Here is a 59,822-nt window from a genome sequence, read left to right on the forward strand (position 1 = left end):
GTAATAAATTGCAAAAATAATTGTTATCAAGTTATTGTAACAATATCTTTATTTTAAATTATTGCAACAAATTTTCTTAATGTAATATTGATAATTATAAGTTATTGAAACTAATTATTGTAAATGTGATAATTTACCACTTTTAAGTTATTATTGCAACGATTTTTAACATATAAATGCAATATTGTGTCTAATACCATTATATTTATGTTGTTGTATTAACATTTGATGTAATAGACTTATTTTAATATAGTGATCGTTGTTCTATGACAGACCACGTCACACTTAGAAACTCCAATTAGTGGGAAATAAAAAGGTCTCCTTGCCCCCCTGGGAAATAGCATAACCTTACAAAATAGGTACCATTAACTTAAATAAATAAATAAATAAATAAAAAAAAAATTATAGGCTGATTGGCTTACTTGACATGTCAATGTACGTAGTGCTAACATGTGACAACTGGTAAACCAACGAAAATCACAACTCGCAACAATAATTATCACTTGGCAATTCTTATTCCCTTTTCATTTCTATCACCAAATAATAAATTAACAAAACATAAAGGAGTGGGGTTCAATTCAACTGTTAAAGACCTAAAGTGGTCCTTCCCCATTTTCGTTACTAATGCTCTAAGATAGCGCCAAAACGATTCCCTGGAAATCTCCTTTATTACTTTCTCTCATATTTGCATAATACACTTATGTAAAGTTTCAAATCTTGGACAAAAGAAGAGATAAACTATTTCTCTTTATTAAAAAAAAAAAAATGGGGATCAGATAGAGAACCAATAAAAAGAGTGGTTTTTAGTTTTGTGGTTTAGATGGTCGGACCGATAACATCATAACTAATTCAGTTAATGATTATTATTATTATTATTTTTTTTTTTGAGAAACAATGATTATTTAATTATAAAAATCGATTTATATTCCACTATGGAAGAGTAAAGTTTCCATATTTTTACTAATATCCCTTTATTAATTATAATGAAAAAGTTAAAGAACTTTTATCCTTTTGTTTTTGTTTTATGAGTTTTAATTAAAAAGGACAATGTAGAAACTTGTACATTTTTATTTTATACATAATGCACTTTCTTCTCAAAAATTGGATTTTCTAAATATAAAAAAAAAAAAAAAATTATAAACTTAAACAAACGGGTCCAAAAGAATATTGTAATGGAAATCCATATCATTAATGAGAAGGAAAGTTTTTCCCCTCATGATGTTTCTCGTGAAGACCATGCAACTTTGCATTAGGTATGCTAATCAATTGAGTCAAGTCAAATATTAAAATTTCAAAATTATTTATTTAATTTTATTTCGAATATGAACCAAGCTCAAATTTATCACCAAACTTATTCTTTTTCCCATATATATAGTAAAAATTATGACTATTGTTTTTTACCCATTCACAAAACTATGCTAATAATTAGCAACTAAATTATAGTTATGTATGTTATGTTTTTTTACTCATATATATGTTTTTTGAGAGAGTTTCAACTTATGGTGTCCGCTCTTGATGATAGTTATTATCATTAAACCAAGACACTAATTAGTTTTTTGGTATAGGTGAGGATTGAACTCCAGATCTCTTATTTAATCATTAGAGATTTTAACAGTTGAATTAACTTGAACCCACTACCCATATATATTTTATGCTTGGGTTTGACATGTTTAATACTCGAGCCTAAATTTAAGCTTAATTTATTTGCTTGGTTCATCTGCTAAATAATCGACCATAAAAATATTTATAAAAAAAAAAAAAATTTCACAGCAGATTTTGAGTTTCATAAATAATCAAGCATTGCTTATGCTCTTTATTAGAATCTGTGTACCAATAGGCCGAAACACTCATCAGTGATAATATGTAACTTGCATACTATAAAAAACAACATAAATCAAACCAGCAGTTGAACGGATGCCCAATTTTTGGGATGCTTGGTTATTAGGTTGAACCGACTAGTCTTGTTCTATTTTTAATAGTATTAATTTCTAGACTAAAGTAAGATAGCCCTTGAAGTTTAGGATTGTTTTTATTTTGGCTCCATCACCCATTTTTGTTAATAATCTGATGACACCTAGCATTATATAAGTGACGCGTTTCAATGGATAACACTTATCTGACACTTAACGATTAAATTACTAACATAAATTAATGGCATGAACAATATAAAAATGAAATTTTACCTATTAGTAATTTAATTGTTAAGTGTTAGATAAGTGTCATGCATTAAGACATATCACCCATAATATAATACCAGGTATCATAACATTACTAGCGGATATGGACAATAGTGCCAATATGAAAATGAAATCAAATATAATGACCAAAATGAAAATAACTTTAAACTTTAACCGTTAAAAGCAGTGTAGTCGATACCATACCGGTATCGGCCCTATTGGCCGGTATGTACCGTACTGGTACATATACTGATATACCGGTATCAAAATGCCAACGTTTTGTACCGGTTTAAATACCGGCCGTACCGGCCAATTTCGGGCAATACCGGCCAGTATAGAAAAAAGCTTTTATTTTTTATTTTTTTTAGTTTTGTAATTTTTGAATTTTTGTAAGGGCAGAATAATAACTTATTTGCATTAACTTATTAGTATTATTTGTTTTCTTAGTATGCAATAAATAATTAAGCTTTCTATTTTTTATATTGTGTTTTTTTTTCTTTTAATTGACGCTAAAGTCTAAAACCATAAATAATTTGTTCTAAATTAAGATAATGTTTTATGATAAACTTTTATATTTATATTTATTATAATACACACACATACATATATATATATATATAATATAATATAATATATTTATAAATATAAAAAAATAACGGTAAACCCGAAATGGTACATCAGTATTGACCAATACCGAAATATATCGTTCTACTGGTCAAACTGGTGTAGCCTCTGGTATGAGATTGACTCCCTTATAATATATATATATATATATATATATAAAATAATGGTAAACCCGAAATGGTACACCGGTATTGACCAGTACCGAAATATATTGTTTTACTGGTCAAATTGGTATAGCTTCCGATATGAGATTAACTCCCTTAGTTAAAAGTGTACTATATTTAATTCCTATTTTTTCTCCCACACTATTCTTTCCCTTTTTGCCCCCATAAATTGCTTATTGGTTGCATTGAGAGAGAGAGAGAGAGAGAGAGAGAGAGAGAGAGAGAGAGTCAGTCCAAGTATAACTTACATGTTTTGACACAAATAATTTGTAGCAGGGTAGAAATTAAAAAAAGATAAAAAATAAAAAATAAAAGTCTAAAACTATTCAGATACTGGTGATCATTTTGTTTGATCATTAAAAACTAGTAACGATGTCCACCAAATTATACAAGTTTGTAACACAGTTTGGTTGATTCTATACAAGTTAGTAGCAATAAGCACAGAAAATATTCGGTGCTGTGGGGATCACTGGTATTTTAGTATTGTTATTGAAAAGTACAGGGGCCAAACAAGAGACCTAGTGCCGTGAAACCTAGTTATAAATTGACTAGACAGCCCCAGTTGTGACTTGTAAGAGTGAGTGCGCGTGTGGATTTCAACCTTTTTTTTCTTTGGAGGTTTCTATAAAACCTCTTCGTTCCAGCTCAAGTACTCACACATTAACATCTCTGTTTCTCCTCTGTTCCATTCTCTCTATAACCTTTCATTCCCCCAACTCTTATCTATTATTATCCAAAACTCTCAAAACCTTGAGGTACAATCAAATTCTTAAATGGGTTTGTTTCAATTTTTTTTTCTTTGTCGTCTAGTATTTGTTGTTTATATATGTACTGAAAAGTTTATCTATCTAGGAGCAAGGTTGAAGAGAAAGAAAATGACTAAACAGAATGTGGTGGTGTCTGATTGCTCATCGCGCAGTGGCATGGTTACAGTGGCTGCATCAACATCGGCACTGTTCTCACCACCAGAAGCGTTGGCTGCACTTGGTGGTCATATTGCCATGTCTGAAAAGAAGCTCCTTAAGAGGCTTGAAGCTGGAGGAGGCAGAGTCAATGCTTGGGTTGATTCAATGAGAGATTCCTCACCTTCTCGAATAAAATCCACAACTGAAAAAGAGGAGCAAAGCTCTTGGATTGTACGTTTCAGCCTCTTGTCTAAAATGACTATTATTCTATATTTCTAGTAGTCATGGTGTTATAAGTTTGTACCATTGTTTTATTTGTTTCTTTATTGTTTGGACAATAGCTTCGCCATCCATCAGCGTTGAGAAAGTTCGGGCAGATAATATCTGCTTCCAAAGGGAAACAAATTGTGATGTTTCTGGATTATGATGGTACTCTCTCACCGATTGTTGAGGATCCAGATCGAGCATTTATGTCGAGAGAGGTTTGTTTTCATTTTGTAATAAACTTTTGAAGTTCATGCATTTTGTCTTTGGTGGTTGAGTTCTGGTAAACTCTTTAATGTTGTTCAATTTTCTTTCATGCTTGTTTGTTTAAAGCAGATGAGAGAAGTTGTGAGGGATGTTGCTAGATACTTCCCCACAGCCATTGTGAGTGGAAGGTGCAGGGCCAAGGTGCATTTTCTAGAACTATAAAGTTGTCTGGTACTTTTAATTTATTTATTTTATCTAGAATAGTTGATGAATAAATTGTTTTTTTTTCTAATTGTCAAATTTTCAGGTATATAAGTTTGTAAGATTAGCAGAACTTTACTATGCGGGTAGCCATGGAATGGACATCAAGGGACCATCCAAAAGGAGAAAATGCAACAAAGTGAGTTCTGGTGTACCATGTAAAAAAATTAATCTTTTTAATCTTTGATCTTTTGGCCGTTTCTAATATATATTTTTTTCCTGTTAATTTTTGGTTAATTTAGGGAAATCAAGCAGTGATCTTCCAAGCTGCTACTGAATTTCTACCCATGATTCATGAGGTTTGTTTTCTTTTACTTCTATCTAAGTAAAAGATGATCAAATATAGATAAGATATGTGTATAAAGAACTAACTGTGAATGTTCTTTCAGGTGCACAAAGCCTTGCTAGAGAAAACAAATTCCATCCCAGGTGCTAAGGTGGAAAATAATAAGTTTTGTCTATCCGTACACTTCCGCTGTGTTGATGAAAAGGTGACTGAAACCCCTTGTCCAATTAATTTTTATTTTCCTTTTATTTCTCATATGGATCACAAAGACTAATATTTGTTTGTATGTTTTTTTCTTTTGGTCAGAGATGGGCTGCATTAGCAGAGCAAGTTAGGTTGGTGCTAAGTGCGTATCCAAAACTTAAACTGACTCAAGGGAGGAAGGTACCCACGTTGTTCTATTTAATTTTCAATTTGTATTTTAAAAAAAAGAAATTTGTATGCAACAAATTTTATGTATTTTTGTAATGGTCAAAGTTGATATGTTGGTTCAAACGTACAGGTGCTAGAGATTCGTCCAATTATCAAATGGGACAAAGGCAAAGCCCTTGAATTCTTGCTAGAGTCACTTGGTAAGCATTAAAGCAATTTCACCACGCAACAGTCTAGAAACCCCATAGACATGACCATAAAAGGGGTCAAAAAAATCGTATATATTGTCCAATTCTTAACTTCTTCATTGACGTTCCTCTTCAGGATATGCCAGCTCAAGTGATGTTTTTCCTGTCTATATTGGAGATGATCAAACAGATGAGGATGCATTCAAGGTATCTCGTTTTCTTTATATATATATATATATATATATATGCGCGTGCATTTAATTAACTTTTTGTTGAAAAGCTACTTTATTTATTGAAAATTTGGGAAAAAAAATTACAATTATACATAAAAAATGTGAGACTTTAAGGAAAAAAAAAAAGCTAATCCAAACTAATAATTAAGTTATCATTTTCTTTTATGAGCATTTGCTAATCCATTTATTACATACTATGATAATTAGGTTTTGCGCAATAGAGGACAAGGGTTTGGGATCCTGGTTTCTAGAGTAGCAAAGGAAACAAGTGCCACTTATTCTTTGCAAGAACCATCTGAGGCAGGTTTATTTAATCCAAACATGCACTTGTGTTTGAACTCTTTGATAAGACAAAATGTTATAATTCGTATTTGTACTGCATGTTATTTTCTCAATATATATAGAGCAATGTTGGTGCCACAACTTATGGCACAAGTAATTTTCTCAATATATATAGAGCAATGCTGGTGCCACAACTTGTGGTTGGTAGAGGGGTGCCCCACATGAACCCACTATTACCCCTCCACATGAGCGAGTTGTGACACAAGTTGTGGCACTAGCTTAATTCATATATATATATATATATATATATTTGTACTGCATGTTAGGTTAATATTCCGTTTCTTTGCAGGTTAGGGAATTTTTGCGGCTATTGGTGGACTGGAAAAGATTACCACTGCATGCAAGGACAATAGGGGCCGTAAACATACAGCAATAATTGATCCCATGTTTTTTGGGGGTGAAATTAATATTTGCTGTATGTTTACGTAACTTAATGGTTTTTTTTTTTTTGGATAGAATTGCAAATGTATTTTCTTCTTTAGAGCCTGTAATTGATCAAAAGAGCGAAAACAATTCCTCATAATTTTATGAATTGTTCATATATTATTTCCCTTTCCATCTCTGATACGGTACTTATGTGTTGGTTAATATGTGGTGTCCATTATTTTTATAAATAATAATAATAATAATAAAGTGGTGGTGATGGAATTTGAACAAAAATAATCTCTAATAAAAAAAAAAGGTAATGCTAATGATTGAACCACAAAGTTTTTAGCCATAATTTGATGGCTTATGGTGCAAGCATGTACTTGCATACTCACCTGCCTGTGTTTGGGAATTATCATATAATAAATGAATATATATTGCAACTTAATAAGTTTTTTTTTTGTTTTTTTTTGAGATAGTTTCAATCTATGGCATCTACTCCTGATGATAGCTCTTTATCATCAGACCAAGACATCAATTAGTTTTTGGTATAAGTGAGGATTGAACCTTATATCTCTTATACAACCATCAAGGAGTTTACCAGTTGAGTTAACTAGAACCCACTACAACTTAATAAGTTGATCTTCGAAATAAGATTGAGAATCTTCTACAAAGCAACTTAAAAAAAAAGTAATAATTGGTTTCTCAATTCTCATGCTAGAAGCTTTCATGGTTTTGAGGGCGATATCAAATAAGTTAAATTGGCTTTTCTCTTTTAGAAGTAATAACTAATATTAAATAGCGATCAAGCCTGAATTAACAAATTAATAAACAACTAGAGCCAGTGCAGACTCATTTTTTTTCTGGATGATAGCCACCAACATGACAACTTAACAGTTACAACAACAACAAACAAAGCTTTTTGTGATCAACTACGGATATGAAACAAATTAGTTTGAGTCGGCGTTATGTATTTTTTTTTTTTTTTTACATTATATGTTATTCATAATTATACTCTTTATTACTTTTTTAATTATTATGTCTTTTTTTTTTTATTATTTCTATTAATATTAATTTTGGCCTTCTTTAACATTTTTTTCATTCTCTAAACCTTTATCAACTCGCTCTTTCTTATTAGTACTTCTCTCTCTCTCCCCTTTCCCCCAAGTGCCGGCAGTAGGACTTTGTTAATAACATGTTATCTTCTACATTTCTAACTGCGCACACACTCACTTGGAGGAGAGCCATCATGCCCCAAATTAACCATCGAGCTAGGCATTAAGAAAATTTACGATTTTTGGTGAGGTTTTATCAGTTAATAGAATTTGATCGTCTATTCTTTTGGTGGAAAATAGAGTCACAATCCTAAACGGGGCCTTTGCATATAAACAGTGCTGCAGTGGGGTTTCCAAAAACCTGCTGTCATTTGTTAATGTGCATTTCTTAAGGACCACCTTCTTTTTTTTTTGGCATTCCCTGGTGCATTCCCTAGTATTTAATTTTAAGGTTGCTGTATCGGAATATGGTACGGGAAGCAGTACTGTTCACAGGTCGTCTTTGATTTCTATAGGTCTATTATTTGTTAATTAGCTTTATTGCTGCTAAATAAGAGATCATAGACTGTTATGCAATCAAAGGACAGAATGCTAATTCTTGGATAGTGTGTTTCACTTTCACCAGCTTGCATTTTCCACACTCTAAACATCTCAATAATGCAAAGCATCTCTTAATAGCTGTAAAGAGACCTGGCATAAGACACAATGGCGCCAAATTAGAGAGGAATGCATGAATCAATGCTTTATTTAACTTGTTTCTAAATGAATAGGTTTTCCTTTCTTTGGCAAAAATTATCATTGGCGTGTCTAATCTGACTGTGAATACAAAACTCAAAATCTCTATTGCTATTCATGTATCCATCTTACCTAATTAATTTTGACAGTAATGAATATAGTACACATTTATTGAAAAAGTTTAGCTCTAAACCGGTTTTCAACTTCCTCTAACTCTCTACGTGGTGATTAGAGCGACTATCCACATATAAATCGTTATATTAAGTGAGTTATATAATTTATTTAAATAAAATATGTGAATAGTCTTATAAATCGTTATCTAATAAGTTGATGGAATATAAAGTGTAACACAAAAAGTAGCATAAATGATTTGTAGTCCTATTTTGGAGGAAAAGCTTGTAATTATCTGATTGTCAACTGGTGAAAGTTTGAAACACTAAAAGATCCTTAGCAATTTAAGTTAAATTCTACTTCATGTTTTCAGATAATCAAACCCATTTTGGTTTAAACTGTAAGAGACATAATTGCATAATGCATGGTATCCTTTATTGATGATCACAAACAATGTAAATGTTGTGATCATGATCATGTCCTACCAAATTTAGGTTGAAATTTGTATTATGTTGTAATGGCTTTCCATTTGATTACTAAATGGATATGGTTTGGACTTTTCTTTTTTTTAAGTATGAAGAAGATAAATCAATGAAACCCATAAACACACAAACCTTCCATTTTTCTGCATACTTCGTTGTCAGAGTAGAGGAATTTGACACCTAAGTAGAGCAGTCAAAATGATATCTCTCTTTTTCCACCATGAAGACCGAGAGAAAGACCTTGATTATTGGTGACAATCCTATTCAATCAAGGTCTATATTTTGAAAACTTCCTATTCTAGTGTAAGTTAGTATTTGTAATTTATTAGACTAAGAATTTGATTTATGCCCAGTGTTCTAGCTCGTACACTGACGGGACAAGGACACGGACAGAATACGAGTGCACTAAAGCACTAAACGAAGGCTTTCTTAGACTAAACATCTTATCCACATTTCTATCATAACCTCACTTTATAGCATAGGTTCCAACTCAAATAATTAGTTCATCAAATAAAAATAAAAAAAAATAAAAAAAAAACCTCAAATAATTACTGAAAGAACATCTTAAACTGATTGATGTGAATTGAGTAATCATATTCTCTTCTCATGACATGTACCTAACTTTTTAACTCTTAGCCCCATACAACGCTCTTCTTAATGCTAAGGGGATCCTATGTAATTGTTAAATACAATATTGTACTTCATTCTTAATGCTAAGGGAATCCATGTATGTGTTAATATATACCACACATCTTAAAGAGGTGTTGCGTGCAACGGTTGGATAAAAATAATTTCTACCATCCAACTATATATGCCTTAATAATTGTCATGCTTCTTCACCCTAGTCTCAGACAATAAAGGGGGCACAGGCCATGCAGGCTGCTAATGTGAGAGAGAGAGAGATTTGGTACCAACATAGGGCACAATCAACATGAATATATGCTACACTTTATTAATCTTTTACATGATATATTTGAGAAAGCTAAAGCAAAGAGAGCCTACGCTTTAGAATCACAAGTAGGTGAACTGATTGGATGCTGGTGATCGAAATATCCCTCAAACAAATACAAAGAAAGATCCACAAGTTTTAAGATATAGACCTTAACCGAGTGAAAACAAGGCCATTGTTCACAAACAGAGATACAAAGCTATACCATTGGGCACCTAGATTTGAGAGAGCCCACTTGAAAAGATTTGAAAAAATCAAGTAGCTTTTTTTAATGGAACCAATTTCGAGATTAATGGGTTATTTTCAGAGGGTTAGGTGGTGAAAGGGAAACCCACTAGTAGGTGAAAGAGGAATCCATGGTTGTGTAGGAGTTGGAATCCACTTAAGGTGCTTGATTTGAAGAAGACAAAGGATTTTTAATGGGAACACCCAACATGCTTCCAAGCCCTGGAAAAACTCTGCCCTGACGTGTAAAGAAATGTTCCACTAGATTCAACCCATCATTGGTGCCTTAAACAGAAATAAACTAAGCCCTAGAAGCTCCAATTATTGGTGGAAAATAGGGGCACTTACCTTAAGGCAGACAAATAAGTTTCATTCTCACCACACTTCACGGATTTTCACTTAAAATCATTTTTAACTGAGAACTATGAAAATAAACAAATTGATATCATATAAAGTGGGGCTTTTCTTTCTTGGGAAATTCTTAAATCTCTTTAGCACCCAATGAGAATGAAAGATGGGGAAAAAGAAGAAGAAGTAATGTTTAAGATCAACTAGGGTGTTCATTAAAGGTGGTCCTTATTAACCTATCAACAACAAACAAATAAATAAAAAATTTACAAAAAATTAATTTTTATGAGTAAAGAAATTAAAGAGATTAATAAATTCATTTGACGATCAGTTGTGGTGTAATTAATGGTTAAAGTCTTAGTAAAATGATTGTACTTTTTATTTCTAATGAAAGTAAAATGATTATTTATACAAGTTTGATCCAAGTTGTAGAATTTATAAAGCTTATATTTTTGTGTTAGTTTGTTTAAGAGAAATATGTAGATGGATATTATAATTATACGTGCTACTTGACACAAAACATGAAGTTGGCTTGTTGATAAAAGGGTTATCTGCCATTATTTAATTCTAATATAATTGGTCTTAAATCATTTATTTATATTTATAGTTTTTCGGTACTTGGAAATAATCTCCTGGCTTAATTAATAGAGTTATGTACCCAAGGAAGCTGTTGTAGTAATATTTTTATCAATGAGAAATTTAATAATGGGCCATGATACACGTGTAGCTATATGACAGTGGTCCCAACTTAGAAACCCAATAATACTACACTTGTTGCTCTCAGAACCAGTCTCCCAGTTGGAGGGTCCAAGCCGTGCAAATAATGTGCAATGCGAGAAGGAACCTTTTTATTTTTATTTTTTTAATCATGAGAGAAGGTAATTTGTCAGTTTGTCAATTTGGTATACGCATCTTTTTTTTTTTTTCTTAAAAAAAAAAAAATCATAGAGATGCCTCCTCATAGAGAGCACTATCATTAAGGGTTTTTTTTTTAAAAAAAAAAATTTAAATTGCTATTTTTACATATTAAAATATTACTTTATCTATTTTAACACACTACTTTATAATATATCTTACATTATATATTCTATTCTTTCACCATTTTATTTAAACTTTTTTTTAATTCTTTTTAATTAAGAAAAATATTTTGTATGGAAGAAAGAAGATATTTTGTATGGAAGAGAGAAAAAATTTGAATAAAAAAAATCAAATAGCACATATGCGGGTACAGTTCTATTGGTAGAACATTATCGTAGCAAATGCCAAACACGTCTCATGAATATAAGGTAGTTGGTAATATAACATTATGTTATGTTATCTTACATATTTGAGTCATTTTAAGAACAAAGTAAAAATTCATAATAATTTTATAACATTTTAAAAGTAGACCATCACTTTATACTAATTGATGTAAACTAAAAGTGATGATTAATTATAATATTTTATGTAAAAGTGGTTTTGTAATAAATATAATATGTAACTTCAAATATTGTGAAATATGTTGCGTATTTAGAATGGTTACTTTAAGAATCATGGTCTTGTTTCTCAAAAAATAAAAAAAAATAAAAAATAAAAAGAAAAGAAAAAGGAAAAGGTTGTGATTGTATCCGATACATCAATTGCATTAGACACCTTATGATACAGACAAATGTCTGCATCCTCACGTGTCCACACAAGTCGTGTCACCTCAGATAATAATGCTACTAAAACTTTTATAAGTGTTTGACAATTTTCCAAGTAACATTATTGTACCTTCTTATTTTTATAATAAGATTTTTCTTACTTTTGCTTTTGGCCTGATGAAATATGGCTTTACGACAGAGTTGCTCCTGAACGTTACCATCACCTATGGTCAAATCATATGAAAAACAAAATATCCATATGACCCTAAGCTAAAATCCAAAAACAAATCAAGACGTTCTCAGCAAAAAATAAAAAAAATCAAAACAAAATATCCCGTTAAGCATTTTTTTTTTATTGGTAGTTAGATATATTTGCTCAATAGTATAGATCCATGTCCAATATTATCTTGTGTACAAATCAAGTTTCTTACTTGTAATTCAAACCTATTAACCGTAGTTAGTGTATAGTTAGTCTAGAGTTTTACTTACAATATATACTTATGTTGAGTTCATTGTAATGCAAAGTTTGTACTATAATACACTCATATAATAAAGATGCAACTCTAAAGAGTTTCCTTAGTGAACGAATGTCGTTAAACTAATTAAACCACGTAGCCCTTGTATGCCTGTAGTACTTTATATTTTATACTTTCGCTTCCATATCTATTTTAGCATATTTAACACTCAAAGAATACTTTTAAAAAAACAAAAAACAAACCCAACCCAACCCAGTTAAGCATTCTTTCCTGATAAAATGCTTCAAAAAACATCAAGCTTAAGCTCACTAGATTCCTATTTCCCAGTGTGACAACCCTCTAACTTGCCCAAAAATATATATATTTATAAAAGATATATATATATATATATATACACATAATTATTTTAAAACTAACTTGTCTAGTCTAAAAGAAAATATTGAACATCCTAATTTAAAAATCCTAAGAATTTGGATTCAACAAAATTAATTTTGTCCCCTAAACATAATCCTTAACCCCCTAAAAAAATAAAAAATAAAAAGCCAAATAATAACAATAAAAATTATTAGACCAAATAACAGCAAAAATAGCTCAAACAACAACAAGTGAACAAAATATTCAATAAAAAGTCCATTCAAAAACAAAAAAATAAAAACCCCTAATTATTCAAATTCCTAACTCATATAACCCATTCCATAATCCATAATTTTATTTCTACTCGGTTTGCTGTCACAACAGGTATAATCTATTGCTCTCTCTCTCTCTCTCTCTCTCTCTCTCTCTCTCTCTCCTTCCTTTTTTATTTATTATTATCTCAAATTTTTTCTCACTTTATTACTTTTATCTTAGCATGCATTCTCAGTTTTCACTTGATCTCTCATCAATTTCTTTTTGCCTTTTCATTTTATTAGTAGAAAGAAATTGTAAAACTTAATATATTTACGTGTTTTTTTTTTTGGTGATGTCAATATACTCAAATTCTTTTCTATTATATTTTGTATAAATTAAGCTTTTTAATAACTACCTTGGAAAAAAAAAAATTTCTTAGTTGCCATGTGTGTATGAGTCCAAGTTGGAATTTTCGAAGACTCAAAGAATATTAATCTCTTCTATAAAATATCAAAGGTCAAACACTGCAAATTAATAGTTAAACTTGGACCCCTCATTCTCAAGTGTTTCATAAAATATCTAAACCATGCTTTCCAGCGTCAAAACTCGTCAACTTTGGGCTTGGCCGAACATTTGTTTTATTTGGGTTTCAACTTCAAAGTGTCATGTCTCATAAAAATAGCAAATTCGTTTGGTTTGATACTCGGTCAATTATGTATTGCACATGGACTAGGAAAGCAAAGGCATAAAATTGAATCATAATTTTAATTTAATGGATTTTTTTTTTCAAAGCATGAAAACAAAAGAAGAGTTTTAACCGTTATTTGATTTTGCACAAGTGATCCTCCTCTATGAATTATTTTTCTTGATGTTATGTTGATTTTTTGTTCCTCAAAAAAAAAAAGAAAAAAGTTATATTGCTACTTTAATTTTTAAGTACTCCAATTTCGACTAAATGCAATATTTAAGGGGTTTTATTTTGTTTTTACCGTTGATCTATTGAGTGCCTTTACATATGTGAATTATTAATATATTAGTCCACTGAGCATTTTATCTGGTGGGCATTATCACTCCATTTTTCTTTACGTTGCTTTGAGCTGTATTCACGATTCTCTCCTTAATTAGCACTTTTTTTTTTTTTTTTTTTTGGAAATGAACTGCATGAGAATAATCTACTTTCCCTATTTATTTAATTTCACAAGGGTCACAGTGGTTTGGTCTGGTAATGGGTCCTCAAGTTTAAAATTAGGGTTTTAGGATCAGATATTCGGTGGAAGGAAATATTGTCGTTATCGGATTCCAAACTAACCTAGGTTTCGACTATGGAAGATTGAGTAGAGTCATAAATCATCATAAGATTTATTTAATTATTGTTAGCCCCCTAATGTATAATTTATATTATTATTAGTCTAGATTCATGTGAATTTTCATATACTAAATCAAGCAATAAAGCATTGATGAGCCATTAAATTGAGTTTAAGTGTTTAATTATGTGCGGTGAAAGTGTTAGACCCGTAACATCAACAACATTGCCTTATTGCTATCATTTTACGTTTTTAACTACTCGAATGAGCAGAGCAAAAAATACATACTCTAATGAGGGTTTTAGCCACACCCAAAAAAACAAAAAATTACTCTAATGAGGGGGGACATGGCTACTTACCATAGTTTTAGAGCCTTGCTAATTTAGGTTTTATCCCTATTGTTGGTAGTTACAATTACACTATATCGTCTGTGACAAGCGGTTAGGTACATTATTCCTAACAGTGCATTAAATTTAGGTTGGTGAGAATAATAATTATTCTCTCTCATGTGTTCTCAATACTTCTGCTTTATGGATTATCAAAAAAAAAAACTTATGCTTTATGTTTTCATTAAAAAAAAATTAAAAAATTAAAATTTATGCTTTACGTTAGTGATTTAACTTGGACAATAAGCAAAGGTCATCAAGCATATATAAACTGTATGCATGGTTAGGTTTACTTTTCCGTTTTTATTTAGCTTGTTTGTTGTTGAATTGCATTTCTCTTTATAGCAAACATCAGAAAATGCAAAAACGTTTTCTTAAAACATTTTTTTGCCAAAAACAAACTGAAGTAAAATATATACCAAAATGATGACATGATAAAATTTAATTCACTTATTTGAAAACACATATAGAATAGGATTTTAAAAATTCTTTGGTGGAGTTACTATAAAAGATTTAAAGGATATTGAACTAAACTCAGTACAACATGATTTTTATGTTCTGCAAATATTTCAGGTCTTTGTTGGGATTTGCAGTGTGAAGTGCAGCAGTGCTCAGAGCAATGAATTAAACTAATTTCCCTATACTCCTCAGCAATGATAATATGTGCTGGCATTTGGCAGAAAAGAGAAGCCTTTATTTAAAAAAGTAGCAAAGCTTGAGTCCCTTGGAAGGAGTGTTAGGCTATTACTGTATAAACTAATGTGTTATTCTCATAGAGCATAGAGCAGAGGAGGGGGGGGCACTGAACTGCCAAATTTTTTACAAATAATGACAGTATATTGCATTGAAATGTCTTATTTGCCCCTCTACACAAAAGACAAAAAAACTTTTCTATTTATTGGGTACAACCTACTGCTACATGGTTCAGAACTCGGCAGCCTTAACTAATAGAACTCTGAAACTACCATAACTCTAATATAAAATTATGGGTCCCACCTTGTACTGATTTAGAAAAACACAACCTACTGCTAATGCTATACGCCTCTACGGAGTAGGAATGACAGCAGCCTAATACTAATAGAGCTAGAAAAAAACAGTGTATATATAGAAAAAGTCGGGTGTTACAGTAAAAGATACAGATATGTGACAACTCGTGCGAGTTATGGTTAATAAAAGAGTATCCTTATATGAACTTACCGTCACTTTTCCACCAATCACATGAGTCCCATCTTGTACTGATTTAACCCTTAATAAAACTCTGAAACTATTATAACTTTAATATAAAACTATAGGTTCCATCTTGTACTGATTTATAAAAAAAAAAACAACCTACTGCTAACTCTATATGCCTATACGGAATAGGTATGATAGCAGCCTAATACTAATAGAACTTTGAAAAAAACAGTGTTTATATATAGAAAAAGTTTGGTGCTATAACAAAATACACAACTTATACTACAGTTCATTCATGTGATAAGTTATAGTTGGTATATGAATGTTTCTATATAGATCCATCATCACTTCTCCACCAACCACATGGAGCCCATCTTGTACTGATTTAACTCTAATAAAAATCTGAAAGTACTATAACTCTAATATAAAACTATGGGTCCTATCTTGTACTGATTTTAAAAAATCAACCTACTGCTAATGCTATACGCCTATACGGAAGGAATGACAGCAGTCTAATACCAATAGAACTTTGAAAAAACAGTGTATATACAGAGAAAGTTTGGTGTTAGAATAAATGCACAACTTATACTACAACTCGTCTATATGATAAGTTGTGATTGGTGGAGGAATGTCCTTATATGGACCCACCATTACTCCTTCACCAATCACAACTCGTCATATAGACGAGTTGTGACATAAATTCTGTCTTTTGTTGTGGCACTAAAATTGCTTGTATATATAATTTAGTATGACACACACCTTCCAAAAAAAATTCTTTAAATGTTTTTAAAATTAAGTAAGGAGAGGAGAATAATTAACTTTTTTTTTTTTTTTTTATAGTTTATAATTTTGTTAATGTAATAAAGATAAATTTAGTCGTTTATTTGGTCAAATATTTATATACTCTATTCTCTCTCTAAATCTTTCTAATTTGGGAGAATTAAAAATGAAGAGTTAAAAATAGTTAGAACTCCTCCAAATCTCTCCCCCTCATCTCTTTAAAAAACATCCAAATAAGGTAATTTAACTTATTCTTCCTCCCTTTACTCTACCTTTTCTACTCCCCTTCTGTTCAAACAAGCTATGAGAGTTTCTGTTAAAATTTTAAAAGCATAATTTTTAAAAGTATTCAAGTCAATAAGTCACTTATAAATATTTACAAGTATATTGCTTACTCTTAATATTAATATTCACGTTTAAATTTTTTTAGATTAGTTTTTACTTTCAATCGTGTCTTTTAAAAAGTAGCAAAGCTTGAGTCCCTTGGATGGAGGTTTCTCATACATCCATATCCACTTATCAAGATTCAAGATAAGGTATATTAAGAGAAAAGCCGAAAAGGCCTGTTTCTTATCATGTGTTCTCTCATTCTTCTAGATAAAAAATGACTCGCTTTAAAAAGCTTACTTCCTTTTGATTCATTTTTTATTTGATACAGAAGGGAATCAAATCTAATCAATAATGTGGGGAAGAGTTGAAGTCCAGCCACTCTCTTACTAAATATTATTTTTGTGTCTGATTGGTCATTTAGTATAGGTAATAAGGATGAAAATAATAATAATAAAGGAAGTAAAGGACGATAATTTTCCACCAAACATAAGAGATATTGAAAATTTAATATACAAAAATGAATATCTCATTTCTTTTTCTTTTTTAGTAAAGTATAAATAAAGAGATTTGACTATCAAAATTAAACTTCACAAAAAATAGATGCCATTGAGGTATAAGGTTGACGAATATCTCATTTTTTATTTCTTTTCAAAACGTCTTTTTTCTTTTCTTTTCTTTTTTTTAAAGAAAAAAAACCTAAAATAAGAGGAGGGGGGAGTAAATTTATAAAAGCACATTATCTCTCGTTCTCTTTCTTAATTTAGTAAGTTACCCAATAAATGGAAGAATACAGTAGTTCACTCCCCTCAACCCTTTTATTGTTTGGTAAGAAAGATTGAAAAAAACAATTAAAATACCAAAAATGAACATGTCATTTTTTTTTAGTTAGGTATAAATAAAGAAATTCGATTCTCAACCGCACAAAAAGTATATGCCATTAATGGGTAAGGTTGATAAATATCTCATTCCTTATTCCTTATTTTATAGTAAAAGAGAAAGATGAGAAGAAGGGAGAAAATTTTGTGTTTTTTTTTCCCTAAAACACCCTTTTTGATATATATTAAAGGAGAACCTTAAATAAGAGGAGAGGTAGTAAATTTATAAGAGCATATTATCCTTCATCCTATTTCTCAATTTAACTATAGAAATATGAAAGAACTTCTATTATTCGCTATTCTTCTTTACTAAGTATGGAGTCTCTTATGTATCTAAAAATAGTTGCAATTAGACAAAATACAAAATACAAAAAAAAAAAGAAAAAAAAAAAAAGAAAAAAAAGAAAAGAAAAGAATGAGAAGTCTAGTAGAATCATACTTGCCCCTAAGTACAATGAATTATATGAAAAAATTTCTAATAGGACAATAAGAGCTTGTTTGGATGAGTAGGTTTTTTGATCATATCACTTAGTTTTCATAACTGAGTTCTCAAAACACGTGGGTCCCACAAATTTTTTTGTGTTTGGCTTGATTTTCAATATTTGTTTCCATCACTCAAAACTCAAAAATTTGAGTTAGAGTGATGGAAATAGGAAACAGCAAATGGGTGTTTTCAAAAATTGAGAATTGAGTTATGAGTTTTGAAACTGAGTTATCTCTAAACCAAACGGGTTCTCTGTAATGGATGATTAGTATAGAGGACGATTAACTATACTAAGATAAGAAAGAATCCATCCCCTCTCCCATACTATTACCCAAATGAAACATATGGGCCACGAGAACATCTCTAATCTCATGGGCAAAAACCCAACTAGGGAGAGCAGAAGATTGGGAATTTGGGATTGGCCTAAAGGATTTACAATCAAAAGCCCACTTGGGTAAATTATGCGCTTAAGAAATTTGCTGATTTAGGAACATGAACAAAAGACCAAGCAACAAACTTGGTTAGAGTTTCCTTCAAAGTTCAAACACAACAAATTAAAGGTTGGATTTAATTAGAGCTAGCGGCGACTAGTTCTTCCAATTTGGATTTAGAGCAAGTGTCTCAAATTAGATTTGAAATCCATTCCAATATTATTGTACTGTGTTTTCTTTCAATTTGAAACTACTTTTTAAGTTTTAACCCGTTTAAACCTCTTCTAACCCATTTGAAACTAATCCAAAGTATTTTAAAATTTCAAAACATTTCATTAATTATGAAAACTTCATACACAGAAAGAAAACGCTATGGATAAAACTGAGATTAATCAAAAACTTAATTACAGTGAGTGTTATATTACATTATATACTCTGAGAGAGAGAGAGATCAGTGCTTAAAATATCTGGGTTTGTATCCCAAACTATCTAATCAGTTATAACAGACTTATCCTAATCAATAATTAACACGTGTGCACGTATGACTAACTGACTTAATGAGACTTATGAAACGGCATCGTTCCAGTGCGTGCTTTTTGAGAACAATCCTATTTAGCTCAAAACGATATCATTCTATTTAATGCGTGCTTTGTGAGAACAATCCTATATAGTTCAAAACAATATCGTTCTTGTACCAAAAAAAAAAAAAAAAAACACGACATCGTTCTATTTAATGAGAAACAGTGTCATTATTCTTTAAGTTAGATACGCGTTGTACTATGGTCTGTTTGATTGAAAGAGTGAAAAAGTAGGAGGATAGAAAATAGGGAACGGATAGAAAAGTAAGAGGATAGAAGTGATTTAGTTTTCTTCCATTTGTGTTTGGTTGAGAGGATAGAAAAGTGAAGAGATAGAAAAGTTATTTATTTGGTTGAAAATGGAAAATGAAGTTAGTATAAATTTACAATTATGTCCTCGTGGTACTCTATCACCATGGTTAGTATGGTTAACCATACTAGTGGTACTCTATCACCATTGGTTCATGCCTTATAAGGTACAAAGAGGAAGGCTTTCCTTCCAATGTGGGACTCTCCAAGCCAAAAATGACTACAAGTGCAACACTTGGTCTAGGCAAAAATTGTCCCCACAATCTATAAGTTTATATTTTATACATAATATTAAACTACAAAAACTTGCAATTTAAATAATTTATTGATAACACAACCATTGATATTTAATTTTTTAAAAATTTTACAAGTATGGAGGATATAAGAAGAAGATGTAATCCAACGGTAAATTTATCGAAATTCATATCCAATGAAAAGATATTGAGTAAGACCTAAGGTTACAGTCAATTTTGTAACTAAATTTTGTTATAATTAAAAAAAAAAAAAGTATTACACTTACTAAGAAATAGATGTTTCTATAAATAAATAAAAAAATTAAGAAATAGCCATTAAAACTCTTTTAGAGATGAATAATTATTCCTCAATTTAAGAAATAAGTATTTATAAGGAATAATTATTCTCGATAAAGAAGATGCAATCATGCAAATAATTAGCCAAATAACTATTACAAATGAAAACCATTACATTACAAAATCTATTACCACATGCCAAACATGTCGTAAGTATATAAATAGGTTACACATACTATCTCTTCTTTTCTTACTAAAATGAAGCAATCCATAGCAACTTACATAGCTGAACAAATATTTGAGAACGAATTTAATTACTTCGAGTACCGAAATTGTTTGTCTTATTAATTATTTATGAAAAAATAAAACGAAATCTCTCATTCAAATTGATTATTCTAATTATTTAGTTATCGTATTTGCAAATACGTGCAACATGAATTTTAAAATAATAATTGAGTACAAACTTGAAAATCTACTTACAGTATTTCTTAAAAAAAAAAAAAACTTGACACTATTTTTGTTTCTCAAAAAAAAAAAAAAAAAAAAAAAACCTTGAAAATGCAGAAATTACATGGTGTGTGCGAATTTGAAAATGCACACGAATATGGAATTCTTAACAAAAATCTATGAATGGTTAAATATTATCCGCAATCCACAAATCCTTAACATACTAAATTTACTTATTTCTTAAGAGATCATCAAGTGTATAGGCCTTGGGATATCTGACCTGTACGTACAATTACATTGCTTAGTAGAATTTCCCACTTCGTTTGTTTATGTACCACCACTTCTTCACGGTTAGCCACAAAATTGATCTCTGGAAACTTGAAACTGAAGTGAAAAATGCACAACTGAAGAGCGAGCCAATCCACTAGAGAGAAGCAGCCACCAGGTGAAAAAATATTTCAAATGCACATGCACAAAAATGTTTACATTGGCAAGAGAATTATTAGAAAACTCTACAGCACCCGGATATTGTGAAATGAGGAATAGGGAAGCCAAAAAAAAACCAAAGAGAATGCCTCTCCACCCTTGTTTTTATCACACTGTTACATGATACAATTTCAGGATAGGGACAGAAAAATTATAATAACAAGGTCACAAATTATTTCTTTACATCACCAGCCTATAAATGATCAGGGAAATAATTAAAAAAAAAAATTTAAATCAATTCAAAAGCAAACAAAAATGTATAGATGACCAAAAAAATTAATTCTTGAAATGATCAGAAAGACTTCTATGATCGCCTACTCATTCCTACCTATGTCCCCTCTAGAGTTGGCGTTAGGTATGACATTTCTGTGACAGGATACGAGAATTCTTAGCCAATGTATCCACCGTGAAATCACAAGCAGCAACGAATTTCACGCTCCCATAATGTAATGCCCCAACTCTAATTCTTGCATGTACATCCATCTTTAGAGACAAAGAAACTTTGATTTTTGGCTTTTGGCTTTTCATGCTTTCCTCAATCTCCTTAGGCAATACAATGTTTGAGCCATGAAAATCTACATGAAATGATGTTGACTTTTTGCTGTCTTGCTTGAAAGATGGGTATTTTCCTTTAGCAATTCCTCGTTGCTTAAAAGAAAGGGAAGCAACACCACCTGCCTTGTAATCAATGCTCATTATTTCATTCGAATTTTTGGCTCTAATCGTAATGCCATAATCTGGACGTGTATTATTCTTGACAACAACACGTTCAACGCGAAAAGTAGGATCCTTAGGCGTGAGCAAGACATAGACAACTGCAGCAATTAGAGCAAGAACAAGGACAAGAAGAACTACAGAGACAGAAAAACACAAGCAACAACGAGGACGACGACGACGGGGCTTCTTCCCTTTACTGCAGCGAAAAGGGTTTCCACGGCGTTCAGCTAGAACGGCATTCTCAGGAGGCGGAACACAAAAGATTTGGTCTTTAGGGACCTGAACAACATAGGTCGCAGAACGAAAGGCAGGTGGAGCTAATTGATTATTGTTTTCTGGTTGATCAGATGATGAGTTAGAGTCATGATTATTATTTTCTGGTTTCTCAGCTGATGGGTTAGAGTCATGAATATTATTTTCTGGTTTATCAGCTGATGGTTTAGAGTCATGATCGTCGACAGAAGGGTCGGCCCGCTCCGCCATGTGAAGATGGGGAGCGGTGGTGAGGAAAGGGAGGGTGATTGTTTATGTTGGAAAAAAATGCAACATTATTGGAGGGAAACCGAGTTAGGCTCAGAGAGACAGAGAGATTGGTGGTAAGTTTGGTTTAGAGATTCTCCAATATTAGAGGAGGGTTTACTTGGTCAAATCAATTTACCTAGCGGTTCTCCGAGATTGATTTTTTACATGCAAAATTGCTTTGGTTTTGGTTACTTCTATACCTTCGGACCTGATTATTTTTTCACTCTGATGAATTTCATCATCTTCACTGCTAGTACTTCTTTACTAAGAATGGAACATTGGTTTGCCATATATGTAACTTGTAATGTATTTGATTTTGATGGTCCAAATATTGGGCTTGGATATGATAATCTAATCAGAGCATGTATCTTGGGTCTTGGCTTAGTGGCCAGTTGACATTCTTTATAATAGGTTTTTGTTAAAATAAGGAAATTGTGTCCCAACCTTTAATTAGACTAATTTATTGGTATCCTAAAAAAACTTATAGACTAATAATGTGGTGGATAAAACTTTGAAATTCTAAGTTTATGGCATGTCTTTCAAATTTATTGAATTCATCACTCAGGTATCCTCAAGGGTTATAAGAAAAAAGCGTAGGTAGGGATTGAACTTCAAATCTCTTATACAGCCATCAGAGACTTTACCAGTTGAGATAATTGAAGCCTATAATTATTAACTCACTTGAACGGATGATATAATTGATTTAGTATTATAATCTTCTTCTTTTTTTTGGCTATTACGTATGAATAATTTCTTAATACACTAATTATGATCAATATTTTATTTAAGATGAATTATGATCAATATTTAAATCTAATAACAATCGTGGTGCCATATTAGAACACACCGTTATTGTCGGAAAAAAAAAAAGCATTGTATAGTATCATTACCAAATGCAAATTCATTTAACATAATTACTTATATATGAATAAGAGTTTCATCATAATACCAAATGCTATTTTTAGAATAGATTATATTCTGCGTGAATGAACTATAAGAGATTGCATTTTAGCATAATGCATTTTGCCTTATCACATTCTACCATAGAGGATTTTTTTTTTCTAATTAACCTTAAATATCAAATAATTTCGTTAGTTGTCATGTTTCAAAACAATCTAGGAAACTAGCATCTTGAGTGTCTAAAACTCGAGTTTTTAAGTCTCGATTTGTAAGTGGTGGCATCTGACGTGATAAAAATTCCACATAGAACTTGAGTTTTAAAGACTCAAGTCCACCATTCTATTTGCCTTCTTTTTCCTTGCATCTGTTCATTCTTCTTCGTCCACCCAGCGTTCTTCTCCAACTAGTGCCCACCCAACGTCTCTTCGTTCTTCTTCGGCGCTGCAGATCGTCCACCCAATGTCTGTTCTTCTCCAACCAGATCGTCCTCCTCTGTTCTTCGGAGCTCCAGATTGTTTCAGATCGTTTTCCCTCTTCCTCTGTTCTTCTTTAAGTCTTTAGAGTTGTTCTTCCACGACAAAAATCGAGTCTCAAAGACTCGGTTTTCCTTTTTAGAACTTGAGGCTATAAGACTCGAGATTTATATGGCATCATACTTCCAACTCAGCAAGTGGGAATCGAGTTTTTAAGCCTTAAGTTTTAGACTGAAATCGAGTTTATAAAACTTGAGATGCTAGTTTGCAAAATTCTTCCAAACACATGTTAACTAATTATATTCTTTCCCTTCACTATGCTAGTCTACAAATTACCTCCCACTAGAGTTACCAAACTCTAACTTACCAATGACATTTTTTGTTGAGTGATCCAAATTAACAAACAAAGGACGAAACTTATTAATCACATAAAAAGAAAATAGTCCCTTATTAAATTAAAGAAAATCACAATGATAATATGGGATTTTTTTTTTCTATTCTTATCAGAACCATCCTTTTCTTAGATAATATTTTGACAATTAACTGTTTGGCTTGGATTTTACAATTTTTTTGGTTTACTTCTTTATATACATCTTTTAAAGTCTCTCTCTTCTTCTTCTTTTAATACAACTACACATATGCTCAGCTTATTTTGTTTGAGCAAAATAAATCTTTTTCTAAGAAGAATAAATCAATGAAAAAAAAATTATATGAATGCACCTTTGTAATTTTCCTCAAAAAATTACAACTTGGTTGATTTATAAGAAATAAACACTTGGTCATTCTTTATATACATCTTTTAAAGTCTCTCTCTTTTTAATACAACTACACATATGCTCAGCTTATTTTGTTTGAGCAAAATAAATCTTTTTCTAAGAAGAATAAATCAACGAAAAAAAAAATTATATGAATGCATCTTTGTAATTTTCCTCAAAAAATTACAACTTGGTTGATTTATAAGAAATAAACACTTGGTCATTCTTTAAAACCTTCTCCCCTCTCCCCTTGTGTGTGTATGTGTGTTAAAATACTTAGTATTCTAAAAAAAAAAACACTTAGTCATTCTTTTTCCTCTCAAAAAGAAGAAAGTAAGAGTTTTAAATTGAGTCATACTTGCTATTTCCTACGAGATAATTTAAAAAGAAAAAAGAAGAATACTAAAATCAAATTTGGAAAAAAAGTGAATTTGCCATACTTGCTATTGCTTACAATATAGTATTAGTTGTAGTGGGGCTAGATGTAATGCCTCACATGCATGCCCCCATGTAAGAGGCATTATATCTATCCTTGTTACACATTCAATTTTCTCACTAGTAAACATGATTATTCTTTAAGTAAGTGTTCATCTCAAAAAGAGGGAAATAAGAATTTCAAATTAAATCATACTTGCTATTGCCTATGAGAAGTTGTCGTAGGCAGCTTGGTTAAAAATGTTAGGACATATGTGGATCATGTTAAGAACATATGTCATTTAGAATTGGCCAATCATTTGACAAAACGCACTTTACTTTTAATTGGATAGATCTGGGATTTGTTTAATACTCCAAGGAACAAGAGTTCAAGTACAAGTATTGAAGCCATGCAAATCTGTCCAAGAATCAAGTGAAGAAATGTTGTTCTTTAAAGTTCGACAGATAGCTCAACAGATGTATCTATCGAGATTTAAAAGGTGAAACTTGACAGATAAGCTCGACAGCTGTATCTATCGAGAATTACGAAAATTAGTTTTTCAGATATGTTTTTCACGCATATCCAAGCTATGTGTTTAGGTTTTCTTTTCACACAACTCTAGACATATATAAGAATTATTTTAAGGGCTGTCTCACTTGATGTAAAGGTTTTATACAAGCATATTGTGACCGAAGATATATGCCCTAGTTCATTTTTCTCTTAAAGAAGCTGCTGCGTTTGTACGCTGTAGAGTTTTGTGACCAAGGAGTTTCTTGATCTTCATCGTCTGGATGAATTGAAGAACTTTGCAGCCAACATCCTTCTCAAGTTGGTGTGTCAGTCACGTACTAGGATCAGTGCATCGATTGGTTAGTCACGTACTTGGAGCCGTGAATTGAAAGGAGAGATTGTTACTACATTACAAGTCCAATTGTGTATTGGGGTAAGGCTTCAACTGTAGGTTAGTATAAGGTACTGGGATTCTTTACCATAAGAGGTCAATACAATACATTCTTAGTCTATCAAAAAAGAGGAATACTAAAATCAAACTTGGTTAAAAAGAGAAGTTGTCGTACTTTCTATTGCTAATGATATAGTATTAGGTGTAGTGGGATTAGATGTAATGCCTCACATATGGCAGCCACCCCTCCAATAAGAGGCATTACATCTATCCCCATTACATATTGAATTTTCTTATTAAGTAAACATAGTTATTGTTTAAGTGAGTTTTCCTCTAAAAAAAAAGTAGGGAAAAAAGAGTTTCAAATTGAATCGTACTTGCTATTGTCTATGAGATACTTTAAAAAAGAAAGAAAAAAAAAGAAGAATATTGAAATTTGTTAGGGATGTTTTTGCGACAAGGGCCAAAAATGCAAGATTAGCCCAAATCTCCCATTGGGTTTTTTAGAAGTGTTTATTTGTGGAAAATCAAGCTCAAAATTCCAAATGTATAGTGAAAAAAGGCTAATGGTGCTTTAACAAGAGAGAAATGAAAATGCTATAACTGAAATACAAGAAAATGCTGAAAAAGAACACAGGTCTGAAACTTTGACCCATAGTCAGCAAGAAGATGAAATTAAGAAAGATTGTGAGGAATAGAGGGAAGGTTCCCCTGTACTCATATTTCCACCCCTTGGCTTTAGAATTGTGAGAATGTCTCCTGACTGAATGAGCTTTTACTCTAAAGTTTTAGCTCTATAGGGAAAACATAGTTGTTTCATTTTGAATCTGATTGGAGCCTTTTGTATTGAGTTTGAGATGCTCTAAATGACTGTTTTTTAGTCAATAGAAGAGGCTTTGAACCCCAAGGTATCAATTGAAGAGGTTATGGTAAGATTTGATTTAATTGAGTAAGAGAGATGTCTTGCTTTTTACATAATTTGGGAAATAAAGTGATCTAAATTCATGGGCTGATGTTTCCAAGACATGACAGGTCCTTGGAAGCTATATTTGGTTGTTGCAGCAGACAAGGCCAGCTACTTATGGTCAGCTATATGTTTTAGACAACAAATGGTAGAGCAAAAAAGTTGAGTCATAGTCAGCCAGAGCATAAAGGCTATTTTAGGGTGGAAATTTTGGGTACAAAATCTCCTCCATGTGCTAGAGGTGCTACCAATGTCCCTTGCTCACTTGGTAGCACGCATGGGCTGAGCTCATGCAAAAGGTCCGAAAGGAACCGACCCATACCCTTCAAATTACACTTCCTCAATTTCCCCCATATGTTGCATAAGCTTGAGTTATGCTTAAAAGAATAAAAAATAATATAATACATTAATTGGGCCCATAATGAGGTCGGGTTTGATTGAGTCAGGCTTATAGAAAACGTGTCACGAAAATGGGTATCAACAAAATCAAACTTGGCTAAAAAGAAAAACCGTCGTATTTCCTATTATTTACTATAAGTACTAGGTGTAGTGGGGTTACTTAGATGTAACGCCTCACATGTGGCATTGACCCCCACGTAAGAGGCGTTACATCTATCCCCTTTACACATTGAATTTTCTCATTAAGTAAACATGATTATTGTTTAAATAAGTTTTTCTCTCAAAAAGAAAGAAAGAAGAGTTTCAAATTGAATAATACTTACCATTGCCTACAAGATAATTTAAAAAAAAAAAAAAAGAAGAATACTAAAATTAAATTTGGCTAAAAGAGAACCACCGTACTTGCTATTGCTTATAATAGAGTATTAGATGTAGTGGGGTTAGATGTAACGCTTCACGTGTGGCACCCCCTTTTTAAGAGGTGTTGTATTTATCCCTGTTACACATTGAATTTTTTCATTCAGTAAACATGGCTTTTAGTAAGTTTTTCTCTCAAAAAGAGGGAAAGGAAAGTTTCAAATTGAATCATATTTGCTATTGTCTACGAGATATTTAAAAAAAAAAAAGAAAAAAAGAAAAAAAAAAGAATACTAAAATCAAACTTGGCTAAAAAGAGAACATGTCATACTTGTTATTGCTCACGAGATAATATATATATATATTATATACAAGATAGAATTCTACTATAGTTTAATCTAAGTGTATATGTGTGTGAAACTCCCTTCTAGAGACTTGAACCTCGGCCTTTGCCCCCCACACTCCACAAACACTTATACTTGTGGAGTGACCATCGCATCAATAGTGTGCGGTGGTCACGATTTAATATTAAGTGTAGTGGAGTTAGATGTAACGCCTCACATGTGGCATCCGTCCCCCAGTAAGAGGTGTATCATTTTTTTTTTTTTTTTTTTTTTATATATACAAAATAGAATTTCTACTCTAGCCTAATCTAAGTGTATAGGTATGTGAAACTCCTTCCTGGAGATTTGAACTCCAGCCCTTTGCCCAAACACCCCACAAGCATTTATCTTGTAAAATGACTACCGCACCAAGGGTGCGTCGTGGTGGTGTAACATTGAATTTACTCATTAAGTAAACATGGTTATTGTTTAAGTAAGTTTTCCTCTCCACACAAAAAAAAAAAAAAAAAAAAAAAAAAAAAAAAAAAAAAAAAGAAAATGGTTTCAAAATGAATCATACTTGCTATTGTCTGCAAGATAATTGAAAAATAAAAAGAAGAAGAATATAAAATCAAACTTGGCCAAAAAGAGAAACCATCATATTTTCTATTGCTTACAATATAGAATCAGGTGTAGTGGGGTTAATATGTGACACCCACCCTCACGTAAGAGGCATTTCATCTATCCCCGGTATACATTGAATTTTCTCGCTAACTAAACATGGTCATTCTTTTAAGTAATTTTTGACCTAAAAAAAGAAAAAAAAAAAAAAAAGGAAAAAGAAGAGTTTCACATTGAAATACAACACAAGCAACAAGAACGATGGGGCTTCTTTTTATTGCTGCGAAAGGGTTTCCCATGGTGTTCAGCTAGAATGGCATTCTCAGGAGGTGGAACACGATAGATTTGGTCTTTAGGGACCTGAACAACATAGATCCCAGCAGATTGAGTATTTTCTGCAGGTAGAGCTACTAATTGAGAATTATTTTCTGGTTGATCAGATGATGTGTTAGGATCATTGTCATCGACCGATGAAGGTGTGGCCTGCTCCGCCATGAGAGGATGAGATTTGTTTATGTTACAAAAAAATGCAATATTATTGGAGGAAAACCGAGGAAGGCTGAGAGAGACAGAGAGATGGGTGGTAAAGGTTGGTTCAAAGATTCTCCAATATTAGAGGAGGGTTTAGTGGTTTACTTGGTCAAATGGTCAAATCAATTTACCTGAGGTTCTGCGAGATTGATTTTTACATGCCAAATACATGTCTGTTGCTTTGGGTTTTTCATTTTATTTCCTTTGGACCTAATTGTTTTTTATGAATTTCATCTTCACTATTAAGAATGCAACATTGGTTTTGGTTTGCTATGTATGTTACTTCTTGTAATGTATTTGATTTGATGATCCAAATATTGGGCTTGGACCCAATAATGGACTTTTTCTTGGGTCTTGGCTTAATGGTCTGTTGACATTCTTTATAAAAAGGTTTTTGGTTCGACTGTGGGCTTACATGCTACGAGGCCTTGAGGTTTTAGAGTATTCACCAAATTGGCCAGCAGGCCCAGCAATATAACTAAAGATCACCCACCAAAAAAAAAAGCCGCCACTTACCCAGTTGTACACTATTATTCAAAAATTTGCAAAATGTTATCGTATTGGGTAACAATACATAGAATTGTAGCTTTTAAAAATAATTAAACGCCCATTATTTATTCCATTTCTCTCTCTTTCCCTCTCTCTCTCTCTGATTAGTAATACTCGCAGGCTCTCACGCTGGATCGATTTAGAAAAACCATAGGTGGTCGTGGGGTATGGGTGAGCATGGGCGTGGGCACTGGGTGTGGGTTACCAAATTAGTGAAGAGAATTCATTGTCATCTTTAGAGTAATTAACTGGAAAAGCATGCTCTTGTACAAACTTAGTAATTATACAAGATTGTTTTATAGCACATAAATGTCATTATGAGATCTAGGTAATTCAAAACCTGTATGTCATATCCGAAAATCATATGATTAACATCCCTATAAACCTGTATGTCATACAATCAATATTGATTAACATTCCTATAAATCTGTAGTATGGGTGACCAATTGGTGAATAGCGTTGATAATCATCTTTAAAGTTTAGCAACCACTTTGGATGTAAAATATTGACAAGGTAGTATCTCATTGTATAGTCTATTGATTAAGTAATTAACTATGGAAGCACATACTTGTACGAACTTAGTAAATACAAAAGATTGTTCTAGCACATTAATGCCATTATAAGACCAAGTAACCCAAAACTTGTGTCACATATCCAAAGATCATATGATATCATTACTTACAAAATAATAGTTGGTTCATGAATATGACCAGAGTATATATCTTTTCATACCACTGGACAATTCTTTCATTTCCGATGCATATAATAAAGATTACCTAACATCCCTAAAAATAGCGTGGGTGGCCAACCGGTGAAGAGCACTGATCATCATCTTTAAAGTTCGGCAACTACTTTGGATATGAATTATTGGCTAGGTAGTATCTCATTGTGTACTTATTACCATTGATGGAGTAATTAACTGTAGAAGAACCCCCCCCCCCCCCTTTTTTTTTGGATGAAAGTAGAAAGAACCTCTTATATGAACTTAGTAAACATAAAAGATTGTTCTAGAACATTAATGCCATTATGAGACCAAGTAACCCAAAATTGGTGTTTCATATCCAAAGATTATATGATATCATTGCTTACAAAATAATAGTTGGTTCATGATTATGACTAGAGTACATATCTTTTCATACCACTGGACACTTCTTTTATTTCCGATGCATATAATCAATACTACCTAACATCCCTAATAATCTATAGCGTGGGTGGCCAATTGGTGAAGAGCGTTGATCATCATCTTTGAAGTTCAGCAATCACTTTGAATATAAACTATTGGCTTAGTAAAATCTCATTGTGTACTTATTACCATTGATTGAGTAATTAACGGTAGAAGCAACCTTTTATATGAACATTAATGCCATTATGAGACCAGGTAACCCAAAACTTGTGTGTCATATTCAAAGATCATATGATATCTTATAAAATAATAGTTGGTTCACGAATATAACTAGAGCACATATCTTTTCATACGACTAAACTCTTTTTTCATTTTCTATGCATACAATCAATGCTACCTAACAGCTCTTTAAATCTGTAGTGTGAGGGGTCAAAATGGTGAGGAACATTGATCATCATCTTCGAAGTTTGGCGACCACTTCTAATATAAACCACTGGAAAGGTAGTATCCCATTGTATAGTTATTACCATTAATTGAGTAATTAATCGTAGAAAGCATGCTCTTGTATGAACTTAGTAAATATAGAAGATCGTTCTAGTATATTAATACCATTATGAGACCTAGATAACCCATAGCTGGTGAGCCACGAATATGACCAATGGACATATCTTTTCAAGTCACTAGATAACTCTTTCATTTCCAATGCATACAATCAAGGCACTTAACATCCCAAAAAATCGGCGGTTTTAGCCAAACAAAAATAAAAACCCCCCAGTTGACATTTTGTTTAGACCATTCATAATGGTGCTTTCTCCAAGCCTCATATATGCATCCATCATACAATTGGAATGCAACGATCATCTTCTTAAAGGAAGATAAACCTTCCCATTACAAAGACACCTTTTAACACCTCTTTCCAGACTGAATATAAGTTTTTGATGGAGATTTTACATATCAATCCTGATAGATGCTAATAAGAGTTCATGATGGCAATGCATATTTTCCTTAATTATGTCAAAAGTTAATTTGGAAATATAATTTAAGGCCTACTTGAGAAAAAGACTATTGAGGACATGATGGCCATGTTTTATTGCGAGACATGTGGGCATGGGGCTGGAAATATATTAGTATTAAAAAAAAAAAGTTTCAACGTTAATGGGTAACGGTTACAAGACAATTTGACCATGTGGCCATTGACATAGTTAACCCACTCGACATGGGTTTAATTTTCTCACCTTTGTTTGCACCAATGGTGATTTCCAGACCTACCTTCAGTTCAAGTTTGCATTTGAAAAAGCTATTACTGCAGATACAATTATATCAATGATGGGAGTTTAGTGTTATTTGTTGCCAAAAATATTTATTTTACTCCTTTTGTCTTCATAATAATGTATGTATTACTTGGTGAACGCGAGATATATTGGTACATGAAGGGATATTGCGGGCCATGCAAACATGAACGGTACAACGTAGCAGACATTTGTCACAGAAGCCGACCATGGGGCATGCATGAAATCTCTAATTATGCTCATTCACTACGTACTGAGATTTTTTTTTGAGGAAACATTCACTACTGAGATGAGAGAACATCTTAGCATTTGGAAAAATATATGGCAAATTTTGCAGTGGAAGCCAAACTATAATTACATATCTTAACAACTGAAAATTGTTGTAGCTAATATGGCAATTCATAACTTCGCTAGGGAGCATACAATTAAGGATATTCAATTCTAACTAATATGAGATTTTACAAAACCACTCAACCATGAGAGTGAGCTTTCCTCTCAAAAAAGAGGGGGAAAAAAAGCTTATATGAACTTAGTAAATATAAAAGATTTCTAGCATATTAATGCCATTATGAGACCAAGTAATCCAAAACTTGTGTTTCATATCCAAAAATCATATGAAATCATTACTTACAAAATAATAGTTGGTTCATGAAAATGACTAGAGTACATATTTTTTCATACCACTGGACACTTCTTTCATTTCCGATGCATATAATCAAGACTACCTAACATCCCTAAAAATAGCATGGGTGGCCAATCGATGAAGAGCATAGATTATCATCTTTGAAGTTCGGCAACCACTTTGGATATAAACTATTGGCTAGGTAGTATCCCATTGTTTACTTATTACCATTGATGGAGTAATTAAATGTTGAAGCAATCTCTTATATGAACTTAGTAAACATAAAAGATTGTTCCAAAACATTAATACCATTATGAGACCAAGTAACCCAAAATTGGTATTTCATATCCAAAGATCATATGATGTCATTGCTTAAAAAATAAATAATAGTTGGTTCACGATTATGACCAGAATACATATCTTTTCATATCATTGGACACTTCTTTCATTTCCGGTGCATATAATCAATACTACCTAACATCCCTACAAATTTATAGCGTGGATGGCCAATCAGTGAAGAGCGTTGATCATCATCTTTGAAGTTTGGCAACCACTTTGAATATAAACTATTGGCTTAGAAGTATCCCATTGTGTACTTATTACCATTAGTTGAGTAATTAATAGTAGAAGCAACCTCTTATATGAACTTAGTAAACATAAAAGACTGTTCTAGAACATTAATGTCATTATGAGACCAAGTAACCCAAAACTTTTGTGTCATAATCAAATATCATATGATGTCATTTCTTATAAAATAATAGTTGGTTCATGAATATGACTGGAGTACAAATCTTTTCATACAACTAAACACTTCTTTCATTTTTTATGCATTGAAAATAAAAGAAGAGTACTAAAATCAAACTTGGCTAAAAACAGAAACCATCATACTTGCTATTGCTTACGATATAGTATTAGGTGTAGTGGATTAGATGTAACGCTTCACATATGGCACTCGCCCCCATATAAGAGGCGTTACATCTATCCCTATTACACATTGAATTTTCTCATTAAGTAAACATGATTACTCTAAGTCTTCCTCTCTAAAAAAATGGACAGAAGAGTTTCAAATTGAATCATACTTGCTATTGCCTACGAGATAATTTGAAAAGAAAAAAAAAAAGAATATTAAAAACAAACTTGGCTAAAAGGAGAAACCGTTGTGCTTGCTATTGCATATGAGATAGTATTAAGTGTTGTGGGAATAAATGTAACGCCTCGCATGTGCCATCCACTGCCATGTAAGAAACGTTACATCTATCCCTATTACACTTTAAATTTTCTCATTAAATTAACACAGTGATTCTTTAAGTAAGTTTTTCTCTCAAAAAGTGGAGGAAAATAGTTTAAAATTGAATCATAATTGCTATTAGTTACGAGGTAATTTAAAAAGAAAAAAAAATATTAAAATCAAACTTCATTAAAATGAGAAATCGTTGAACTTGTTATTATTTACGAGACAGTTTTAAGTGTAGTGGAGTTAGGTGTAACGCCTCACAAGTTGCACCCACTCCCTTGTAAGAGGCGTTACTTCTAATTCCCGTTACACATTGAATTTTCTCGTTGTTTATTATTATCAATTTTTACAAAATTTTTATTAATTAAAGTAAAAACAAAAACAGAGGATAAGTGATAAAGAATTTGACCAAAATTATCTATATTTTTGGACCGCTTCCTGCTTATCTTGTGGACTTTCTCCTGTCTCTAGCTTATGTTGGCCTTTGGTCTGAGTAGGAGGTGTCTCTAAATTTTCTCACAAAAGTAATTGAAAAAAAAAAAATCTAAAAGAAAAAGAAGACCTTGCTGTTGAATATAACCCCGACCAGCAATCCTAAAAAAAGGAAAAAAAAAAAAAAAAAACAGCAATTGGGCTGTGACCGCTTCCTTGTTATAGCCATAGCTGTGTGTGACCATCAGCCCGTATCTCGCGTCACATAATGCCAATTACCGATGCGGGCTTTCCGTGTGGATCCCAGCTCACCAACTGATAATATTGCCTTTTATTGGCAATCACAAATCCATCAAGTGGGCTGTGACCACCACGATGTTGATAGTAACACCACGCTGGGTTGCTATACAAACGTCTCCGAATTATGAAAAATAATTGAAAACCACGATGCATCTAATAATTAGCTTCACTATTACAATGCAAATCCTAAATTTTGCTATCTACTAGTATAATTCTTTGTCCGACACACCCTTCTCAAATAATATCATAATGATTATCAGATTATAAACCCAAAGCAGGCATTTGGCATTGCCCGATGAAAATATCTCAACGAAAAAAAAAAAAAAATTTGCCATCAAATAAAAGTAAAAGATTTCGAGTTCAAATTTTTTCGACACCAAACATTAATTGGTATATTGACCTAATAATAATGAGTTTTATTTAGTTTAATTTATAAAGTTTCTTATTGTCTAATAAGAAATTTAAAGATTCAATTTTTGCTTTCATAAAAAAAAAACTAATTATTAATATCTTAATATGATAATAAAAAATAATTATTAAAAACCAATTAATATCTTAACATAATAATAAAAATAATCATTAAAGTGAACACTATTAATTTAAAACTATCCCAAAAAAATTAAAATCTAATAATAAAGAGTAATTACTAATTACCACCAAATCTATTTACATTTAGGTTAAAAATCAATCATGTTTTACAATGATGAAAAAGTAATGTGAAATGAAAACACCTTTAAATTCTATCCTATCTATATAATTTTATATTAAAAAAGTAATAGTAGGTCCCACTCTGATCAGCTCACCGTTCAAAGTTCAATCGCTCTCATCCTCATTCATCCTCCATATATATATATATATAAGTCCGTCCATCCACTAAATCCATTCATACAGCACAAAGAAAGAAAGTTTTCCAAAGACACAAGTCGAGAGGAAAAAAAGAAAAAGAAAAAAAATGGATGGCTTCGATCGAATCCCTGACCCGCTCATTCTTTTCATCTTCAACTCACTCTCTGATGTCAAGACTCTGATTCGGTGCCGAGCCGTGTCCAAGCGATTCAACTCGCTGGTCCCTCAGACCGAGTCACTCCTCCTGAAAGTGGACTGTGTCATCTCCCCCGAGTCAGACGAGTCCGACACGCCCTTCCTCCACTTCTTCAAGACCATCGTCAAGTCCGTCCACAACCTTGTTTCTCTCTCCGCCAAGACCCACCCGGAGCTCCAAAACAGACCCGCCCGGTCCCAGAACTCCCCCGGCCAAATCCTCCGCGGGTTCGAGAGGATCCGAGACCTCGTCATCGAGCTTCCCGCCGGCGACCTCAAGCTCGACCGAAACGCCGTCGTGAAGTGGAGGGCCGAGTTCGGCAAAACCCTGAAAAACTGCGTAATCTTCGCATTCCGCGACGTCAAGCCCTCGACCTCGACTCAAATCCCGGCGGAATTCGCGGACTTGGACTTCGCCGGTGGCCTGAAACTGAGGGTGGTGTGGACCATAAGCGCTCTGATAGCGGCCTCGGCTCGACACTACTTGCTGAGAGAGGTGGTGGAGGAGCACGAGGAGATAGAGAAGCTGGTTGTGACAGACAAGGAAGGCGAGGGCACGCTGGTGATGAACAAGGAAGGGCTGGCGGAGCTGAGAGCCGCCGGGGTGGCGCAGGTTAGCGAGCACAAGGAGTGGGCGGCGCACTATAGAGGGTGGGACCAGGAGAGCAATGGGAGTAGGACCATGGTGCCGAGCGTGAGGATGAGGATGAGACACGTGGCGAAGACGGAGCTGAAGAGTGGGGCATGGCTCGATGGGGCGACACTTGTGGTGGTGAGGCCCACAACAATCATGTGTAAAGATGGGGTCGCCGAGGTCGAGGTTGACGAAGAGGGACAGCGTGTTGATGACGTGGAGGAAGATGTGGCTGGAGATGTTAACTTGGCTTTAATGGCTTTTGAGAATGATGGGGCTTGTGGCGAGGCTGTTCAGGCTTTGGTTAAGACTCGTAGCTATCATTTGGAAATGAACTCGTTTTAACTTTTAACTAGCTTGCATTGCATTGCATTGCACCCAATGTGACTGGTTGCATAGGTTTACTTACTTGCTAATGCTTTCTTTTCTTCTATGTTTAATGCTTTTGTTTTTTTGTTGCTGGGATGTAAATGGATCTTTTCTTTTTCTGTCCAAACAATGACTATTCTAGTGTTATTATTATTTTTCTAAGTTTTGACCAATATGATCCAATGAAGTAGCGATCTTCAAATTCTTTTAATTGGGCCAAGCAGTAATGGCAGATGTGATGTTCGCCACCTTATTTTTCTAACTTTTTTAATCAGGTCCTATCGTTTGAATTGCCTTTCTCTGGACTAGGTTGGTTAACGCTGAGAGAAAGAGCGAGAGATTGCCAATAGAGAATGTGGTGGACAAGAAAACACTCAGAAATAGATTTAAGAACAAGTGTTGGGAGTCAAAAGCTTCTAGATTGTGTAGAAATATCCACCAGGTTGGATTTTTTGAAGCTAATCTCGAGCAATGGCTGAAAAATCTCGCAATGGATTTAAGAACAAGTGTTGAGAGTCAAAATCTTCTAGATTTTTTTTTTTTTTTTTGAGAGATAAATCTTCTAGATTGTATAGAAAACCCACTAGGCTTGCTTTCCCTTTCTTAACTGACGTGGCTAACAAAAATATTTAATGAATTATTTTTTTTTAAAATTGACAACTTTTATAAAAAAATATAAAAAATAGTAAAAAAATCAATTGCTTTTTTATTTTACCATAAAAAATTTATAAAATTTTTTCTTTTCTGTTAACATTTTTTCCTTACAATATTGTGAAAAGCTAACAATTACTCTAAAGACATGGTTTATAAACTTTTTTTGAAAAAAAAAAAATTAACTTTTTTGACAATTTTTTATATTTCTCATTAAATTAGTATTATAACTTTTTTTAAATTGTCTATTAGCAAATGTCATAAGGACACTCATTAATGCCAATAATTCGTTGTGTAACCACTTCTTCTCCCGACTCTTGTGCAAATCTAGTTCTTACATTGCAGTAGTGCTGTAGGGGCTAGAGATTGGAGAGAGAATTTGGTATACGCAGTTTCTAAGAATCCATGTCCAAGCCAAAGTATGCCCAAAAAAAATAATTGTCCAAGCCAAAGCAAAAGCAATCCTTTGGTCGGTTAGTTTGGCTAGACAATTGAATGCAGATCAGATGGTGTTTGAAGGGGACTCCAAGGCCTGCATTGAAGCTTTGAGTAAGTCAAAGCCGGTCTCACAGTGGCGGCTTGTCACTTTTGCAAAGGATGCCTTCGGACCTTTCGGAGCAATCTAGCTGGAATTTCAATGCCTAGAGCTGGATATTTGACTGCCATAACTTAGTAAGATGGTCCATAGCACATGGTCCTTCTTTTGTAAATGTTGTTCAGGATGAGGCTGGACCCTCTTAGTTTAGGAGCCTCGCCTTTTTTTGTGCCCTTCTATCCTTTGTTTCCTCATTTTTTCTGCTTTCCTCTCCCCTGTTGGAGCTGTTGGTGTCTAATAAAAAATATATGTATGTATGTATTTTAAAGGTAATTATTAAGTACTCCCAGAGTACCTAATAATTTTCTGTATTGTAATCTATTTGGTAAGTTGTTGTTGTTGTTGTTGTTGTTGTTGTTGTTGTTGTTTTTTTTTTTTTTTTTTTTTTTTTTTTTTTTTTTTAACGTTTTTCACTAATTTTCTAATTAATCAAAAACAAAACAAAGAAAATCAAAATCTCAATTTCTCACATTTTATATCAACACCCAAATGCCCATACAAAGAATCTACTACAGTAACATCAAGCAAACACAACAATGATTTTATTTATTTATTAAAAAAAATTTAAGACTAGTCTCGAGCCATGTGCATGTGATGATGATTTCCAGAAGGCACAACAAAATCAAGCAAACCTAAGATGAGTCTATTTCTCAATTAGCTTGCACGGCATCCTTTATTTGGTTTCAAGTGCGAAATAAGAGCCTGCTAGATCCCTACAAGATCCCTATTGATGATCAAATCTTTTAACTATGACAATTTTTCTATGAATTGGGTGGGAGGAACCTACTTTAACCCATCATTACATGAAAATTTATAAGACCATCAACATGTATTAAATTACATAACTCATTAAATCATTTAAATAAGGAAAAAGTTTAGCTTTGAACTAATTTGGAGTCATCTTTCGATTCTTTCTCCAACTCACTATGTGGCAATTGAAAAGACCATCCATGTGCATTTTTAGACATGACTTTTTTAATGAGTCGTATGACTTAATTAAATAATATACATATAGTTTTATAAAATTGCCACATAGGGGATTGGGGCTCCAAATTGGTGTGGAGCTAAACAGGTATTAATATACTTATTATGTCCTTTTTAGCTTATACATGCTAGCCTGCTAAGTTGCCAAGTTGGTAAGAAATATACTTATGCATACTAACCTGCCAAGCTGATAAGAAATACTATTTGTTACCTAAGTAGCAATAATGATTTGACAGTATGCATCAATCGAAGGAAACTACGTTGTGGGGATTCTGTTCAGGTCCCTACTCTCAAGGAAGTTATGGGGCTTCTGTTCAGGTCCCTACCCTCAAGGATGTTGTGGGACTTCTGTTCAGGTCCCTACTCTGAAGGATGTGAATATAGCACGGCAAGTTCTGGTGCTTTTCCTTTTCTTTTCTTTTTTTCCTGTGGGGTGGGGGCTAGGGTTGATTCATCTGTTCCTGCAATGTTACAGACCACAACTTTAGATATTTTGTCGTAGTCGTGAACTCAGAGTGAGATTGAAAAGCTAAGCAGCATAACAGCAGAAGTTTTGACAACCTGGTGCACTTCCTCATTCTATTCATTTAACTATAGAGGCAAACAAGTTAGTTATAGCCTATACATGCCCGTTCTTTTCCAACCTGGAGAGAGAGAGAGAGAGCCAACAGGGGATAAAGCCAGGAAAAGATCAAGTTAGAAGGTTATCATAGCCACAATTGAAGACTTCTCCAAATGTAAGAATAGACCAATATACCAACATAAATTGAAAACTTCTCCAATTTCCAGTTGCAAACTACTAAGTGATCATTGCCAAAATTTAAGAATTCCTTAGACCTTAACTGTAAGAATGGAACACATGCAAAACATCAATGATGTGTTACTTCAAGGGCAATACCGCAAGCTGCGTCAATGACTTATAAGCTTTAACTCAATCGATACCTCCTTTTCCCATAAGAAATAAGGCAGCAAGTGAGATTTTGACCACATGACCCATTAAAACTCATCCTGCAAATGATGAAGGGGCTTTCACATTCAACCAAATCATCAAACAAGCAACAACAAAAAAATATGGAGTGAAGAGCTCTGGACATCCTCAATAGCAAAAAGATAAATATAAAAAAATAAAATAAAAAAATCAGAGAAGCAAAGATATTGCCGTGAATCTATGTGCAATGTGAAACAGTGAAAGTTTTGGAGCGGGGAAGAGCACACTGGAATCCACACAGAATATTGGAAGAGTTACGAATTGAAGGAAACAAAGTGATGAGTCGTTAACTAACTTTCCTCTGAAAATATTTCTCCACTTTTAATGCATTTACCTACTACCTTAATATCCCAAATGCACATTTTGAAATGCATTAGTTTTCAACTGAAGAAGATGACAAATTATCATGAATCAAGAAGAGATAATGATGATGAGCTGCTTTGGACATGCGATAAATACACACTTGGACTAATTCCATGAGCTGAATGCAGCCATCCATCATATTCTAACTGTGAAGCCTACAAATGACAACCAGAAGATACCATACCAAAGGCAGCAAATATTTGTCAGATTAAATCAGGAAACAAATAGCAAGTGTAGTTATAATTGTTAGAAGTTGGAACAAATACTGGTTCTGATATTGAACTCAATATCAAAATCAACTGAGCTTGTGCTCATGGGGATGGCCCATATAAGATGTTTCTTTCTGGATACATTATCACTTCAATTTACCCCTTTAGCAGTGCAGTCACTGACTCTAATTTGGTGCACATGATCTAAGGTCCATACGAACTCAAGGTTGTAACAGTGAATACCAGACAACTCACTTAACAAGTCTTCAAGCTTATAGAGAATAGCAAACTCATGCTGAAGACAGATCTCATTTGTAATAGAAATCCAAGTACATCAGGAACAAGAGCTTATAAGGAACAGTAAACTTAAGTAACAGCTTCAAAAGAAGCATCCTACTTTACATCATCATGGTTCTTATCAACATTATTATTTTGTATATCAAGCAACAACATAGATCCCATCTAAACTCATGTAGTTGCCACATAATACCCTTTTTTTCAGTAGCTAAACACAACCCACCCAACCATAGGGAATTGTACCCTAACTTTATCCTCCACCCCTTGTATATTATGGGTTGGAGTTGTCATTTGGTCCAAACAAAACCTGGCATAATAGCCACATCAAATATCAATTAAATTGATACTTCACAAAAGAGGCCCAATAACAATTGAAATTTCAGGACATGTGACTTTCCTTGCTTCTTGGCTGTTTTCTTACTGTAAAGCCAACCTCATTCAACATCAATCATCAAAATCTTATGCATACATCAAACCAGCAGATCATAAGGGTTTTTTTTTTTTTCAACATGTATACATGCTCTTCCATTCAATAATAACTTTTTATTTTTATTTTTTATAAGTCAATGGTAACTTTTTTTAATGGTAAGTTATACATGCACCTAATGGGTTTTGAACCTACATCCTCACTCTCTATCTTATTCTTATAAGGGGAGGAAGTGTCATCTGAGTTATAAGCCATTGTCAAAAGAAGAAATCAAAACAGTAAGCTTTAACAATATTTTTCTGCGTCCAGGAAAAAGGAAACAGCGCCACAATTCTATAATCAATGAAACCGCTTGTATTCTGACAGTTATGACATCATACAAAACTACGAACACAGAAAATTATGCATGCTTTATAATAATTTATTTCATTGGAGAATTTTTTTTATATAAATCATAAAGACAACTGCAAAAATCTAAAAACTGAAGCCACCAACTATATAGGTACCCTTCTTTAAAGTGCCAAACATATAGCGGATGAAAATGACTATGTTGCATAATTGATGCCCAAAATACACCGTACCTATAATTTTGAGTGGCAAACATGCTTCCTTAACACAGTTATTATTTATAGCATTCTTTGAATATATGACTTATATTGAAGAAGTTTTAGAAAATTAAACACGCAATTATAAATTATAATTCAATTGACAAAAACAGTAATGTGAAAGTTATCTAATTTTTTTTTCCAGATCAATATAAAAATACTTTAAAAACAGAGGTGAGAAATGGTTACAAGAAAATTTACCCTAAATGACAATTGTAATTTCCATTTTGATTATGGCTCTTCCAAAACTGAACTCTTAAGGCATTCCACTTACAAGCATTAATTGATGAATCTTCCATGGCTAAGATATTATCACAAACTGATCTGTACGACACCGTCCTTCAAATGCTCAAGAATTTCCAACAAATTGTAAATATCTAACTTTCTAAGAAGCCCAACTAGCCACATTTAGCTCCACGATTTCTTTTGAATAAGGAAGTACAAATTTTTCTAAGAACTTCTTATCAGTTATTTTGCAGACTGTAGTCAAACCAGGTTTCTTCTTAAGTGCATTTTCCTTTTCTAGAATCTCCAAAACTCGTAGGCGGGGTTTTAACCTGTGCTCAATGCTGCAAATAAGCAATTCTGGATGGCGAACTATATAAGAGATGTCTATGTTCCAAGCACTAAGCAGCAGCTCAGTTACCTCCTTGATTTTTCTCTCAGATATAGAAAAAACCTGAGGCACCCTCCTAAACACATCCAGAATATCATTTTCTGAAAACCCCAGACTTCGAAAAAGCTTCAACTTCAGCTCCCAATTCTCATGTGTCATCGAACTCACTGTCCGAAGAGCAGCAAGAAACATCTTAGACTTCCTATCAAAACCCATTTCTTCAACCGTTTTAACGAAATCCTGAATGCTCTCCGGCTTATGCAAAAAAAACCTTGGAAAATTAAACATATATTTAACAATCTGAGACGAACTAACTCCACAACCCTTCATAAATTCTACATTGGGCTTCATAGTTTTCTCCAAATCATGCTTCAAAAACCACCCAGAAACCTTCAAGGCCCTAATGACCTCAGCATTTGAACCCAGAATAGTCTTCAACATCAAAATTGAGGGTCCAAGCCGATTATCTGCACTCCGTTTGAGAATCCACGGGTCAGAAGATACAATCTCCGCAATGTCATCGGGCGAAAAGCCCAAGTTTTGGAAAATCTGGATTTTGGGTTTAATGTTACTGGCAAGATTGGCAGTAAGAACTTCAGGGACTCTCTTAACCACTTCCTCGATGTGGGTTTTGGAGAAACCGCTCTCCTTGAGGAATGAAAGCATGGAATCCACTTCTATAGGTCTTTTCAGGCAACTTATCACTGATGAGGCTTTAAGAGCTACTTCATGGGAAAACTGGTGCTTATTGATCAGGTAATCCAATACTGTTACAGTGGGCTTTGATTCTTTGGCTTTGGAGGAGAAAAATAAGAGAGAGATTGAGTAGGGGATTGGGATTTTGTGGAGATGTGAAGGGTTTTGTAGAGAGAATGAGATGAGGGTTTTGCAAAATCCTAGTCTCATTTCTACTCCTGCAAAATTTACTTCTAAGTTCTAAGCTACAATCAGAATTCTCCTATCAAAAACATATACAGCAAAGAGAGTATAAACCATAAAACTTGCACATTTTATAGTGAAACATGAAAAACTTAAGCTTGCCTTACAATTACAGTGGTGCCATTGCCAACCAGCACTTACTGCTGAGAATTAGGGTTTTGGAATTTGGAGTCACCACAATTTATAGATAGTTGGAGCCTACAATGTTTACTTGTTCAACATTAGCCCCTGTAATATTTGTCACGGATATTAGGCCCAAAGTCTTTTTTTTTTTTTTTTTTGAGAATCACTTAGGCCCAAACTCAAACCATCAAAATTATAACGGAATTGAGAATTGTCTGTCTTCCTCCTTTCATTGTTCTGATAATTTTTTTAAAAAAATTTTTTTAAATTGCAATTGTTTTGTTCATGACACTGTTATTGAAGTTTACAGTAAAAAATTAATGGATAATGTGGGAGGGAGGGACCCAAACACATCGTAAAGCCCACGGGCCAGTCTGAGAATGAACAAAGGCCCATCCATGCCCCAATCCAGATTTGACACATGGACTAAGTCCAAGGAGGAAAGATATAAGGACCACTCTGATTCGGACTAAACATATGAACAAAGGTCCGAGGAGGGGAAATTGACGGACCTGTCGTCCGAGGAGCGAATGCACCTCGGGAATGCCTTAGTGGGCTTCCTGCACCAAAAAATAGAGCACCATGGAAGACATCAAAGACGTGCAAACAAAGAAGAGAGAATATATCTGGGAAGGTAGCCATCACCTCCACATTGAATGCACTGTACCAACTGAGCTGACCGCATTTATGAGGAAAAGATACCTGAACAGTAATTCCACAGCTCACAACACTCTCTACTACCTCTAGAAGGGTCTTGATAGGACAAGCATCTCAATTGTTCCCCTGAGACGTACAGGTAGAGGACTGAAATGCATTAGGAGTGACTATATAAAGAAAAGGAACCCCTCTAAGAAAGGGGTTGGCATATAGAAACTTGAAAAGAGGGAGTTAAGTATAAAGTTGTAAAGAGATTGGTACTAACTGTATATGAACAATCCATCCTCAGACGAGCCCGAGGAAGAGTTTATACTAAACTTGTGCTTCATTTCATCATATTAAAAGTCATTACTTCATTAATTTCACGCTTGGATCCTACTTAGCATTATAGTTGACTTAGAAAGCTCACTCCCTTATAAATTAATTGTGTTGGGCAAAAAGTATTGAGTACCACTATTCTAAGTGGGCTTGGGCCATTTTTGAGCTCTTACAAATAAATTTTAAAGAACATAAATGGAGTGAATGAGATTAAAAATAATAATATAAAAATAGGTTTGGTTATGACTATAAAAGATAAAAGAAAGAGAGAAAAATATTAACTATAATACCAATAATGTTTTATGGAAGCAATTATAATTAGGTTGTGATATCAAAGTTGATGAGATTACAAATTTGCAATCTCTTTAATGTATAATAATTATATCATTTATAAATTTAAAACATGGTCTGGTTAATTGGTATCCTTAGGACATTTATTAATAGTCTATTTTAGAAAAAATTTAATATCCTTTTTATTGAAAATATAAAAATTTGTAAAAATTAGTTAATTTTTTCTTTTTCCACAAAAATTTTATAAAAATATTTTCTAAGCCAATAACTTTAAAGCATCCTTTAACTTTTTTCTTAAAATATTAAGAAAAGCCTATTAAGTAAAGGGGAAGGGGGGGGGGGATTTTAGATTTTGCTTGAATTATTCAAGTAAAGTGACATGTATCATTATTCAAGGACTTAGATTTGCATTTATAAAAAAAAAAGATAATTTATTTTTCCAGTGAAATATAAGAATTGAATCTACCATGTTCAACTAGTTATCTAATGTACAAGAAATGCTTCATCTAATTTTTTATGAGAAAAAGATGCTTCATCTATTGAATAGTTTAATTACAACAAAACTTCAGCATTATAAAAACAAACAAACAAAAAACATGTTGCCTAGTCAAGACTCAGGGACGGACCCAGTAGGGGACCCGGGCCCCCTTGGCCCAAAAAAATAATTAAAAAATTTAGTTATATATACTACTTTAAGCCCAGCAAACCCTTACAGGGCACCCCCAGCCTAACCCTAATCGGCCTCTAGAAGCCCAACCCAAATTTTTTTTTAAACCCATTAACACTTTTAACCCTAGAAACCGATTTAGATAAAATTATATATATAAAAAAAATAAAAAAAAAAATAAAGTGAGAGAGAGAAAGAGACAGAGAATCCGAGACCGAGAGAGAGTGATTGGAGTGGAGAGATTAAGAGAGAGTACTGAGTATTGACTGGAGTTAGCAGTCAGCCACGGCACCGCACAGACTGTCAACCTCGCACAATGTCGCCACAGGCCACCATCACGCCGCCTAACCTCAGCCACCACAGACCCATGTTACTGCCACTGCCTATAGCGCCTCTGGCAGCTTGATCTGCCCAACCCACCATTGTCTCCGGTAGCTAATTTCTCCATCCCAAAATTCCAATCTACCATTTCAAGTAGTTTTTATCTCTTTAAACTTCAAAACCTAACATAACATTGATATAATGTTTCTGTTGTGAATTTGTGATTAACTGATTGTGTTGGTTTTTTATTTTTTGCTGATGATGATTGTAGGAATCTCTAATTGTTTTTGTTTTTTTGTTGCAAAGGATGATTGTGAATTGAATTTGAATATGTGATTGTGTTTGGGGCTTGGGAGTCTCTATCTGTCTTAGAGTTTTTTTTTTTTTTTTTTTTTTTTTTTTTTTTTTTTTTTTTTTTTGCAACTGATGGTGGGAGAGTTTGAGTTGAGAAAGTGAGATGTGAGTTGTGATTTATATATAGTTTTTGCTAAAGTATTTGACTGTGAGTTGTGATTTGTAAAGTGATAATATATAAAGCATTTGATTGTTTGACACTTTGACTGTTTGTTGGTAGTGTGGCAATATTGGGAATAAGCAACAGAGATAAAGAGAAAGAAAGAGATAAAGGACATATAATGCATTATAAATTAGTAGTGGGGGGTACTGGTGTGTTTGGGGCAATGGGTGACAAAGATAAAGAGACAAAATGACAAAGATAAAAAAAAAAAAAAAAAAAAAAAAAAAAAAAAAAAAAAAAAAAAAAAAAAAAAAGATAAAGAAACAAAATGAAAAAGAATAATATAATATATATATGACACAAATTTATCAAAATAAAATTGTCAATGTTTGATTAGTCCTTTTGTGAGATAATAAATATAATTTTTATTTTATTTGTAGATCATGAGAAAATCAACTACAATATTTGATTTTTTTTTTTCAAAAGAAAATATTTAAATTCAATATATATGGATGTAGTTGTGAATTTTTTTTTTCTTATCTCCGACCCCCCTAGCTTTAATTCCTGGGTCCGTCCCTGTCAAGGTCAACATCAATTGGATACTACCTTATCATAGTTTCTTCATAATTATAAATAAGAATAAAAATATACCTTAATTAATGAGGAAACTTGATTATTTTTACGATGGCTATTGTGTATTTTATGAGTTTGAGATCTATATTTTTTAATAAATTCATATTTAAAATAAGCACTCTCAACTCAAACTTGTATTTTTCCATTTTTTAAGTATGTGCACCGAAATAGACCGAAGTGGATCGAAATGAATCAAAAAGGACTGAAATGAACAAAAATAGACCAAATGGACCACAGTGGACCGAAACAGACTGAACAAACTCGAATAGACTGAAGTGGATTGAATAGACCGAGATGGACTAAAATAGACCGAACTAGCCTGAATAGACTGAAGTGGATCGAACAAACCAAAATGGACCAAAATAGACCAAATAGACCAAAGTGAACCATAACGGACCTAACAAGCCTAAATAGACTAAAGTGGACGGAAATGGTCCAAAATAGACTGAACAAGCTGAATAGACTGAAATGAACTGAAAAAGCCCAAATAGACTGAAGTGGACCGAAATGGACTAAAATAGGCCGAACAAGCTGAATAGACTGAAATGGACCGAAATAAACCGAACAAGCCCAAATAGACTGAAGTGGACTGAAATAGATCAAATAAACTGAACAAGTTGAATAGACTAAAGTGGACCGAAGTGGACCGAACATACCTAAATAGACTGAAATGGACCAAATAAACCGAAGTGGACCAAAATAGACAACGGATCAAAGCATAGTTAAGAATTCCATTTTGTTTCTCCCGAAACAGCCAGAATTTCCATTCTAATTAGTTAATTGATACAAATCACCCGTCTATTTCACCTCGTTCTAAATTTGGATCCATTCCTCTCCATTCTACTAAGTTCCACCTGGTACAATGATTTCGGCTAATATGTAAACGAATCATTATTTTTTCTCCTAAACCCTTTTTATATATTACTTCACTCACAAGTGACAATTTATTACTATTTTCCTTTAACAATGCATTTTTCTTGTTTATTTTCCATTTTGTCCAAGCAGCAGCAGTAGAAATTGCAACCGTGGTTCACCTGCTTTCGTCAAAACCATTCCACACCATTGCACTTAAATGGCTGAATCCACAAACGAGCTAGCACAAGCTTCACACAGACAACTCTGCTATGGATAACCCTCTCAGAGATGATCAGGATTCAAGAGATGGCTAAACTAAAGGGCTTCACATGGTCGGTTGGACTTGTATTTGGCTATTTTTTAGGGGCTCCACCTACTTGAAAGTGGAGGTGGGTGATGCTATAGACCTATAGTAGTTCAGCCTTATCATTAATTAATCCAAAAAAAACCACTACTTATTGCTGAGTTCAATTGTTAATGAATGCAAATCATTGCTGAGGAGCTGTGAGCAAGCTGAAGTTTTCTGGTCCGTGACAAGTGAGTCAGTGACAAACACTCCTGTTGAAGTTGAAATCCAAGCTCTGTTGAGCTCTCGTCTTTCTGATGTGTACCATATTTAGAACTGATTGGCATTTGGGAAAAAAACATGTAATTAATACTAGTTGAAAACAAGATATTGTAATTCGTCAAAAGTTTGAACGAGTTATTATGGCTACTAATTGCATTGCACAGTGTTTGCAATAATGAATTTTCAACTTTTATGGTTCCAAACTTCTAATTTGAATTTGGTTCAAAGCAAAGCATAATAATAATGAGAACAATTATAGCACATCAATTGTGGGCTCACCAACCGGTGGCTATAGTTCATTGATTCTGTTTTCCCAACTAGATCTCCTTCTTCAGTTCTTCCTATACTCTCCTAATCCTTGAACTCTGACTATTGATTTGGTAACATCTTTCAAATTGATTTAAACAAGTCTCCAGCCAAAATGACTATTTAATCATACAATGAAACACACAACATATAAATTTCCCAGAACATGCGTGCGCGCGCACACACCCACGTATATATATATATATATATATATATGTGGCAGGGTTTTCTTTCATGAATTAATGAGTATATGGCAATTCTTAAGTTCATTTCCTCAATACAATTTCACCTCCAGAATCCAGATTATATATAATTCCATAAGCTCCTTGTGGTGTGGTTTCAGCTGAGTAGTTGCTACTTGCTTTAGGCCAAGTGAAGTAACTTTTCTTTTATTTTTTATTTTTTTATACAAGATAGAATTTTTGCTCTAGCCTAATCTAAGTGTATAGGTGTGTGAAGCTCCCTCCTGGAGACTTGAATTCCGGCCCTTGTCTCCCACACCTTACAAGCACTTAAACTTGTGGAGTGACCATCGCACCAAGAATGCACGGTGGTAGTGAAGTAACTTACTATTGAAAGAATGCATACACTATGAGTTATTATCATCATTTTATTAAATAAGACACTTAATAATATAATAATCATAGGAAGCCGTACTATATTAAAGATACAAAATGATTGAGTTTATCTACTAGCATCTAGGATAGGAAATCATCTGTCAACGTGCAATGTTTTGCATTATGAAGGGCCATCCTTGTTATCAATCTTTCCGTCATTGGCATCTTTGATCAATTTAGTTCGAAAGGTCTGCGAGGAAAAGATTAGTGCATATTTAGATTGAGAAGAATCGAACCTTGCACTCAAAGGATTCCATCTTATTATCCTACATTCCTACTAGATATTACAATGATTCTATGATGAAGTTGGCTGTTTTTTATTGCGACAACAATGCTTAAAATATTCTCAAGAGAACCTTCTATAATTTTTAATTGAATCCACAAACACATATACTAAAATTAATGTGTGAATAATGTTTCTTGTGATGTCATCATGATGTGTGCATCCCAATTTTAGATAGAGAGCGGTTTTGTTGTGTGTGAGTAGGCCCTCATGGCTGCTCCTTGAAGCAACAAATTAATAAAAGTTTTTTGTCCCACTTTTATTAGGTATTTCACTTTATATTCTATCAATCAATTATAGTGTGCCACATATATATTTTTTCTTTCTAAAATAATTAATCTTTTTTTTTTTAATTCGATTGTTATAATGGGGTGGAGGAATTTGAACTCCGAATACAATGGAAACATTAAAATATGCTAATTAGTTAAATTACAAGTTTCTTGACAACCAAAGTTTAAGATCTATCTATCTATATATATTTACAATTAGTAGGGTATAACTAATATGGATCAATTATTTGTTTATTTATTCACTTAAAAAATTAAACTAAACAAAAAATCTTTAATGCATTTTTTGCATCTTGAGATATTTCATTTTGTTGACAACTGCTTCAATTAACATCAGTACATCATTTTTTATTTTTTATTTTTGGTTGTTGAGGATCAGTACATCAGTGTTAATACATCTTGAATTCCAATTATTAGATGCTCCTCCCCTTTGCTCACTAATTCTAGGTGAACCCCCTACTTTTTTTCAACCCTAGTCATTTCTTCAACTTTATTTGTTCTAGGCTTTGCTAATTTTGATACCTTTTACTTTTTGAGTGAAAGTCTATATTTACCCAACCTAGTAAGCCTTTTTGTTCCAATTACCCGCTAATCGCTAGAGAAGATAGACAAACTTACTTTTGACAAATTGGTCCTAGGAATAGGGGGTGCTGCCCCTCGTGATAGGAAGGAATCCTTTTGTCTTTGACACACCATCTAATTCTATCACGTCCCATAGTAGATGATGAAGCACTTTATTTAAAACTCAACTTCCCCATTCCATCATTCATCCATGGCATCTTCTCCCAACCCTACATGTCTCAATGATAAGAAGGGTTGGACACACACACCACTACATTACACTAATTTACAATACATTATATTGTAATAACCTAAGCTTTACTCATGTCAGCTGACTAATCAAGCTCTAACAAATTACTTTTTGGCAATTGTCATGTTAAAGGAAGGTTGGTGCAACTTAACACCAAACCATTTGGTTCAACGCGGTACTTTTGCCTCTTCTCAACGATGTGGTATTTTATGCATTAGTTACATTACTTACATACATCATCTCTCTTATCGTAAGTCCCACAAGTGAGTGGAATCCACACAATATGATAAAAATGTTGCATATAGTTAATACATAAGATACTTTTTTCTTTCAAACAAAAGAGAATATGAGTTCAAACCGCTAGGGGCATGATCTTGCATGACCTTTTTGTAGGAGAAAAAAAGGGGAAAGTTGGCATAACTTAATTAGACATCGGCTAATGAAAAAAGAAAAAGCCTATTATTCTTTACGCCTTGGATAGTGATGCAAATAGCAAAAACATTTTTTTTTTTTTTTGCTGAATAAATTTATTATCAAAATGGAAAATAAATAAAACAAGCATAATAGAAGACATGGGAAAAATTCCATCTCTCTTATGATTCCCGTGGCAAAAATTAAGGATGGAGGAGATGGAAATGTTTCCTTCAAAACAACATAAAAGAGCTTATTAACCAATATTATGGACAACAAAATTAGTTAAGGATGAATAAAAGTCCAATCAACCAAGGATTTTAGAATCAATTTTCCCCTATCAGTAATATTTTCAGTAGCATGATGAGGAGAAGCATTATGTATGATCATAACAGTTGGTACAAACAGGTAACTCCAAACAAGGAACTTGTCAAAGAGGGAGTTTGAGGGGTTTTCTCCTTGTTAACAATTCATATATGAATGCACAAGACTTGTAATTGTAATTAAAGGAAAACCCCTTGTTTAGTTAGATTTATTTAGCTCAGGACAAAAGCTAATGCAGGTCCAACCGGATGGTTAGAATAGAACTGCATACTAGAAGGAAGGAGTGGGCATTAGGGCAAAAGGCTCCTTTCCAATCAATAAAATAAAACATCAAGGCTAGGTAATTAAGATTCATTTGATAAATTTGGCCTAGAAAAAGAGCCCAACTGGTGGATTTAATTTGGACATTAATGAAGGGAGCTGCAGCTAGGAGGGAGATGTTGTCACATCTCTAAAAGTTAGGGTACATGTTGCATACAATCTCAATTTATATTTTTTGGTGTTTTTAACATAGACATGCAGAGTTTAAATCCCCTCGCCTAACTATTAAATTATTAAAACAAAATTGACTTTAAAACTCATGTATGGTTTTTTAGGTAACAAATTTGTTTTTTTTAATATTGCAGAAGGAGATATGTACAGGATATCAAAATATGTCATTCTGATCGAAAGTTTGGCAATGGCAATGACCTGTTTGGATCTCTTTTAAACAGAATAGTTTTTTTTTTTTTTTTTTTTGGCTAAGTGGACAAATAAAATGGTTTGGCAAAAAAAAAAAAGAATTTTGATTTTATTTTTTTAGTATTGGAAGTGCTAGTTTGGATAGCACTTTTATTTGCTGCGTCTGCGTTTCCTCCTTCCTTTCTTTTCTTTTTTTTTTTTTTTTTTTTTTTTTTTGCCTTTTCAGCCGCAATGGTTGACCCATTCTCTGGTGAACAGTGTATTTATGTACTGTTTACGGTCCCACAAACTCCACTTTTTATCAACTTTTTCACTAAAAATGGGTCCCACAATACTATTCACACATTTAAAAATTATTTTGCTACAGTGTTTTCAGTTTTCAGTTTTCAATTTCAGCAAAATAAGTTCTATCCAAACACACCCAAAAGCACCGTAGAAGCGTTTTATGTAATTTTCTTTCTATAATAACAATGGTTGACAAAAGTGACATATATATAATTTTTTAGAAAACTTTAATTTATCATAGAGTTGCTGCATCTATTGATTCACTACATAGATGCCGGAATAAGTAGAAGAAGATTTAGTACTGCCTATAAAAGCGACCTATCGAATTTTAGTATAGTGGCTCCAGCTTGACATGATTGATTTAATATTTTTTAAACAAATTTATCAGTACTCTTTCTTAATATTTACTGCTTAAGTGGCAAAGATCAGCACGTCTTTCCATCATTCCAAGTTTCAGATGACAAATTTTAAATTAATTCCCCCTATCTTAAAGTTTTAACAAAAGAAAGCAGTTTTTAAAGCATCAAACTCTTCTTCCCATCCATGTAGCACTTTGATCTCTGATTGCAGGTTTCTCTCCAGCTTTTTGAGAAAACGCATATTCACCACACTTACCATGAAGGAAACCAATGCGTGGACCTTTTAGCTAAGGAAGGAGCTTCTATTAGTGATAACCTTATTGTGTATTCAAATCCTCCTTTTATTTTGTACGAGTTATATGCTAATACTTAGGGTGTTTCCTACCCTAGACTTTGTAATATTTAGAAAACATTAAACAAGAAAAAATCAGCAACAAAAATAACTAAAATCTAAACAAGTATAAGAAGAAAATTGGTTCCTAAGTCCCCCCAAAACCATATCTGATATCTCTTTCTTTCTCACTCACTCATCATGATAACCATGGATTTATATAATTCAGAGAGAGAGAGAGAGAGATGAAGTAAAACTTTTTCATGGAAGGTCCCAAACAAGAAGGCAAAGTATAATTCTAACGCAACGTGTAGTGGTTAGTGGGGGCCATATCCTTCCTTGCTCTCAAGTGCATAACGCCCTTCATTATTGCATCCTCACTTTGGTTTTAGACTTTTAGTTCTGTTTTCCCACCTTAGGACTTTCGGTGTGCCTTTTTTTTTTTTTTTTTTTTTTTTTTTTTTTTTTTTTTTCTCCTTTTATATTAGAAATTAAACCATACATATATGATATATTGTATCTAACTTCTACTCATTTTAATTCCAACTCAACATATAATATATTATGCTTTCACTATGCCAATCTTATAATTAAACAGAGTTAAGGGTAACCTATTATACGCCAATGGCCTATGTGGTCTAAATCTAATAGCATTCTATCTCTTTATGTGAGGTTAGATCTAGGGATCAAGAGTAATGTTAGGTGATATAAAATTTTTCCACAAAATATCAAAATTATAAATTTTGATTGAATAACATCATTTTCTTATAAATCTACAACTAATACTACTTTTATTATTTGATAATCACAAAAAAAATGTCCCTAAACTTACTGCTATGCCTATACTAATATTGGGGCCAAAAAAAATGAATGATTCTTCTATACTAACGGGGCAGATGGATCATAAAAGTCTTAATTCAGCAATAAGCCCCTTTCTCAACCACATCCCAATCTTTTAAAATTTTTTTTTTAAATTTTCTATTGATTCCATAAGAGAGGCGGTTTGGTAGTTGCAGACATTTGTGGCACAAGCAATAGGGCATTTTTTTGAGTAAAACTGGCATGGGCTCACAAGTTGAGGGTATGATTGGATCATGACACAAGGCTCGTGGGCTAAAACTTTCCCATTCACCTTTCTTTATATCTTTTTATTAATATGTTTAGCCAAGCATTAAAAAAAGAAGTTAAAGGCTATCAAAGAAGCTGTCTTGTGACCCCATTCTAAAGCAGAGCAAAAAGGAGTACTGCTGCACAAAATAAACAAACCATACAGATGGTAAAGATTAAAGAGAGACACAAAATAAAGGCAAAGACAAAAGAAAGCTGTCAGTCCCTCCCTCCCTCCCTCCTTCCCTCACTCTCTTCTCTCTTTTAAAAACCATCCAAAAACTTAGCTCAAAACCCAAAACCAGCAAATTTAACAAAGGAAGGAAAGCTATGAAGGGAAGAGAAGCCAAAGCAGCTCCTTCTGCAGATTTGTTAGTATGTTTTCCTTCTCGAGCCCATTTAACTCTTATGCCTAAGCCCATATGCAGCCCAGCAAGGCCTTCAGAGCAGAACAAGCGCCATCACAATCACAATCACAACCAACACCACCACCGTCACCACAGCCTTAAGAAATCAAGCACTATTAGAGGTGGTGGTCAAGCCAGTCCTTCGCTATGGTCCAAAACCAAGCCAATGGGCTCGGAGATCTCTGAACCAACCTCTCCGAAAGTCACATGTGCAGGGCAGATCAAAGTGAGGCACAAGACCAATACTTCATGCAAGAACTGGCAATCAGTGATGGAAGAGATTGAAAGAATTCACAACAACAGGAATAAACATAAAAAGAAACCCAGTTGGGTTGAAGCTTTTGGGTTCAAAAAAGAAGTAATGCAATTCTTGACGTGTTTAAGAAGGATACGTTTTGATTTTCGTTGCTTTGGAACTTTTCCAGAACAGTCAGATATCACTACTGATGATGAAGATATTGAGGTAGAAGAAGGTGAAGAAGAAGAAAACCGAGAAAACCATACTGAGGGAAGTGATGAGAATTCAAGAACCGTCTTTTCCAAATGGTTTATGGTCTTACAAGAAAATCAAAATAATACACTTTGCAAAGAGAGAGATAGGCCATGTCAGGATGAAGATGATGATTCTATTGCTGCAGTACCTGCTGTTCCTCCATCAAATGCTTTGTTACTTATGCGTTGTAGATCTGCTCCTGCCAAAACCTGGTTGGAAGAGAAAGAACAAGAAGAACGAGAACAAGAAAAAGAGGAAGAAGAGAAGGAAGCTGAAGATGAAATAGGTAGAGTAAAAGAAGAGAGAAAAGCAAAGAGTTTAAAGAGCTTAATGGAGGAAGAGAAGAGAAAGAAGAAAGAGAACATGGTTGTGATGAAATATGACACTGATTTCTACCAAATTTCATCTGATATTGCAAAAGAGACCTGGATTGTTGGTGGCATGAAAGATCCATTTTCGAGGAGTCGAAGTTGGAAAAGATGATGATCTTGGTGACTTTTTTTTTGTTTTTTTTTCTTTTTTTTGTTTTAAGTATTTCAAGTTTTACCTTAAGCCTTTTTATCTTTTTAATATTTTCATAGTTTGTTTTTTCTATATTTTCCCCCTCTGAGATCTTGTGTGGGAACTGGAAAATCCAACTGCAACTAGTTCCCATATATAGTAACCTATGTTGTCTTATTCCTGCTGTGATCTGAAAGCTGTATTAGTTTTGTACAGCGACTTTTCTTTCCTTTTTCCTGGACAAGATTTTGCTGCCAATTCCATGTACATTTTCCGATTTTCGTGATGTATATGTCCACCTTGTTTTAATTTTGTTGATTAAATCAAAATCTTTTTATATGTAAACCAAAAATTATATAGTGGAATTTTAGACTTACGGTTATGATAAATGATTTTGATAGCTTCATTGAGTTGAATACTATTTTAGCGAAAATGCACTTTGGTCCCTATATTTTGGACCGATTCTCGATTTAGTTCTTAAATTAATTTTGCTCTTAGGTCAGTCCCTAATTTCAAAAAATCATTTTTATTTTAATTTTCTGGGCAACCCGAAGAACATGAAGAACATGTTACCCCTTGTTATTCCGAAAATAATGAAAAGAAAAAAAAATCAACTTTTTTATTAATATTGTAGTTGCACGATTTTCCTGACCCAAACCCTATTGATCAGGCCTCGGCCCAAGGCGCAACCCACAATAAATATTTGTAGAGGATGGGTCAAAGAACTTAGCCTCAGTGAGCCTATTCGGTCTGATACATGGACAATATTGTTGCAGAAACAAAAACACAAGGATGGATATCTAACGTAAGATTCTATTTCTTCAGTTCCGAATACCGTTTTTCTCCTTTTTCTTTGAGGGACTCCACTACATTATATAGCTCTCTCCTTCTTATCTGAACCTTACACTTGTTGATCATCTAAGCATCTACTTGAGCACTTGTCCCATCAGACACCCTGATCACCCCCTTGTGAGTTGCAGTGGCTAAGGTAGTACTGTTCAGGGGTCTTTTCCTCATTAATGCGGCCAAGAGGGTGGTTGTGGCACATTTAATGCGGTGGTGGCAGCTTTCCATGAGATATTTTGGATTTTATTCTTTTTATATGCTGGGAGGATGAACTGTAATGGTTTGGACAAGTTCTTCGTCTGGACTTTGTAATGTCCGAGGAGGAGTTACTCCTCGGACAGGTTTCTTTTACCGCAATTGGGCTTGAATAATGCTTTATTTGTGACTTCTCCTCGGACAGGATGCTTCTCGGACGGGCCTGTAGTTAGACTAGCCCATTATTTTGGGCCGGGCCCCACAATAGCCCCTCAAAACTCCGGTTTTTATCTCCTTCCGAGGAGAAAAACGGGGTTTTGATGTCAGTGGGAGGATGGAAGTAAGGAGGGCTTGGGGCGCGCGTGTGGACAGTCACTTTTGATGCGCTACAATTTACGAGGCGCGGCCATTTACTTCTGGAGGCGTTATGTCCCCCTCATCCAATGGTGTGGCGTGGATCGAACGGCCATCGTTTTTTCTCGAATTTTTAGGCAGGAACGATCTTTTCTCTCTCCTCCCGGCTATATAAGGCGTCGGAGGGGTTCAGTTTTTCTTTTTATCTGCATCTTATAAACCCCAGAGGATTCCAGAGAACTCCAGAGATCTACGAATACTTGCGCCCGCTAAGCCACCGAAGCCGTTTTTCGTGAAGCGTCTCCTCCAAGAGAGATCTCCAGGCATCCCATTGAGCATTTTGTGAAGGTATCAGTAAATTCCGTTCATTCCACCGTTTCGATTCCCTCCTCGAACTCTACTTTTCTTCTCGGTCTTTATTTTCATTCCTCCAGTTCAGCTCAGATGGGTAGATTCGAAAAATTAGTAAAAACTCCGGCCGCTATGGAGGCCTTTAGGGCAAAATACCACATTCCCCCGGGGGTGGGACTGCAGTATTGTCCTCTTGAAGGAGTATTGACAGATAGAGGCGAGGGAGAAGTTGTTATCCCCATGATTGCTTTCATAGAGGGAGGGATGACACTACCCATGCGTAGGATTATAAGGGAATACATGTCCAACCATAGGTTGACGTCGCATCAGTGTGCCCCAAACATGTTCAAGATACTAGGCTGTGTAGACGTTCTAGATGAGCGGATGAATCTAGGCCTTACTTGGCACGATGTGGTTTATCTGTACGAGTGTCACCACATCGAGAAAGGAGGGTATTATCTTAAATCCCGATCCGAGGTCGTTAGGTTGATCTCTTGTCTCCCAGTATCCAATAAGACCGTGAAGAAGGATTTCCTTATTACTTCGGGGGAGTGGTTCGATGGTATTCATTGTCCAACTCGGGCAGGAATCCCAGGTGCGGTGTCTTTAGGGCCAATCCTTTTTGGGAAAGGGTTTAGTATTGGGGGGTTATTTTTCTCGTTTTCTTTATAATTGGAAAATTTCGTGAACTAAACCCACTTTTATTGGATGTTTGCAGATAAAGTTCATGTCGCTCCTCGGCTAAACCTTGTGAATGTGCCGGCGTTGAACTACCTTCTAAGGTCGAAAATTTACGCTACTGAGGACGGCCAGTTACGTGCGGCTCACCTGGTTCTGGGCTATCAGCCACTAAGCCGCGCTTTCCAAGCTATCGGTCACGCCATAAGGGCTGGTAGTCCGAGGTTGGCTAGGATTGACGTGTCTAAGAACGGGTTCCTAGCTCGATGTGATCTCCCACCAGTCGTGCTACCCGGTGTTCGAGATCCCTACCTAGCAGAGCAACTACCTCCGCCTGACGAGCCTGGTGTTGCTGTTCCGGTTGAAGGGGAAACCGAATCATCTCGTCTTTCCATTGAGGAAGAGATAGACGAGTTTTACTTTGAGGAGGAGGTTCAGCAAGAACCCGTGGTTGAGCTTTCTGATCTTGAAGGAGAGCAGGACTAAAACTCCGCAGTTGGTGCTCACTTAATCATAACCTGCTCGGACGACTCCTCGGACGAAGAGATAGAACCCATGGCCGGTGAGGGAAAAACTTTACGGGAGTTGATGGCCTCCCGAGGGAAAGGCCAATCATCAAAAGGTCAATCATCCAAAGGACCGACCCAGTCACAAGCCCAGACCCTTCCTCCTGTGGTCCCTCAGGTTCCCTCGGACCTAGGCCTCAAGGTCAATCCGGACCTGAAGAAGAAAAGACCGGTTGACACTCCTAAAGAGGGTGAGGTGGTTGTCCAGCCGACTAAGCAGCAAAAAACCACCCGGGCGCCAAGGAGCAGAAGGGGTAACTCCGCTGAAAGCCAAGATGAGGAGAACCTTGCTGAGGTGCGCACTACCCTGCGTACATGGAGCCCAAAGTTGGAGCTAGATGGGGTTGCCATCCCCTATAATTCGTTGATCCGAGAGTATAACTGGGGCCGAGCAGGGTACGTGGCTGAGGCCTTGGAGCAACCCCTACTCCTTCCTCGGGATATGGAGGCCTATAGGCGGTTTTCTCAGCCCGAGATTTTCCTATCCCTTAAAAGGGATCTCGCGATGGTAAGTAATCCTTTCACTGTTTTATTGATTTATTTAACCCTGTTAGATTTTAAACCAATCTTGTTTCGTTCGCAGATTACTCAGCAGGTATTTGTGGCTGAGGAATTTTGTCGTGATAATCGCAGTCGAGCTGATGCTGAGACCCAGTCTCGGACGGAGATGGAGAAAACCTTGGGGTCCCTCAAGCACAATCACCTTGAACTCACGGAGAAGTTCAAGGAGTCGGAGAAACGGCGCAAAAGTGCAGAGACTGGTTTGAAAAGTGCTGAGACCCAGGCGGAGGACCAGCGCAAAGAGCTGTACTCGACCCAGATCAACCTTGCCACCGAGAAGCAGGCAGTGCTGGATCTGAAGACTGCCCTGCGAAAAGTCGAGGATGAGCTGCGGCGGGTCAAAGAGGAGGCTCAGCTAATCCGAGAGGCCACAGAGGCTGAAAAGAATGCTTCTCGCCAGCTCGGGGCTCAAGAAACGGAGGCCAGGTTATCCGAGGAGATTCCTGAGGTGTGCAGGGACTACTGCAACATCTCATGGGCTCATGCCCTTGATACTGCAGGAGTTCCTGCGGATTCGGCACTAAGACTGCCCGAGAACATCTTCTATCCTCAGGAGATCCGAGAGAATCCTGATGGCGCCCAAGAGGCTTCGGAGAAAAATCTGACGGTGCCTGATGCCGTCCCTGTGCCTGATAAGGCGAAGGATCCTGTCACGGATCCTGCCATTGAGGTTCCTCCTTCTCAGCCCGGGCCAAAGGAAGATCCTCCTGCTAAGGCTTAGCTTTTAGGCTTTCAATATTTGCATCTCCTTCTTTTTTTTTTTGAATGAGAGTCGTCCTGTTTTTGCACCCTTTTGTAAGGACCTCTCTATGTATTGTCCTCGGAATATTAATATAGAATGTTTATTTTGCTTTGCTTTCTATGGATGTATGCTAGTACCGCTTCCCTTTTTTTTTTTTTTTAAACATTTGCAACGACA

General features: G+C 34.2%; 5 protein-coding genes across 12 annotated transcripts; 3 read left to right on the plus strand and 2 right to left on the minus strand.

The window, feature by feature from the left end:
• Positions 1 to 3,543: 3,543 nt before the first annotated feature.
• On the plus strand, positions 3,544 to 6,408 carry LOC115970779 (probable trehalose-phosphate phosphatase D). 3 transcript variants are annotated; one of them, XM_031090383.1, is made up of 12 exons: positions 3,544 to 3,720; positions 3,825 to 4,101; positions 4,212 to 4,352; positions 4,471 to 4,542; positions 4,649 to 4,741; positions 4,845 to 4,901; positions 4,992 to 5,093; positions 5,195 to 5,272; positions 5,391 to 5,460; positions 5,585 to 5,655; positions 5,889 to 5,981; positions 6,313 to 6,408. In XM_031090383.1, exons 2-12 carry the CDS (start codon positions 3,841 to 3,843, stop codon positions 6,397 to 6,399), a joined length of 1,125 nt encoding a protein of 374 aa, XP_030946243.1. In that variant the 5' UTR covers positions 3,544 to 3,720; positions 3,825 to 3,840; the 3' UTR covers positions 6,400 to 6,408. The 3 variants fall into 3 exon arrangements, with proteins under 3 accessions (XP_030946243.1, XP_030946242.1, XP_030946244.1); XM_031090382.1 differs by having other exon boundaries at positions 3,556 to 3,720; positions 3,818 to 4,101; XM_031090384.1 differs by having other exon boundaries at positions 3,556 to 3,720; positions 3,885 to 4,101.
• Positions 6,409 to 20,902: 14,494 nt separating this feature from the next.
• LOC115972561 (NDR1/HIN1-like protein 13) lies at positions 20,903 to 22,424 on the minus strand. Its single transcript, XM_031092886.1, has one exon. It carries the CDS (start codon positions 22,312 to 22,314, stop codon positions 21,466 to 21,468), a length of 849 nt encoding a protein of 282 aa, XP_030948746.1. The 5' UTR covers positions 22,315 to 22,424; the 3' UTR covers positions 20,903 to 21,465.
• Positions 22,425 to 35,397: 12,973 nt separating this feature from the next.
• LOC115971543 (F-box protein At1g78100-like) lies at positions 35,398 to 36,687 on the plus strand. The gene has a single exon (XM_031091529.1). It carries the CDS (start codon positions 35,494 to 35,496, stop codon positions 36,559 to 36,561), a length of 1,068 nt encoding a protein of 355 aa, XP_030947389.1. The 5' UTR covers positions 35,398 to 35,493; the 3' UTR covers positions 36,562 to 36,687.
• A 1,618-nt stretch (positions 36,688 to 38,305) lies between these two features.
• On the minus strand, positions 38,306 to 43,440 carry LOC115972576 (transcription termination factor MTERF8, chloroplastic-like). 6 transcript variants are annotated; one of them, XM_031092905.1, is made up of 4 exons: positions 41,906 to 43,440; positions 39,659 to 39,823; positions 39,377 to 39,459; positions 38,307 to 39,276 (listed from the first exon to the last, which is right to left on the minus strand). In XM_031092905.1, the coding sequence occupies exon 1, from the start codon at positions 43,224 to 43,226 to the stop codon at positions 42,090 to 42,092; it is 1,137 nt and encodes a 378-aa protein (XP_030948765.1). In that variant the 5' UTR covers positions 43,227 to 43,440; the 3' UTR covers positions 38,307 to 39,276; positions 39,377 to 39,459; positions 39,659 to 39,823; positions 41,906 to 42,089. The 6 variants fall into 6 exon arrangements, with proteins under 6 accessions (XP_030948764.1, XP_030948763.1, XP_030948765.1 ...); XM_031092904.1 differs by having other exon boundaries at positions 38,306 to 39,276; positions 39,714 to 43,440; XM_031092903.1 differs by having other exon boundaries at positions 38,306 to 39,276; positions 39,659 to 43,440.
• Positions 43,441 to 54,065: 10,625 nt separating this feature from the next.
• On the plus strand, positions 54,066 to 55,717 carry LOC115971973 (caldesmon-like). Its single transcript, XM_031092101.1, has one exon. The coding sequence runs from the start codon at positions 54,282 to 54,284 to the stop codon at positions 55,332 to 55,334; it is 1,053 nt and encodes a 350-aa protein (XP_030947961.1). The 5' UTR covers positions 54,066 to 54,281; the 3' UTR covers positions 55,335 to 55,717.
• Positions 55,718 to 59,822: the final 4,105 nt, after the last annotated feature.

Source organism: Quercus lobata, chromosome 12 (genome assembly GCF_001633185.2).
Source record: "Quercus lobata isolate SW786 chromosome 12, ValleyOak3.0 Primary Assembly, whole genome shotgun sequence".
In the NCBI taxonomy this organism is placed as follows: Eukaryota; Viridiplantae; Streptophyta; class Magnoliopsida; order Fagales; family Fagaceae; genus Quercus; species Quercus lobata.

Excerpts from the sequence above, each read along its gene's own strand:
- LOC115970779 (XM_031090383.1), top strand. The coding sequence starts at position 3,841 with ATGACTAAACAGAATGTGGTGGTGTCTGATTGCTCATCGCGCAGTGGC. Across the intron at positions 4,102-4,211 it reads AGGAGCAAAGCTCTTGGATT|CTTCGCCATCCATCAGCGTT; the intron begins GTACGTTTCAGC and ends TTTGGACAATAG. Across the intron at positions 5,656-5,888 it reads CAGATGAGGATGCATTCAAG|GTTTTGCGCAATAGAGGACA; the intron begins GTATCTCGTTTT and ends TATGATAATTAG.
- LOC115972561 (XM_031092886.1), bottom strand. The coding sequence starts at position 22,314 with ATGGCGGAGCGGGCCGACCCTTCTGTCGACGATCATGACTCTAAACCA.
- LOC115971543 (XM_031091529.1), top strand. The coding sequence starts at position 35,494 with ATGGATGGCTTCGATCGAATCCCTGACCCGCTCATTCTTTTCATCTTC.
- LOC115972576 (XM_031092904.1), bottom strand. The coding sequence starts at position 43,226 with ATGAGACTAGGATTTTGCAAAACCCTCATCTCATTCTCTCTACAAAAC.
- LOC115971973 (XM_031092101.1), top strand. The coding sequence starts at position 54,282 with ATGAAGGGAAGAGAAGCCAAAGCAGCTCCTTCTGCAGATTTGTTAGTA.